Raw genomic sequence first — 54,029 nt, 5'->3', positions numbered from 1 at the left:
CACTGCCGATAACGGCAACAACAACAACAACAACAGGTAGCAACAACAAAAAGGGAAGCGCAAAATCAACGACTGACATCCAAAACAAATAAAAAATAAATAACCCAATTGCTCTCATTACAATTGTTGTTGTTGTTGTTGTTGTTGTAGTTTTTGTTCCTGCCTTCAGGCAATTTATAATTTAAGCACACACATACACACCCCTAGTTACTCGATTATGGGAAGAAACTTGCCTCACGTCTCTTGGTAATTGACACTTTAAGGCAATGAGATGAGTGCCAGAGGCGGCGTAGGCGTCACAACTGGCTACAGTGGGCGTGGCAGCCTGAACATTAACAAAATGCCATTTGTGCTCATAAAACTGTCAAACTGAAGTGGCGGCTCGCCTTACAGAAGCAACAAAAACAACTACACGATAACAGCAGTAAGAGATGCTGAAAACCGATATCAATGTCAGATCAGCATCAACTTTGTTATTGCAGAGAGTGGATATCTATCTTCAGTGTGGATATATATTTCAATTAGAAGTACATACTTTATATTTAACAATTTTTTTAAAATAATAACAATGAAGATTTCGAGCTGGTTGAGGGTTGTCAAAGTCGGAAAATAGAAGAAAAAGAATCTGGGTTAGATTTGTTGACAGTAAGCCAATATTATAATTTCATTAATTATAAATGTCAACAATCCATGCTGGAATCTCTTTTGTCTTTCGACTAACAAGTGTGCCAACAATGTGTCATAAAAGCCAACTTCTACCTGCCTATTATCAATTCGCAGAGTGTTGATAGCCTTCGCTTTCATAACTCGGCAGCTTAGAAAAAGTCTCACAATTTTAAGAGGTTTATTTATGCCTACATCTCGCCTTGTTTGCAAAGCATTGTCAACTTTCCATTACTAATGACTCATTAATTTGGTATTTCCGCTTAAACGGAATTTTGTCTATCTAATGTTTAGTTAATAACATAGTAGACGACAGACAAATTCTATGAATTTATGCAATTTAATAATTTTCTGATAAGATATAAGCCTGCAAAAGGCTCATCAATTGAATTTAAGCATTTCTTGTGTATCACGTGATTGTTATCTCCTTGAGTTGTTTTCCCTTTCAGGAAGGTGCACATACACAAGTTTATCGCATTCAATCACAAAATTTAATAAATATGCAAATTTCTAAAACTCAAACTTACCTGACAAATATCGATTTCCATCGTAGATGTTGTTATTGTTATTGTTATTCTTGTTAACCACTGGCAAAGAGTCTTGCAGGCATCAAGAGATTGTGTCGTAGGCGTGTTTTTGAACTCTCCTGTGATACTGGTGATGAACCATAATTGACAAATGCGAATTGAATTACCATTAGAGCGAGCTATTATTAGACATTCGAGTAATTGTTGCCTCTGGCCGGGCATGCATAGTTTGTGTAACACTATCAAATTTAAAGCGTGACTAAATTCACTTTTTGTCACTTTTCGACGAATTATGCAAGCGGTTAACACATTAAATGAAAACACTTTCTTTTCACGCACACACAAACGCACACAGAGACAAGCACACTTAGCGCTATGTTTCGTGTACTATGCATTAAATAATGTCATTTGAATTAACACAAACATTCAACGGACTCAACCCACTCCACTGGCCTCTGTGGCCATGGCATTAGCATAAGTTGAGGTTATACGTTTTGTTGCATACTTTTGGGCGGCTGTTGAAAATAACGCGAGCGTCTTGAGCTTGGGCTGGCCATGTTAATAAGGCAAATATTTGCATTAAATGTGAGTGGATACACAAACCGGAAACAGTCCTTGCACAGGATGCCCGTGATGCCTGCCTGTTGTTGAAGGCAGAGAGGCCGGCAGTCATGGTATGGTTTTGACTCTGACACTGACAGGCCTTAGGGGCAAGACTTTGGGCCAACTTGCTGGACAGTGCACATTTGCATGTTAAACATTTGTTATACCCTGCAAAAGAGAAAGATATAGTGAGTAAAAGTTTCTAAATACAAAATAAAATTGTAAGGAATACAAATAAATGTTCTTGCCCATTATATCTGTTAACTTCAATATGTGTATACATTGGGAACTGAAGAAAATTCATTACACGATATTTCATATTCTAGCAAAATAAATTTGAAAACGATTTTTTTCATGAACTGCTGCTCATTCACACGCAGCATGAATTTAATTTGCATTTGCAAATGCAAATGAATCCCAAATCTGAAGAAACTGCCCAAGTTGAACATCTGACAGCTGTTGGGCCCTGTTCATTTGGTGTTTTCCTATAATTGGATACCGTTTGCTCTGGCCAGCTGCATTTCCCTCGCCGCATCAGGTTGCGAGCGGAGAGTCATGTAATAAAATGATTGCAGGCTGCGGGGGGAAGCATTGACGACTCGTTTTTTCTCAGAAATCAAATGTCAAACACACATTGCTGGATGTTGGTAAACCAGGGCAAGACACAGCCTAACCTTGACAGACCTCTACCACTGATACAGCCTGCTGCCCCTCTACCCCCGCATTTAACTAGAGTCAGTTGGTCGTTCGTTTTATGTTACCTGCCGTTTTAGCCTTTGCTGCCATCTTTCGGTTACGCTTCTTTTGCTTCTTATTGCCTTGGGCTCCGGCTAAACTGAAATCTTTAAGGATTTGTTGGCGCTGAGCTTCAATGCTTGCCGTCGTTGTGGGTCCATGCACAGCTGACCTGGCTGACACTGGCTGCGACTCCTTGTCTTGGCCGGCAACTTAACTTCCGGACCCAAATTCAATTTTCCTCGCATTTTATTTTCATTTCAATTCAATTTTCCTGGCGTTTAGGCACGACAAACAATAATTAGATGCGCCGTCGACTGATCTCCGCGTACATTTACAATATGCTTCACATCTTTAGAATGCAGCCCACCCACCACTTTGGTTAGTTTGTGGTCTGCCGATTCGTTTAGCTCGCTTCGATTTGGCCAAAGTGCAGAGTCAGTAAAATTAAATTGGATTTTCATTGTGACGAACTGGACAAGGCCGTTGGCCACCAACAGCGTCGCCCTTGCGGTCATCCGAAACAGTCAAGTGTTTGTGCCTCAATAGCCGTAAACTTTTACTACTTTATGGCTTAAAGTTGAAGCTGCAATGTTGCCCGCTTTAGACTGTCGCGCGGGATAATGTTTTTTTAAACGATGCCGCCGCTGGCAGCTGGCGCACAATGGGATCATAATTGAAAGTTTGCAGTGGGAAAACGCAAAGCTTGCGAATTCGATGAATCGATTTATTATAGAAATGTATTAAATGTTATCACGACTTAACATTAAAATGTTTATATCTTTAAACAATTTTCCATTGCATCCCGCTTAAAAGTCGCGAAATATATTTCCTAGTTATTGATTGATCTTAAAGCAATGCAGTCCATTTATAAACGTCACTAAACAATTTTTGTGTTAGCATTCAAGCTGTCATTCGATATTATTTGAGGACCATCAATTTCTTTCGATAATCGCGTCATTGTGCGATAGGCAGCTCCTTGTGGAATTGAGAATTGAGCAATTGCATGGAAACGCAATTATTCTGTGTATTGACTGTGCTCCAACAATAATTATTATTGATCGCATTTCAATTTGTTGTGCATTTTTTATGCCTCGCTTACAATAAAATCCATTTGCCAACCCGGCAACGCCAGCGACGACATCAGCGACATCAACGACATCAGCGACGCTTTGCGCGTACATTGTTGATGATTTTACAAATGCGCTTAATGACACTGCCTTGCCATTTGGCAGTCAGCCCAGCAGACAGGCAGATAGGCAGTCCAGGAGCCAGGGAGCCTCTCAGGCAGCCCGACAAATATTTGCTTAAACGCTCAGCGTTGTGGCTTGTGATTGAAGCTTAATGCATATGAAATGGTAATTACGCATATGCCGCATTGTGCAGCGGAAGCAAGCCCTACAACTTATTGTCGCTCATTTATCTTATTAATAGCCCAGTGGATGGGGGCGGCACACAATTTATCAAGCAGCTGGATAGAAAAGAAGCAGCTCATCGCCAGTTCAATTCAAGATGTCGCTGCGTTTGTCATTTCTATAATAAACTTTGGGCCATTGACTATAGGGCTGCCCTTCGAAGAATGAACAATAAAAAGCGGGCAACAGTTTGACAGTTCTTGGAGTTCGCTCATAGTCTAGACGCCGTAATTGTGGCCAACATATCGTGTGTTCACTTCTGCTTATCAAGCTCCCTCCCCTTTAGCCACAGCTAATAGCATTTATAGCACTAACTCAGCTTAACTCCAATAAATCAACGAGTCGAGCCGCAATGCTTTAGTTTCAACCTGCCTTTTAAATCACAAGGTGTCACGGCGTAGCCCGACTCCCGCAATGGCCGCCATTTTTGATGAGGGTCGCAGCAAAGTATGCAACAATTCGAGTAGTTGCCACTAAACCTGCCGCACAATGGGGTCAGCATGAACATGTTAGCGTCCTTTGCTTAATATGTATTTATTTATTTATTTCGACTGTCTTACAGCTGTCCGCTTGTCACGGCCAACAGTCGCAACTTGATTTATCAACATTTACATAACTAGCATTTTTTAGTTTATTTTTTAAGCTCTTGGTTGTTGCACGTTGCCCAATTAGACGCAGCAATAAATTGCTCAGCAATGTGAGGCAAGCCGGAAATAAAGACCGGCTTGTGTTTCTGCTTCTCGCTCTGGCTCTGGCTCTGGCACTGGCCCTGCCTCTGCAGTGCCGTTAATTAAAAAGTTTTCATACAACTTAATTGAAATAGATCTCGATTGGAGTTTTTATTGATATTTTGCTTGCGCTGACGTTCGCCGTTTGCCATTCGCCGTTTGCCGTTGCGTTTGCCGCTTGCCGTTTTGCCATTGCTCGAAATGAAACTAAATAATTAGTTTGCTGGCCTCTTTTGGGTAAACTTTCTGGCATTTCAAGTGGCGAAGTTGCTTACCAGACTGTTTGCCAACAGCTCAAGTGGCAGCAACAGCAACAGCAGCAGCACTCAAAATTGCCAGCAGTCGAAATGCCAAAACTTAACACATTATGAGAATTTTGGCTCTTTAGCCGAATGCATTTGACATTTCGGTATATGGTATTTTATTTCAGCAGCCCAGCTGTTACATAAATTTAAAACCAGCTCTTCAAGGAGCGCATGCTTGTATAAACAATGTATTAAGAGCCCATCGCCTTGGGCATGTATGGCGCATAAATAATACAGGAAAACTTTTTGTCAAAGCGTGCCCCAAGTGACACTCGAGGCGCACCCTTTCTGATAAGGCCAACTTCATCCAACAGCCGGACCAGGCCAATAACAAAATCAATATTAATTTGGTGCAGCCCCCAGCATCGCCATTGCCATTTCCTTTAAATGGGAATTGAACGCAAGAACTGAACGCGACCGGCAGATACTCTAAGAAATATATATTATTAAATTGATTTAGAATCCAAATTGTTGGCCCAACTAGGAGGAAATCAGTTTAAAAATGCCTGGCTAGCTGTACAGACGGACTGTTCACGACTTTTCTTGCAATGCTCTTACTTTGCCCCGTCTAGGGCTATAAGCCCTATCAAGGAGTTTGCCATGTGACGGCCATCAAAGCAAAATGTTGTTCTCCAAGTTTTTTGCAGCAAGTTTTGAACGTGGCGCAGCTGCGACATGGCGGCTCCTGCGGTGCTTGTTATTGTTGTTATTTACTATTAAAGTTTGCCGCGCCGTAGCAAGTATCGTAAACAGCTTGGGGCCAGTTGAATGGGATTTTTCTTTCAATTTGCATGCTGCAGTCGGGGATTGCGACATCGATTGGCTTTGCCAAGTTTATGGGCAACCGCAACTATTTCCATTTTCATTTTCATTTTCATTGCCCGTTTGGCAGTCTAAATAAGCCTTATTTGCAATTAAATTTATTCAATTGCCACGCAAATGCTTAATTGAAGCGCCAATTTGTTTCACACACACACACACACACATAGACACAAATACATAGCGCGTTTTTCGCATGTTTAATTTAAGTAATCAACATTAAGCCATGTTTAGGCAAGCGACAGCCACCAAAACCGCATTCCCATTGTATTTGTGGGTCAACCGATGACACACACACAGGCACACACACACACGGGCTCTCACACACGGACACTGGAAGCGCGGCAGCTGCTGCTGTCACATTTACATAATTTCATTTGCAACAGATGCGGAGGCCAATTGCCAACAGTCGACACATTCCCATTTCATTCGCAACTCCCCCACAAAGCCAGAGCTGATACAAATTACAAATTACGAGGAATTCACGTTTTTATAAACAAAATTATATTCAACTGTTGATTTGCCGCGTCAGCTTTGTACGTAATGCGAGTGCTCACCCAGCATATATTTGTATAAATATTCATCAGTTAATATCTATGGGTATATAAATAGTTGGGCTCTATAGAGAGGGGAGGAGGGTTGCGCACTGAATGACAGCCGGAAGCTCTTTCATTAATTAAGTTCGAATTCTTTTTTTTTTGCATGCTGCGTTGACTCGCATGTTGCACGCAGCGCTCAGTGGCGCCGAGCGTAAGAGGGGCTTAAATGAGGCTTTACGGCACAACATGACTGTCTCTCTACGCCTTTGCCGCTCCTAGAGCAGAAGGAGCAAGACGATGACACAGCCACAATACCGCTCAATCTTGTTGAGTAAGCGCCACTAATTTGTTTTTTGTAAGGCCGACGGCCGCTGTCCGCCCGCCTTGCTGTCCTCTTCCTTTTGGAGGGTGGGGCTGGTGCGTTAGTGGCATGCATAATTTATTGACCTCAAATTTGCATCGAATTGTGTTTGCACGTGTACGAGGCTGAAAGCCTTCGGTTTTCCCAGCACTATCGCCCCAGCTTTATTGAGAAGCAGCAGCAAATATCCTTTTAATAAGCATGCGAGCTTCTAGGACGAGCAGGCCAAAACTCCATTGATGCCAGCCATCGATGCAGGAACAAACCTCAAGGGTCGTCTTTCTATACTGAAGGCTCGCCATGCAATTTGGCCATTAAAAATCATTAGCAAAGGTATTTTGTGTCCGCCTGGCTGCTTGCCCGGCTGCCAGGCTGCCAGGCTGCCCGGCTGCCATAGGCACGTGGTCGATGAAGTAACATTTTTGGCAGGCGAGTGTTGGCCCAGCTGCATGCTTCACACTGCATGCTGCATACTTTATGGCGCCAGCCAAGCATTTTTATTAAACGAACAGGCAGCAGGCGATGACATTGTGGCAGCTTCAGCTGAGACCAGCATTGTGTAGCAAAGAGAACACACACACGAACATACGGAGCATAGAAGCAATTCCTTAGCGACATGGACCATCGCGCAGTCGGCTTGCCTGGCAATCCCAGCACAACCATGAGCACATTCGAGACCTTCTCTGAGGAACAGTCCGAACTGAACCTGGACGAGATCTATGACCAACTGGAGCAGATGAAGCAGCGCGCATTGCAGCTTCGCAAAATCCTGGTACGCGACCAGCCAGCAGCGGCCGAGTATGCCAAATGCCTTAGAGATATCGAGTTACATGGCTCCCAAAATGTCGATTTGCATCAGGTGCAGCTGCAAACAGCTAAAATAGTTGGCCAGGTGGTAAATCTATCGCAACGACTGAACAACGAGGGTAAACATCTTAAGGACCTGGACTGCGACTTACAACATCACAAAAAACAGTCGCAAACGCTGAAAACAAAAATCGAAGAGCTGCACAAATGGCCCAGCCAACAGCAGCATCGAGCGGGGCTGTGCCTGGAGCGTTACAACGATCTCAGCATAAGGTGCTGTTCAGTGGAAGATTATTGTCTCTTTATGGAGGATCACTATAAAAACTTCGTTAATAGTATCAAGGTCGTAGCGCCCCTCAAATACTATACGGCAGATCGGTTGCAGGTTGCCAAGCGATTGGAGAAGGCCCGCAAAACGTTGTCTAAATCCTCACAGCTGCTGTTGCGACACAGCACCGAATTGGGACAAATTTTGCATAGTTATTTTGAAAAAGGTGGCATTAAGCGTTTACCCAGAACATCATGCTACTCGCAACTCGGCAGTATGCTGCTCGAATATCATAATGCCGATGATGCGGATGTAGAGTAACAAAATTCTTTAAATTAAACTGTTGTATTTCTCTTGTTGACATCTCTTAAGGAAAGCCAAAAATATATGCACTATATATATAAATATATATTAATTATAATGACCAAGCAAAAAAAGAACAAAGTATTTGTTTGCAAATTCGCAGCGCAGCACAACTCTTAACTCTGAACGATATTATGCCGAAAACTTTGCATGTAAATCGAATTACGCAGCCCAACAAACAGAAAACTGCAACTGTGGATAATTATAAATTCAGCGGACCACAGAACCGCAAAATTTTGTAATTCGAAGTGCAGTCCGCACCGCATCCGGCCGCTGTTGCATAGTTTGCTCTAATTCTTGATTTTGTTGGAATTGCATACAGAATGTAGCATTAAAATATACAATAGCCATGCTAATTGTATAAAAATGATAAAGTGTTTTGCAAATATATTGTTAACAAATTGTGTGGCAATTTGGGCCACAAAAATGCAATTAGCTGTACACGCAATTAACTGAAATATGAGTATGGCAAATGAAATTTGAGTGGTCAGCGGCCACTAGAAATCAATTCAGGAACATTTGCTGCACTCCACACGCCAAACACATCAAATGCAGATAGGCGAAAATAATATTACGAATATTACGCATACGCCAGGTGAGGTCAACATTAAATTTGAAAGTCTCAATGTTAGAACAATGTCAAAACTTAGGCCAGCAAATTGATAGCTATAATGTCTATGACAGCACTGAGCGTCATATCATTTTGATGAGGGTTCAATATTTGCCATGGTGTTGCTAGCACACTTGTTGCACCTTCACACACACACACAAGTACACACAGACATAAACCAACACGAAATGAACTTGTGCCGTTTTGCTTTATCAAATTGCTTAAACAAAGCTTGCTCCAAAATTAATTGGATGGACTCTGCCCGGTTCCTTAGCAACGTCACCTCGCTGTCGACCGCAAGGTCCACAAGAAAATTGATGACAGCCTTTAGAAAGAGGCGAACGAAAGTTTCTAACCAAAAATGATTTGACCCGACAACAACTTCGGCAGGTGTTGGAAATTGGAATATAAAATTAATTAAATTAGTTTACATTTTTATGCACACCGCGCTGATGCCACCCACATAGCCTGTACATGTAATTTCCGACTCAGTCTGCATTGTGCGAAAGCCAACCAAAACTTTTATAGTCGATGTTGAGCAACGCTGCCAGTTGCTAGGCGCCATGTCCTTTCGAGCAGCTGCTCCTTCCATATATAATTAACGCATTCAGTGCGCACGCATTTGTTGCTGTACTCGGTATCTGAATCCCTATTCTGGCACGAGCTGCACTGACATCTTTCTCTGTCCGTGTTGGTGTTGGCTTTTGTCACCTGTGCGTGTGAATGCCTCAAATACTTGTCCTGGCTTCAATGCATTTGCCTGAATACGCAAAAGTAAAAACTACTTATTTGCCAACAAAAGGTGTGCATTTGTGGGCGTGTGTGTGTGCGTGTGTCCTGTGCAGTTATTTACTTATACACAGGCAAATATTTTCTTAGGACAATACACTGAATATTTTGCTCTATGAAAACTAAGCTGAGCAGATAGATATGAAAAGAGTGAATCGCATTGGCAATGATAAATATTACTATGTATTTTAATAATTTAAAATGCAAAATTTCTAAGCGATGTACCTGATAAATCATTCATTATTCATGCGTATTTTCAACTCATTCGCTCAATCATGTTATCTTGAAAATTCACTAACAATTCAATTTCCCATGTTTTTCGAGCCACCGGAAGTTTCCTTCCGTTGTACTCACACAACAAACGCCACACGATCTCCTACTCACGCTTATTCAATCAATCATTTATTCATTAAGTCCTGGCCAGTCGGCCGGCCGCTCACTGCAAGCACAAACTTTTGTATGCAAACAATTTGAGAATTTTAATAAAAATTCTTACGTTAAATTACGCTCAACAATCAATGTGTACCCCGCCTGCACGCCCACCCGCAAAATCCACTTGTCGTTGTCATTGTCCAACTGTTCGCTTAAGTGGTGTTAAGTATTTGAAAATCTGTGCTGTTCTATGGGCCCTCTCCTCTGCCCCTAGACTCATGCTCTGTTTTGCTGTACTTGTGCTTTGCTCTTCGGCCGCATTTTGTTTTATTGTTTTACGGCAGTTGGCCAAATACTTTGGCTTGCAAAACTTTTGCGCCTGATGGTCATTCATTTGTCTGTGATTTACGAAGGCTATTCGGCTGGGCCACCCACCCACTAGTCAACTCAGCTGGCCCTCTCCCATTTAGCGACTTGACTATCATTTAGTGATATTGATTTATTGCTCCTTTGCCGCCTCAAGTCTGCTCGTAGCTCTCGACAATTCCGTGCTTGCGCACCGCCTCCAAGTCCCTCACGCATTGTTCCATGGGCGTGACTATACAGAGCGGTTTCCGGCCCTGGTAATAGGCGCTGGCAGCCGTCGCATAGCTAACTAGGCGTGCGTCCAGGCACAGGCACTGCCAGGGATTACCCTCGACGCTGATGTGGCGCAATTGCGACAGCAGCTGTTCCTCCAATACAGGCAGATATGTCAGCCGATTGTTGTTGATTTGCAGCTCAGTCAACTTGTCAAAGGTACTTAGCAAATCAGCCTCGATTTCCATTAGCCTGTTCTCACTCAGAGTCAGCACCCGCAGCCGACGCAGTGGCGCAAACATGCGTATGTCCAGTAAAGTCAACTTGTTGCGCCGCAGTCGCAGCTACTGCAGGAAGGGCAGTGAGGAGAAGGCCAGCGGATGCAGTTGGTCAATGTTATTGTTGCTCAGATCAAGAAAGCTTAGATTTCTAAGGACGGAGCCGCCAAAGACATTGGCATCCAGTTGCCTTTTGTTATTTTTGCTCAAGTCCAGCACCTGCAATGCCGTCAAATTGGCAAAGACCTCATCGGGTAACTGGAAGATTTTGTTGCCCTGCAGCTGCACAGATTGTAAAATAGTCAAGCCCCGAAACGCACTTGAAGAGATCTTGCTGATCTGATTGAACCAGAGGTTGAGTGTTTCCAGATGATGCAGCCTGTTGAACACATAATCCTCCAGTGCCTTTACATTGTTGGAGCTGTAGTCGAGCACACGCAGCAATGGATCAACATCAGGAGCCGGACCCACGAATAAATGTCGCTGAATTTCATAGATATTATTACTGGATACGTTGAGCACACGCAGCTGAGGCAGCCCATAAAAGATGCCCATGTCCAAAACCTCTAGCCAATTACTGTGCAAATGCAGCTCTTGCAACTGAGGAAGCCCGCGCAGACAGCACCAATGAAACTACAAAGGAAATGAAAGCCTCGAGAAGCCGTCACGTGAATATTAAAAACTATTCAACCTACATCTCTCACATTGTTGTTGCTAATGGACAAATAACGCAGATTGGAATTGGAGCCTAGGGTGATGTTCTCCTGCTCGTTGGTGTTGAGGTCCAGAAACTTCAAGTAGCTAAGGGCCTTGAAGGCATCGAACTCTACGTTGGCTATCAAGTTGTTTGAGAAGTTGGCATAGACAAGATTTGGCAACTGTCTCATTAGAGCACGTTCAATGAGCAGCAAGTCATTGTGGCTGACATCCAAATTGACCAGGCTTGCATTGTCAGCAAAGTGCTCTGACCGCAGCTCTTCCAGTTGACAGTGGGTTAGGTTGAGTCGCTGCAGCGATGCGAAATTTCTGAACCCATACCTGCCCAGCGTCATACCTCCAGACTGTGACAGGTCCAATTGAAGCAGTCTCGACAGCTTGGGGAGTGGCTTATCGTCATTTTCAATTCCAGTGTGTTCGTTAACAACATTTACACTTTGCCAATCTTCTTGTATATACTGGCTTAGTTGCTCAAAGTTTTCAATCTCGCGGCACACATAGTTTGGATGTGATATCTGCTCACATTCCTGTATAACTTTTGTTTGTACTACACGGAAGACGAGTAGAGCGGAAAGTAGAACCAATCTTGACAGCATCTGAACTAAAACTGAAACCTATCAAATTAAGGCACAGTGCGTAGCTTTGTGTTTATTTATAGGCGTACAAAACTTGTTTCTGTGCATTCTGAACCTGGCGAATTGCTAGATGGTAAGCCGGTTTCCATGCGAATGGAAGCAAGTCAAGAGCATCGCATTATCAAATTAACCAGAGTTATTTATTTTTGTTATTTCAAATAAATAAATCATTAACAGAACTTAACTTAATTTGTTCAAGGGCTATGCACTTTTTACAAATTAATTTTAATTAAATGAACTTGTTATGGCTGGCAATGGAAGGTCCCACTAGAACTCTTCCTTTATCAGCTTGTATTCTCAGCTCTGGTTTAAGAGATAACTCTTGTGGGACTTTCCATTCTACCATTTATTTATATGCATTATCTCTTATTGACATGTTATTTACACCAAATAGGCAACAAGGTTAACATTAGTGACAAATGTATCAACAGATTGATCTCCACCTTACCCACATTAAATGTGTTGTCGGTAAACTTGTGATTTTTATAAGTGAAATATACTTTAATGTTTAAACGTATCAATTTACATTAACAGTTATATTTATGTTTGTGTATGTCGGTCCACGCGATTTTGTTTTGTATTATTATATATATATATATATATATTTATAGTTATTCAACAATCAAAAAATTATTTCATTCGAGTAGATAAATACATTAAAGGTATTTCTTCTAAATATTTTGCAATGTAGACATAAATATGTAGATTTATAAAAACATATATTTATATATACAACTACAATGTGTAGATTTATTGAATATATGAAGACACAAAGCTAGTTAAAGTACATTGTTGACTCTGCATAGAGATTTTGATTATTTTTCTTGATTATTCGGTGTAGACTCACAAATAAATTCATTAAGATAGCGTTTCGTCGTATATATTAATCACAAAGGCGATTACAAAAATGCTAACATTGTAGCTTAATACAAAAATAAATAAATAATAATATTCAAAATGTTACCTGAGCTCAACAAAAATGAAGCTTTTTTAAATTGCTTGTAGCAAAATGTTTTTAAAGGAGTGGATAATTTGGTTGATTTAAGAATGCGGTTGCTTTGGCCAAAGGGGACTAGTAAGCGATAGTTCACAGGGCTTCGATATTAAAATTAACTTCAAGTTGGACAGTTTTCTTGTCATAAAAGTCCAAGCAAAATTTATAGAAACTAAAACAAATGCTAGATCATTCCTGGACGATCGGTCTCCCGGTTTCCGGACTTCTCGAAGAACATGGCATCCTAAAGAAACAAAATCCGATGGTTAACAAAAGTGAAATGACTCGACGTGTGGTGATGCATTAGCACAATCAAAGAAAGCTGAGGCATTGTTAGGGCTCATAGGATAACTTTTACCTCGGCACCAACGAAATCTGCGATGCAGACAACTCATATGTTTTAAACGAAAGAAATGAATGCTGTACGACTTAACATGCATGTGTGCGGTTAGTGAAACTTGCGATGAAATAACAAATGCAGCTGCTTACAATGAGAAACGTGGCGCCCAACAGCACGGCTTTCATGCGAACATCCAAGTCTAGTGGAAATGTTATCCCAAAGAAATCTGCATCCGTGAAGATTTCACGTGCCATGCCTGACCACTGCTTGGAAATCTTTCCCACCTTCTCTCCGGTTAGAGAGACCACCTGCAAAGGAAATAGAATAATTAATAAAGCGTTAGTTGTAATAGACTTTCAGCACTTACATTGAACTCTACGTCGCCGCAAAGCGAGAACGTGCAGAAGGGACCCTCAATGCGCAGCACGGTGTCGCCAATGTGATTCAATATGCGAAACGATGGGCTGCAAATGGACCACTCCTGTTCGATAGTGCCAATAATATTGCCAGGTGGAGCGGACACTTCCATGGTCTGTAGGCAGCAGGGAAAGCAGCAAGCTGAGCAGGCCAATGGACGATTCAAGTGAATGACCTCTTGCTGGAAATTGTCGAAAATTTTCATGTCGAAGGGCCGTGCCGGACCACACATGTTGCGTGTGCAGCAGTCTGTGTCCTCCACCGCATAATAGACCTTCTGGCCGAGAGCATTTTTGATTGAGAACTTATTGTTGGTCTCGAAGCCAGTGAAAGCTTCGAGCAGCTCCACTTTTTGCTTAACTAAAAGCTGGTCTATACTCGTAAGGTATTCCAATCCGCGCGGACAGTTCGGAATGCCTATAGGTATACTCATCCAGTCGCCTATTGAAAAATAACACAAAACACTTCATCAATCCAAATACACTTAAGTGGAACATTCTTGCAGAATCACATCAACATGTGCGAGATGTAAGCACCGACCGCCCACAGAAGCGTGTCAATTGGTCAATGTCGTAGTCATTGTGCCAATTGGTCAACGTCACAAATAGTATGCCTAATTGAAGGCATTACAATGGACAAGCCACGAACCCGGGCCGCAGCGGTTTATTGTGCCTTTTACGCCACTCAAATCCGCCTTTTATCTAATCTTATTGTGGCCTTTGAGAAGATAATGTTTACGACAGTCCCAATATATCTCTGGTCTATGCAAATTTATAATTTCATCACAATGACTTATATAAAGTTGACTATCTTTGGCGCGTCTATTAAGGCACTTTTGTTATCCCCTTGAAAAGATATGTTGATACGATCTGATATAACCTTGGAGTCTTAATTGCACACGAGTCAAACTGTCTATTACATTGATTTGTCTCACCTCCTGTCTTCATCGCTTATATAGAACTCGTAGCCCTTTCGCTTTGCCGACTTATTCAGCCGCATTGTGTGCCGAAACTTTTTGGGCAAGGGCTTGTTGGCCTCGCGGCAGACCAACTGCTTCAGCGTCTGGGATCTCGTGCAGAAATAGTTGTACTTGCTGTACAGTGAGTGCCAAATTAAGCGTAACACCTTCGAGCCACTGCTGGCGCCATTAGGCGTCGATTCCTTTTGATCGGCCGACTCGTTTTTAGTCAGATCCAATGTCGAGATGTAACTAGAGCTGGATGCTGGAACTGGTACCGTTACTGCGGTTGGAACTGACATCGCGCACTAATCAAGATTCCGGTTGTCGCGACTGCTCTTGATGCTGCACCGAAGTGAACTGAAGCGTCTGCCTGGGAGAGGGCACACAAGTTGACAGTTGCCAGCGCATCGTGCCGCAAAAGTCATCATAGTAAACATAACCGAACGTGTTTTAAATAGCGCTTTGTATTATTTTATTGGTTCAATTAAAGCAAACGCGCCGCGTCCTGATAAGAGCCAGCGGGTTGGCTTTGGGATGCATACAGCTACGAATAAGCGGCAGGGTCTTTAGCATGTGGAAGAGCAAAAGCGTTTGGTTTGTCAACAACAACATCTTGCTGTTGATACCAACGTCAGTGTCACCGCTCATCTGGGTTAGGGACAGACAACTCGAAATCTCGCTCACACCAAGAATGTAAATATTTACAGCTTGGTTTTGGGTGCTAATAGATAACTACTTTGTAGTCTACCGCTTGAGCCCCCCTTCCAAAGCTCTCTTTAACAAACTCGACACGAAGTTGCATTCCCTGCAACCCGAGAAGTTCAATGGCAGCGAATATCTGTTCTGGCAGTGGACTTGCTATTATCACAGTTAGAGTGCATTGACCCCAATTGTCAATGTGTGAGATCGGTTATTGAATGATCTCTTTTGTCTCAATTATTTCAGAGAATTCTGATTGCGATCTTGCGCTTGTTTTTAATGTTGACATGGCGCCCCCAAATATATACGTGTACATACATGTGTTTATCGAATTGGTTTTTAGAAGTTGCAGCATTAAAGCCCATGCCTTTGATCGATTGCATATATTAAGAAAGCAATAGTAAAACTTACCTGCTGGCCCCACGCCGGCATGCGGATGAGCAGGTGGCATGCCTGGCTGACTTATAATCGGTTGCTGAGGTCCTGGTGCATATCCAAATGGTTGAGGTGGACCAGTTGGGCCGGGTGGGTAACCATATGGCTGTGCAACGCCACCATTACCTCCACCCCCGGCACCAAAAGGTGCTGCTCCTCCATAGACTTCTCCGTAGGGCATTTGCGGTACTGGCGCGTATCCCCCTTGAGGTGGATGCGGAGTGAAGCCCTAAAATAAAGAAAACTATCAAATAGGGGCGTTTCTTTGGCCTGTCCAATAGTGCGACTTTTTATAGCACTCGCTCAATACATCATATCGGCCCTGAATAATACGTATTGCTTTAAAATGTTTGCAAATAAAATAATTAGGGTTTTAGAACCAAGTCATCGGAATAAAAACCAAGACAAACGATTATTTTCAGCACGCCGAAGAATAAACGTCCCCTAAACATGCGGCTTTAAAGTCCTTTTATACAAAAGCATTATTCCCGTTCGATGATTTCTACGGGAGCAATATTATAGTTTTGCAGATGAATGCAGATTGGTGCAGATCTATATTGCTGAGAGTGGACAAAATATCTTAAAAAGCAGATACGTTTTCTATACAAAAACTCGTCCGACTCTTCCTATGTAGCATAGTGATACCAATAAATGTTTGGTCAAGATGTCTTGAAAAACATAAAAGTTTTTCATACAAAAACTAGAAATTCGACTCATCGTTCCTATGGCAGCTATATAACATAGTAATCCGATAATGATAAGATTTTGCATGTATGTAAGGAGCATAGTAAAACAAATAAATACAGATTTTGGGCAAGATATCTCGAAAAAAACAAAAATATAGTGATCCGATCTGGCCGGTTTCGAATTATATACTGCGCTTCTAACATAAAGACGGACCTATGCGAAGTAGCAAGATGGAAGCTTTAAGACTGAGAGACTGGCTCGCATAGAAACATACAGGCGCTCAGGATAACACAGCCATATCGACTCGGCTGTTGATGCTGATATTGTACATATATATATACTTTATGGCTTGTACATTTCATGACCTTACACATTTCATGGCAAAATTATAATACCCTCTAAAAGGGTATACATCGAAAAAGTTGCTCATACACAAACTTAACCGATCAATCCTTTGAAATATTCCGATCCGACTGATTGGCATATGTACTGCCTGCAACAGAAAGACGGATGAATTCAAAGATTCATTTAAAAAGCATACAACTGAGACTGATTAGTTTGCATACAAACCATACAAGCCGAACAAGAGTATATATACATATGTATGCTTTATAGTGTAAGCGACGACTTCTTCAATGTGTTAATCATTTCATGACACACTTTTATACGCTTAACAAGAATGTTACAAATGCATTCGCAAAATCAGCTCTGAGTGTGATGAAATTGCAGCAATATAAGAGCAACCTAATTTTACGGTGGGTCCTGCCTATAACGAACTTCAAAAATAAATGAATCGAACTGCAGTGTCATTGAACGTTGAGATAAGGCACGATAAATAAACACGCAAGCTTAAACATGACGTCAGGCGTATGAATGTGTATATCTATATACGTATATCTACATGCAAATGTATGTATATATGTATGTTGACAACGCCCCCAATATTCATGGGTACTCACATAATTCGCTGGCTGTGGTGAGGGTGCTCCATGTGGTACCGGTGGATAGGGCGCGTTTGGTGGTGCATAGGGAGCACCCTCGGCTGGCGGTGCATTCGGTGGATAGTGACCAGGCGGCACATATCCACCTTTATTAATATTGTTCATGTGCATTTTATTGCAGCGGTCGCCGTTGTGCGATGGTGTTGCAGGTGGTCGGAAGCTGCGTTTCCGGGAAGCACGCCACAACTTGCTGCTGCAATATTATATATTTTCATTAAGTTGCACATACAATTTGCGATAATACCCACTGATTTTAGTGCGATTTTAGTTTTATTTCAACACTTTCCCGTATTTAGTTATCAATGCATTGAAAATTAGTAAATTAGTGTGACCAAATGCAGCAGCCACAAAAATACCAAAGTTCCGTCTATCAATCGACCACCATATCGATATATACTATATCCATCTCTAAGTAGATTATGTAGGTTACCTAAACAAACAATAGGTGGCGCCACATTTTACCACAGTGTCATTTAAATATAGGTGGCGCTGCAGTATGAGTGAATTGCAGCTGGGTGATAGATGGCGCTTATGAATTTCAAGAGATTTAAATTTTATTCATTTACAAACTTTGAAAGCGTTTGCTTTGCTTATTGCATATTGCGAATGGAAAATTTTAAATTAATTGAAGCAGATGTTGCCTGGATTTAAACTTTGAACCGAGCAAATCTCAATACCAACTAATTATTCATTTAATAATTGTCTTTCGAACTTCATTGTCAAGAATTGTTGCCATGAAAATAAATGTACAAAATGCTTTTATCTATATTTTGTATCAACAAAAACCGCCATTTTTTATTTTTTTATAACAGACGGCAAAAACACACAGCCCACATTTTTTCTAATGCGCAAATTCTGTGCGAGGGTGCGAGTGCGTCCGGGTGCGGGTTGGCCGGGACGAAGGCATGAGAGAGATGGAGAGAGTTAGGGAGAGAGATGTGAGACGGCTGCCAGAGAGGGTGGCGTAGTTAGCGCGCATAAAAAATGGCGGTTTCCGAAGCGGGCAAACAGGGAAAAAACCGTTGGACGAGGACGATTCGTCCTGCAGCCAGCGCTGCCCCCGCTGTGTATGTGTGTGCAAGCGAGAGAGCAGAGTAGAAAAAAATCTATAAAAAAAATGTTGAAAAAAATGCGAGCAAAATCCACCCCATGGCAACGGGACAGAAAACAGACGTCACTCACACACACACACACACACACTGGCACATCGTAATTACCAATACAAGTGCAAAGCGCAACGGAGAAATCATCATCATCAACATGGCCACCCCCAGCCCCACCCACGCGCCCACCGCTATCCGCAGCCGCCCACTTGAGGGCTCTGCAAACCCAAAGCCAAAGAAGGAAAAAAAAAGTCGTTGAAATGAGCGCCTTAATGCGCCGTATAACGCGATATTAATGCAGTTGCAGCTGTATGTGTGTGTGTGCGAGTATGTGTGGGTGTGTGTGAGTTTAGCACATTCAATTAGTTGCCATTGCTTTTTGCATGGCAACAGCAAAAACTACAACAAACAGGCGAGTCAGAGAGCATTTTTGCGGTTGGCAACCAACACAAAAGCTCCAACTGAACGGGTGGTCTCCCCCCGCCCACACATGACCTCGACCTCAACTCTTTGGCCAGCAGTGGGACTGCCTATGGCGCCAGCGCTGCCGCTACGGTGCTTTCAAAATCTTGAAAAATCAGGCTGCCGGCAAACATATTGCCGCAGCAGAGGCACGTTCAATGCCTCTCCTCTGCCCCTGGCCCGCTGTCGCTTCATTGTGTAACCAACTGCAGGCGGCAGGGGCAGAAGCTCAGCCGGAGCCAAAGTTGGGGGCAGGTGCTCAGCTCGTGGCAAAGGCGGAGACAGCCCTCGAGTAGAAAAGATTCCTCATCTCTGAGGAGCTGCTCATTAGCCGCTGTTTTTCGCCTTAAAACATTGAAAACTACAAATTTGCTGTGCAGCTTTTTGTATCATTTTGTTATTTATTGTCAGGCCGATCAAATTTATCTCTGTGTGTGTTTGTGTGTGCTTGGATCTCCGCTATCGAAAGCGAAACTAGCATTCGACGGAACGGCCATAAATCAGGTCTCAAAGATCGCCTCAGACACTGTCCCAGTCTTCTGTCCCAGTCTGATATCGTCTAATGTCCGCGCTGCCAATTGATCGATGGCTCTTGAGTTGCCTTTTTGCATTTTTATTGTGTGGCCAACAAATTGAAAGGGCTTGGACAGCGACTGCCGCACCAACAACAACAGCTTAGCCGGCAGAAACATCTGCTACCATGTGGCATGCCCGTTGAAGCTTCAGGTCTGACATGTCAGACATGTCCCGGGCCCAAAGATATTTTGGCGCGTGTTCTAAGGAATTCGCGCGAAGCGTTTAAATAATTCACATATAAAGGAGAATGTGTTAGGAACTGAAAGAGGTTGTGGAATATCCGAAGCCCAGATTAAATCGAACTTAAACGAGATAAAATTCTACAAAAAAAACTTGGGTAAGCTACATAGAACTCAGTTCCGTGTACTAGATTAAATACCCTTTAATTTTGAAACATTTACCAAAAATTGAATACAAAGTGAATCCTCTCTAGGCCGGACAGCGACGGTCGTGTGAGTTCTGTCCGCTGCACTGATCTATAACGACTTGAGAGTAACTGTCTACCCAAGTGGACTTTCCGCCCAAAAGTAGTGTCCGTAAAGAGAGTTCTCACTGTATTTCTATGCCTAAATACACAACGATGCTTTCATACAATTGATCAACTTTCGGCCAACTGTTTTTATGTTCCTTTTTAAATCAATAGTTCTATGCTAATAGGAAATGTTTACAGCTGAATTAAGCTCCTAATGGACCCTAGTTAAGACATCGTTTAAATAAATATGCAGAATGTTAATATGTATATATGTATCAATTTGATTGACTAAATAAAAATGTAAACTCCAGACGGCACGATAGGTAGAATACGTAGAAAACAAAATTTAATAATATATAATGTATTTTTAGATGTTTAAGTCAAGTTGATAAGACTGTGGCAGGAATAAAAATACTGATCTTTGCAATCCGGATCTATGCACCGACTGCGCAATACTCTATTGATAGTCACCTATTACCGATTAAATCAATCGAAAAGATTATTCTTGATTATTCCCTTTGGTGACACCTAAACTGTCTCCCCAGGGCCATTGACTTTCATACTAGAGTCTTAGAAGAAGTCAATTTGTAACGCTAGTGAATGAATGAATTTCATGAATTTCAGAATAGTCTAACTGCCACTCTTGGGGCTGTAGCTCTCAAAGTGTGGTAAATATATTAGTTTTCTAAGCCCGTCTCCCAGTGAGAGTGGGCAGAACATATTAAAAGTATATAAGACATAGTATCCAGATATAATATGTTTTAAGTTTCTAAAAGGAATTAAGTACAACGGAAAAACGGATCAAAACCAATTTACCCCTGCTTAATTTGTGGAGAACAGGCAAATCCTACTGTGTCCTGGCCAGCGAGCTAACAAGAATGATTTTTCAATCTCTCCCTTCTTCTTCTCCTTCCCTTCTCCCGATGTATTCAATGGCTAGGTTTTGAGTAAGATCAGGATTGAAGGACACTCGTAAAACGCGCTACAAAATAAAATGCACATTGCGTTGGGTCAGTGCTGCATGTTGCATGTGTGGGAACTGTTGCAGACAGCTAAAAAAAAAATAGGGGGAACAACAACAACGAAATATGTCAATGTGAAGGACAACAAGCGGAGGAATGTGGGGGAATGGGAACTGCAACTGCATTTGGTCAGCCAATGAGCGCAGCTGCTGCCGGCCAAAAAAAGGAAACAAAAACAAAGGATGCACGAGGTCATCTGCACATATTGGCAAGGCAATGCAATCACGTAAAAGAACGACCGGAAATGCATGCACACGTACACACACACACACTCACACACACACACACAGACGCGCATGCACATTCAACGACACCTGTGATAATGCGGACATTGGGAAGCTTCCTTGACCTGGGTCAGGGCTTGCTCTGCTTTTGGCCGGTTCGAATGAAAGGGTGAAAGTGTTTTTAGCTTAATTACTTAATTAGCACTTGGCTAGGCGTTTGTTCCACTGCGAAGGGTCAGAGCTGGACGTAACTGGGTCAGGAGCGGCAAAGCTGAAAAAGGGCTTATATACAACGCAAATCTTAATGAGTTTTTATGTTATTTTATTTTCATTTTCAACCCGTTTAGCCCGTCCTTTGGTCCGTTTTCTAATTAAAAGCACAATGACCCGACCCGACGACCCTTTTGCCGGCACGCACTTGATGGGTGCGGGAGCGGGAGCGGTAGCGGGATCTGGGGCTGTGGGGTTTCTGAGCTGGCGCGCAATTAATTATCGAGTGTTGAACTTGAACTTGGCGCCCCGAACAGACAGCGAGGCGAGAAGTGGGCTTTAAAGCAAGCCTTGACGTTTATTGATTTTACCATAGAGAATTCTAAAAAGCCAGAGAGAGAGAGAGAGCGAGAGACAGAGGAAGCGCGCGGAGGGCGACTGCTCAGTCTGGTGGCCACATGTCATGGCCAAAAGATTTAAATCAGAACTGACAGCAGCACAAAACACGACTCGGACGCGCTGGTTGTGTTTTAACCCCTTCGTTTTGTGCTGTACTCAAACCCCGAAGCGCTGTGTGGACTTTGGGCAGAACTTTGACAGGATGCTGCTACACGGTAATTGCTTATTTAAGCGCGCGCGTTCGTCCTTTTACGGGATGCCAGGATGCTGGCAATGCACAAAAAACGCGCACAAAACAAAGCAAATGCCGCGTGTAATTATTGGACGGGTCGGAGGGCAGGTCGAGGGGCTGAGTAGCCAGCCAGCCAGTCAGTCGGGCAGCTGTCTAGCCGGCCTCTGACCAGGACCAGCCCGAAATGAACTGCAAATCAAACAAGAACGCGAACTCAACGCGAACAGCATGCGTGCATATTAAAAATGTTTTAAAATGAAATTTCGGCAGCGGCGACTCTTTTTTTTCTGCTTTTTTTTGTCGAGCGCCTCGTAAAGGGTTAAGGCTTTTGTTGTGCATCCAACTGTGAGCTGAGGTCCTGTGATCCTGTATGCTACATGTGTATGTGTGTGTGTGCGTGTGTGTGTGTGTGTGCGGTCATGAACGGGTTTGCAGCTGTCGTTATCTAGTCTGGGCTATCGCCAAATAGCACTGCTTGAGCTGAAGCCAAGGGTCAGCCGCGGGGTTGATCGACAAGCTGTGCGATGGACGATTTGAGCAGCGGGCTGCGAGTGCTTTTTGGGGTTTTTACAGCCTGGCGCGTTCGGTTAGCCGATAAACAATCTGGCTGAGAAAAAAGGCCAAAGAATAACAGAAATAAATCTAGCCACGTCTGTTAACAACTCAATAATAATAACAATTGCAGAACAGAAAAAAGCCGCTGCCTGAGCTGTGGCCATAAATTATAACGAGTTTGCCGTTTGGTGGGCATGAACAAACACACGAGCAAAATATGTTGAAGCATTTTTCAATTTTAATGACACCAAATGAAGGTAGAGCTCGAGCACTCGAGCTTGGCCAACACAAGAAATAACAGAAATTATTGTCAATAATTACAATGCGGCATGGGCTGGTCTTTGACGCGTTTGACAGACGGTAGGAGTTGAAAAGCGTGTGAGTTGTTTGGCCTCAGGTGCCTGATGCACCAGAGGCGCAGCCCCAATACACCAAGACGGGGTGACTAAAGTTTGCCCAGATAAAGCAATTCTCAAGTGGAACAATCTAACCTAAAGGACGTTGCGTTGCATTCGCTTGATAAGCTTGAGAATCTTTTTAAAAATGTGCTTTTATTATCGGCTCTAAGCCCCTTTCTCGACCACATCTCTGCGCCAAAGAGTTGCCAGCTCCAAGTGTCTAGCTGCCCAAAGCGCTTAAAGGCGTTTGACTTGGGCATTTGCATGGAACAAGCAGCAATCGGCATGCCAAATACCTGTAATAGTAATAAACGTATGTAATAATAATGAATTTTAATGTCGCGCATTAACAATTCTTGCATTTTAATTGGGCGAACAGAAACTGAAACTTAGACTACAACTGAACTGGACCCGAGTCTCCGAGTCGGCGGTCTCAGGTCTATGGGTATATTCGGTCTGCACTGTGGGTTTGCATAAATTGCTGTTGATATGATTTAGTGACATGGAACAATGCACTGGAATTTATGACAAAAGCTGCATACATTTAAGCGGATTATGTCAGAATATTACTATTTCAGTTATAAATAAAAACTGCAATTTTTCATTATGGCAAAACGAAAATTTGTCAGCTCTGTCGCTAAAGCCTTCACACAACACTGCGAGAACTTTTGCTTTAGAATGTTCAAAAGTAATTAGTGCACAAATCATATGAAACACCCAAGCCTCGGGCCACTAAGAGGGCGTCTCCACACACAATAATCCATTGGAGCCGAAAAAATGTGGGCTCAGCATAGAAGCAACTGGATTTGTGGCAGCCCACCAGCTTTCTCGGCAAGGTTCCATTATGAAATACGCTCCATCATTGTCAGCTATAAACAAATTTTTATTGGCGCGAAGTTGTTGCAAGTTGCAAGTGGCAAGCTGTAGGTTGACTCGTGGATTAGCTGACCACGCGCTACAATTGAGAGGAGCTGCTTATAGATTTTGTGAATTTTCGGGAATGGATTTTGCTTTGATCATTCAAAGATTTTCTGGTACTTATATGGTATTATATGTATTGTGGGAGATGGGAGATAATAATCCTCCTTTTCTTAGCTCTGCTCTAAGGTAGACTTATTTTGTACATAGCTCGGGTAAAGTGATCGTAAATTCCTTTTAATTTGTATCATCTCCTGTAGCTCATCGAATCCACTCTCTGGCCGACCCAAACAAGTCCAAATACTTATCATCTTTGACTATTTGTACTCTTCTTCTGCAATACCTGCCTTACAGTCTGTCCGCCAATTCATATGTACGCAATTAAATCCCACTGCCGGCCTAGCAACTCTTTACAGATCTTGAGACACCAACTTAATGTTATAGGGCATTGCACAGTCAGTATATTTGTTTTGCAACATTCTCAACTTGTTTTCAAGTGCTCCTTTGGAAAATATTTAACATGCGCCGGCGCTACAAGCCATGGGCGGATCTTCATTAGCGCTTAAATGGTTTTCCAATTTGCAATCGTCGGCAAGAACTTACGACCAGGCCAGACCACCAGCAGGGGCAACAACGAATGATGACGTCACTTATGTTTGGCGATTATCCCAGGGGAATATAAATGCACGATTCTTCAATTCTTTATGAAGTCGTAAATACTCCTGATACCAATGGAATAAAGGTGCTGGGCGAGAAACAGGCTTGGTGCACAGCTCCGTGCAGCTCCATGGCAGCTGTCGCATGCAATTGGAACTGTGCACCACATACACTAATTAACTGCAAGTTTCAGGCCAGAAGGTGCCTTACCTTTCGAGTCAGGTCTCGAGTAGACACTTGTAATGTCGCAGCGCCCCTTGAGGGAGCCCAAAGGGAAGCAAGCCGTAACAGCCCACAGGGAAAGAGCCCGCAGTTTGTCAACGGGCTGCAGGAGGACGACATTCAGGACCGCTGGAAGACACGCCACAAAATGAAAAGAAATTGCCACTGTCTGCCGGGCTTAAAAAGTAACCAGCAAAAAGGGGAAAAGCTCATTGACTGTCAGTGAGCAAGAGAGAGAGAGAGAGAGGGGATAGGTGGAGGAGGTAGGTGGGTGGCGCAAAGGAAACGCAACCATCTGCACGAATTGTAATTGAAAAGATTTCCTTGAAGGAATTACACGCGCCGCCATCGTCCTTGTCTGTGCTGGAAATTTAATAAGGAAGCCCCGGCGAGCTTATATTGTACTTTGTGTGAGAAAATAATAGTTTTTTAAAAGCACTGACATTTCTAGACGTGGGCTTCGGGCGAGCGCGCAAATTTTATGAACTGCAAAATATTTTTGTGGCTAACGCTAAACCAGCAAAAATATGCGCTTAATTAGGAAATATTTGGGAGCGGGCGCTATTCCGCATTTAAAGGCATTTTCGCAGCGCTTTTCCGCCTAAGGCCCCTGCTGGGAGTCTGTCAGCGTACAATGGTAAATGAAAAAGCCGTGGCATTTTCAAATGAAACGAATATGAAAGGGAGGCGCCACTCACAACTGACCAACAGTAATTGCAAAGCTCGCAGTTTGCAAGTACAGTTGCTTAGCAGAGCTGGTGTTGGCAGAGTGAAAAGGAACAGTTAGGCAAACATTTGCATGTACAGTTGGAGTTAAAAAGATTTTAAAACATATTACGTGATTAAGTGCCTGGTAATTACATTAAAGCCTTAAACTTGCATAAAGCGAAACTTGAGCTTGATCTGTTAAGAGTTAAACTAACACTAAAGCTTAAAGCTTCAATAAAACGAACGAATTTAAGCTCGATTTGTGGAGAGTTAAAGTTACGTTAAATCATTAAGATTGTATAACACGAATAAACCAATGCTTGATCGTGAAGAGTTGTTTATCTGATAAGTAACTTAAAGCTTTAATCTTGTATAATTCAAATAAATTAGAGCTTGGTCTGTGAATACCTTTTGACTGATAATTGCAATAAAGCTTCAAGCTAGTTTTAGTTTTATGTGTTAATTACAATAAAGCTTTAAGCTTGTATACTCGAGAAATTAAAGCTTGATCTGCGAAAAGTTTAGGTACCTGGTGACAACATAAAAGCTTTATGATTGTATTAATCGAATATACTAAAGCTTGATCATTGCATTCAAATTTTTAATTACTATCCATACCAACAAAATGGGTAGATAGTTTTGAGCAAATAAATGTAACTATCGGAAGAAAGGATCTTCTACTTAATAGATTATCTACACGGATTTTTAGATTTTAGATAAGAAGACGAGTTGAGTTGATAATACATAATTTAGCTGAGTCAAAAGAATTTCTCTGATTTGGTTTTGCTTTGGCAGCATTTGCTTTTGGCAATTCCAATTGGAAAAGCGTCTGTTGAGGGAATACGAAATAAATAAAAACAAGTAAAACAAAACTGTCGCCAATGAACACAGGTGCCAAACAAAAGTATTACGCTTACATAATGCATTGCGCTCAGACAATGCAATTATGAGAGCAAATTAGTGCTCAGGTTTAGGCTCGAGGGTTTCCCAGGGGCTTATCCCTCACAACTCTAATGACAGGCTCAATTGTGTACAGTAAACAGGCAATAATCAATAATGAAATCAATGCAGACCGCATAATCGATCGCAAATCGGCACTTTTGTGTACTATATATGCACACATCCAGCCAAGAGCAACAACTACAACAAAAACTTCGACAATCGGCAAAGTGAGCATTGATCGGTTGGTGTGAAAAAGTGCGTTGTGGGGTGCGTCCGCGGGGGTAAGTCTGGCACAACCCCTAACCGAACGACCCGTCAGATTTTTTTTTATTTTATTCTTTTTTTTTATTCATGCATTGTTATTTGTTGCGCTACCAGAAAAAAGGTTAATAGGCTTAATGCCTGCTGTTGTTGTTGTTGGTAGCGCACTCTTTCGACTTTTATTTATTGTAAAATTTGCCCAAGCACTTGAAACTGACAATTTTAGCTGTCAGTTTGTGTCGTCGGTTGAGGTCTATGACTTTGCTTTATTGACTTGTTAGCGCCGTCAAAATCCCATTTGTATGTCAATAAATTTGCAAAAAATCATGGCAGAGAGGGCGCGAAACAGTCAGAGATAGCGAGTCAGAGAAGTGCAGAAGAGAACTGGAGAGAGAAGCGGCCATGTTGTGGGTTGCCTGTTACCGGCCTGGGGTGGGCCAATCAGCATTTGATTGATGTGACTCACGTAACACAACGATGAGTGGCTAAGATTAATGTAGTTTTAAGTTAGTGGAAAAGTTGGTCATATCGTTGTTGTAGTTGCCTTTCCAATTGAGCTGTTAAGAATCAAATTTATTGGCCTGGAAAATTGTTCGGCTATTAATTAACAAGGCTGTGTGCATTTTGATGAACAACGGACGCTAAAGAGGAAAAAGCATTTTAAATGGTTAAAGCTAGAGGGAAACAGTGTCTAGTTGTAATAATTGACAGTATTATTAAATTAATATGAATAGTGCTTAACCATAACAAAAAATTGCCCAAAATAGGCAAAAATTGCCTAAAATTGAAGGTAGATTTTTCTTAAATTTAAGTCAAACCAAAATAGCACCACGTTTTAGGAGCTTAAATACTAAATATCTTAGGAGACATTTTGCCATAAATAAGTACAGTACTGCTTAAGTATAAGGTAAGACCAATATACAGTCCATTCCTGTTTCGGAAATTAGAAAATAAATAGCCTATATTTATTAGCCAATATCTGGACTAAAATATAGTCTATTTGCTTAACAAAATATTTAAATATAGTGAGCTAAAACTATAGGCAAAGTGACACTTCAAATGGGACCCCGCCGAGCAATTGACCATTTACTATGGTTTAACCATATGTCTTGGCTATAAATCATTAGACAGCCGCTCCGCATTCATTACTTTTCGCCATATATCGCTGCTATAAGTACACTTATGCATGCATAAAATGAAGCCAAAAAAACAAAAATAAAACAAAAAAAACTACTCACGCATTTGCATTTTATGCGCCGTTTTTTACAATCATTTTTTCTGTCTGGTTTTTTTTATTGCTGCTCTTCACAAAAACAAGTCAAAATTTATAACATAAAACGCATCCGACAGCTTGTCAGTAACAATGCGCTTTAAAGCTAACAAGCGTGTGCGAAACGAAACGCAATAGCTGCAACAAAAACAACAACAGCAACAACAACAACGAGATCTACACTAACAACAAGAAACCTAAATCCATTTACATTAAAATTTATAGAGCGTAAACTGTGCACTTTTTTAATTTCATTTATATATATACTTTTATTCAATGTACACCCCGAATCTTAAGTAAAAAAGATGCCCAGAATGTGCCGAAGCTTAAATACCCTTCCAGAGAAACGATTTTTTTATTAAACAATGTTGTGGCCAATTTATATTGGAGATTAATAAGATAATAATTTCGATGATGTAAACCTTCGAAGAAGATCCTTCTAATGCTTAAGCTATAATCGATAAGCGATATCCGATAACCGATGAAGTCTATATGAAAGACATAGCACATGACTATATCAAATCGGAATATATTTACACTAGTTGGATCGCAGATGTCTTTTTTAATGCATTACTCACTTTGTGTCAAAATTGTTATACCCTTCGTGAGGGCATAAAAAAAACTGTTACAATTTGACTATAAAATTACATTTTTTTTAATAAAACAAAGTTGTTTTTTTTGTTGTTAAGGAAGAATATGTCAGCATGTGATTTCCAGTAAAAAATTAAATAAAAAATGCGCCGGAAATTATGTGCGCACAAGAGAAGAAGCAGCAGCAGCAGCAGCAGAGTGTCCGATGGCAACAGCTAAAAGGAAACCCAGCAGCCCATACACTCGCCGAACTGGCTGACGAGCCCCGCAAGCACGCAGCACATATTGTTGGCCTGTCGGTTCAGGTTTTTTCTCTCGTTTTCAGCGTTTTTTGTTGTTGTTTTTTTTTTTATATTTTGCCACACTATTTTAATTTTCCGAGTCCTTCTCGCAGTCGCTATCGTCGCACGAACAATTGAATTATTTTTGTACGTAAAATCAGCGAGGGGTGGGCTGCCCATTAGCGCAGCGCCACCCCACTATCATCATCGTCATCATCGTCATACTCATGTTCATCATCGCCATGTTGCAGGCAGGAAAGGAAGAAAAAAAAATGCTTTCGAAAAAAATTTGTATCAAAAGTTGTACGACGTGACTGCGAGCAACTTTTTTTTTTTTTTTTGTTATTTTTGGGTTTTTTTTTTTTTGCTTTTTATTATGATTTTTTTTATGTTGTTACAAATTTTTAGACGGCTTGATTGGAATGTCAGATAAAGTCAAATGGATTTCAGCGTAAATTAAGTTGCCGTTTGCTGAACATGGGGCGGCAAAATTAAATTTTCATCTACCCGCAGCTGTCGTTGTCCAAGTTTTGTGATAGATTGTGAAGATTAAAAAAGTTTCAAATACGAAAAACAGAGAGCTCCAAACAAAGCACTTGAACTATTTGGTCGACACAGAGTATATGCATTCCATTTTTAAGAAACAATTAAAGCTTATGAACATATTTATTCCAAGTTAGTCACGACTTGGCCTCAAGGCAACTGCGGCCAAAATATGTGATTCAAAGAAACCATAAAGCTTTTCAAATCAAATATATATTGCATTATTATGAAAAGCAGAACAATTTTAATTATATATATAACATGATCATATACATATATCACCGCCCGGACTCCTCTCATTAATTTCACTTATTATTATTAGTTTTAACACTCCCTAGACTTATTTTTCAAACCTAACTTAAGTTTCAGTCTAAATGTAATCTCGGTCAGAGCGCATATTCTCATAATCGCAACAGCTAAAAATATAATTCTACAGTTAGAAAAATTCTGAAATTTTTGAAGGCAGCTGATTCTCATCTGGCGTGCTCAAACTGGAATAGATAAACAGCCTCCTTCAGAGTTACAAGGCGCAAGAGTTTCTCAAGGTCTTTGTGCAGCTTTGCGATCTGCATTGGGCTGATGAGGTTGATAAATGCTAGGGTTAAATTGTAACAGGCAGACTGGTTTAACCGGTTCTCGTTAGGAATATTGTGGTATTTTTTATGAAAATATTTGACGCATTTCAATAAATAAAGAATTGTACATTAATCCAGAGCTCAGATAGAGGCCACAGCGGGTCGCAGCTGCAAGCGCAGCACCCAAATGATGGCCAAGCTTCACAATTTCCAGGTAAAAATTTCAATTAAAATTGGTTGGAAAATATACAGGAAAAAAAGAAATGAAAAATAGGGTTACGGGATAGCTTGAAAAGACGCACAGCTTCATCAGCCGCTGTGATCCTGGCGATTGACGATCCCTCATAGAAAAAAAAAAACAAAACGATCGCCACTTTGGGCGCACATTGTGAGAACAAGAACAATCACCCTTTCATTCATTCATTCAGGCATTCAGCCATTCAGCTATTCAGTTATTCTGTCTTTCGTGTACGTTGACAAAACTGTAGCGCCAGGTTTAAATGCCGTATTATCCTACTGTTTGTCCCGTGTCCTGTGAAGTGACATACATCTAATTTGAATATTCGCTGTGCCTATGCTGGCAGTCTTTCCCACGATTTATGTTTATGATTGCCGCTTTCTTGGGCTGTAAGGTTCCCTCGACTCTTGGTACCTTCCTTAACCCGTGTCAAACTATGCCGCACTCGAAATCCCTATGCTAATGCAGTAGCCATAACTCACGCTCATCCTGCCACAGGTCTCCGCTGCCTAATGTAATACAATATAATGTATGCATGGCTATTGTATGTTTGGCAATTGTTCAAAATTATTTACACGCTTTTAATTGGCATTCAAGTGGCTGCGATCAAAGGCAGCCACCTCCTGCTGCTCTCATTGCTAATGTAAACCTGGCCACTGCAAAGCTTACTGCTTACCTCATTAGTGCTGGCCAAAAGCTGCTCGGCCATGTTGCCGTAGTCTATATAATTAATAATTTCATTTCATGAGTTAAAGCAAAGCAAGTAGAGGGCCCAACGCATATCAGTTGCCCCTCAGCAAAAACACAACAAAAAAAGTAATAATTATGCCGACTAAGAGCTTCATCAGACATCCCATTATGCAGCCAGGACTGCACTCGACAAGCAGCGGCCCACACATGGATTCCAGCCAAGGGGACATGGGTGGACGGGACAACGGGAGGACGGGAGGCGAAACAAAAGCAGTCGTACTACCTTTGAGGGCACAGCGAAAGGCAGTCGACGTCGTCATCATAAATGTTTGCATACCAAGTGCAGTGGGCGTGGCATGCACTTCAGTTGCGGCATTGAAAAAAAAAACACACACACATAACCAAACACACTCACACAGAGAAAATCTTGCATCAGGATTAAAAATGCAGTGCATTGAATTTGCACGAGGCTGCCACCTTAGCCACGCCTCCGGCGCAGGCAGGCCGCACATTTCGCAACAAATAATGATGCACTTGAAAATGTTTTGGAGTGTGTGTGTGTGTGTATGTGTGTGCACAACAACAACAACAACAACAATAAGGGAAGCAAAAAATCATTAAAAGCAGTCCCTGCTCGGGCGCCCAGCCACCACGCCGGCAAAGCTGTGTCTGGATTACATTATTAGAGAATCTGCTTCATGCCTCGAATATCCACACCATTAATATTTTACTTAACGCTGCAATTGTCCTGAGAGCAACTGCCAGCATGCAGAGTAGCAGCCCACACCTGCGCCCATACCTACACCTAGAAAGTCACCGACTCCCCCCACCCCCCTCTTAATTGCCCTAAAATGTTTAATTTATTTTATGCGATTTCACTCAGCTCCAGTTTTAATTATGAGCAGAGCTGCTCTGAATAGGGCAAAGAGCGGCTCGCAGCGGAGTGGAGCCCAGCCACAGCCCAACAGAGTGAGAGAGAGAGAGAGAGAGAGAGAGAAAGAGAGTGGGGACAGATGGGAGCCAGTCAACTGACTTGTGTAATTTGTGCATAAGTTTAATTTACTTTGGGGGCGACATAATCTTCAGTTGCTTACTTATCCTGCCCGGTGGCTAATGTCGGCCCTGCCGCCAGCCCCTGCTGTTCCCGCCGCCTGGTGACGGCCGCACTGGGCGTCATCTCACTCAAAAATCGTCTCAATGGCCTTGTCAGGATGCTGTCAGCCGGCCAGCATAGCGGCGCTGTGATTATGCACTTGATGTGATGTGCATAAAGCTGAATTTTAATTACGAGTAAATATTTAAACCATTAAGCTTGAAAAGTGGACCGGCTGAGTGGTTCCAGATACAGATGCCATTGGAACGTGCAGGCCAAGGAGTCTATGCAACAAATTTGTCTATGTTGCGACAGTTCAGATTTGCGAACATGACTGTAGAGGGTTTAATGTTCGTCGTGCCCGAAGGCAGCATGCTGATTGAGGTTTATTTAATAAAAAATGATTTTCATTGTATTTAATTACCCCGTTGTTGTCAAAGTTGAAATTTATTAGCAATTTTAATTATGCTGCATATATTGAAAAAAGTTGCAGCTTCAATTGACGATCATAAATTTCAGTCGGGCCATTTAATGCAATGGCTGACCAGGCAATAAAAAGCAAAAGAAAAAAACAACAACACAAATTAAGCGACTTAATTAAAATAAATAAAACTTCTACATGAAACATACAAAAAATCGAAATAAAAAAATCGATGGCTTTTATTTGTATTTGCCTGTTTTTGTTTTTGTTTGAAATATTGTGTGGTAAATGCAAGTGCAAATATATATTAATTGCGAATGGTTCAGCTCCGACGCGGCTTGGCTTCAATTAAAAGTTTCAACAACATTCATCAAACCGCTTCAATGAGTGTCGATAACAGCCGCTCCAAGAGAATGCGTGCATAATAAATAAAATACACCAAATGCGAAACACAAAAAATAAAATTATAAAACATCAGCCATCGATCGCAGCAATGGCTAACTTTTCCACAAAGCCGCAAAACAAAAAAATCCCTGCATACACAAGTGGTAAAAATAATTTTATTTGTTCTTAGCGCACAGTAGTTGGAGGAGCATGGTGTCGGACAGGTCCTATTGAAATGACCGCTGCTGTTGTTGCCATTGACGCCAGCTAGCTCTACTAAAATGCAGCCTGCTGTTTATATGTATTAGCATGTTAAAGCAGTTGGCCCGTGCTCCTGCGTTGTCCTGTGCTGTCATGCGGTCGGGCTGGAGTGTGTCGCCTCTTGAAAGTAATAGCCAAAGCGAAAGAAATCTACACCCAGCCGCCCATTACTGTCGCTTGTCCCCACGTTGTTAACGTAATTTCCATAAAACATTTTGTTACTTATTTATCTTAATTAAAATAAATTTACATTTTTCTAATTTAAGAGCGCGACGGCAGCGGCAACGGCAGCGCCAACATGGCAGTGGCAGTGGCAACACCAGCACCAATACCTACAGCGACTTGTCAGCCCTGCCCTCCTGCCCCTGACATTTCTGCCGAGCACAACTTGCTGGGCATTAGAGAGCGACATTTTCTTAACAAGCCCAAAGGACACATGCCAGATCACGGACGAGCACGAAGCGTGGGAGGATGGCCAGAGACGAAACAACATCAGTGACAACGAGAGGAAAAAACAAAAAAAATTTTTATGTAATGGAAAGTTGCCTCCGCACTCTCCGTTTGGATCTCATTAGCGTTGCTAGGGGAAAGTGGGCCGCAGGCGGGGCGGGCACGTAGAGTGGTCGTCTTTTCAGTTGGGCCCGGGCTGCACGTTGTTCTTGTGTCGTTGCCGCATAAGTAGCAGCCAGTGCTGTCCAGGTCCATTCCGTGTCCCAGTCCCACTCCCAGTCTCAGTCTCAGTCCCACACCGGGCGCACAAAAGGAATAAAGAAAGAAAAGTATTGCTTTACTCCAAGCCCGGCCCTGGGCCCGACTCCGCCATGGTTCTGGTCTTGGTCCATCAGGAAAAGCATAAAATTAAAAGCTGACAAGCGAAATAAAAAGATTTTGCGTATTTGCGCACACTTTGTAGCCGTTGCCAGCATCCTGATGCTAATTCAATACAAAATGTTTGCCAGCACGACTTTGGGCGAGGGGTAGTGGGGGTGCAGCCCAACAGGTGAGCTAATGAGGGTCAGCTAACAGGCATCGAATTGAAGAACTCAATAAATAGCATAGAATAACACTAAGTAGCAAATCATTGAACAGAGCCTAGAAAATCTACATTTCCATCAAATTAATTAATTCGACTTTTAATTTTCGAAAAAACTGATTGCTTTAGTCTAAGGAAAATTCAGAAAAATAAATTTTATAAATGCCAGCCAAGAAAACACTTTTGAAATATAAAAATGGAAAGGTCGTCAAATTCAACATTATATAAAAAATTTATAAATTGAGATTTAAAATTATATAAAAAATTTATAAATTGAGATTTGCCAGTATTAGAAAACGAATCATATAAGCAATTAATTTTGCAACTAATTATAGTAACTTTTGCTTAAAAATGTATCAAAAGAAAACAATTTTGAGATTAGTTTAGAAAAGAATCTGGAAGTTGGGTTGCTTTCAGCTGGGGATCGATGGTGGCCTTTTAACAAATATATTTTTATTTGCTGTTATTATGTGATTTAGTACTGAGTGCTGCAAAATTATATAAATTATCAATCATATTATTTAAGGACATGAAATTACCATTGATTACAATAACATTCTAAATATAAAGCAAAACCTTGGTTCATGAATGAAAGAGTACACTAGCTGAACCCAAAGGCCGGGCATTGATTCAAATCTTGAACTGAAGTACCAACATTTTTTATTGGATTGGATTATTGGATCACTGTGTTTGTTAAACTTTGTGGCATACGATATGGGGTCGACAAATACGGCCGATAAAATAAATGCTAGTCTATATGAGCAGGAATCTGCTAAAATAAAATTATGACTTTTCTAAGGATATGTAATATTTCTGTCGCAACCCTTGGCCAGGACACAAAGTAAACGAATATTAAAAGCAAAATATTGATATGATCTAATCGAATGAATAGTTAGTAAGAAGTGCCTATCTAATCTATTAGTAATAAATTCAACTTCCTTACACTTTTCTACTAATATAGTATTTGGTACAGTTGTGCGCATTAGTATAAGTTGTGACTTGGCCTACACAGGACACAAACGTGGTGAAAATAAAAACAACAAATCAAAAATCAATACGAACTACGCCATTTTGTAATGCTGTGCGAGTATGTAAAAAAGCGTCAAATGAAACCAATACAAAACCATAAATAAATCCAAATGTGTGTGTGCGTTTGTGTGTACACAACAAGAAATTTGAGCAAGAAGCAGCAGCAGCACATAAAATCAACAACGCCCGCAACGGGGGAGCCTTTTTGCCCGGCCGGAAGGGAGGAGTCAAGCCAGTCGAGCGGGCAAGAGAGGCAAAAATAAAATGAAAAAGTACAAGAAAAAGAAAACAGAAAAATAAAAATAAATTCAAAGCAAACGAGACTAAAATTATAAAAATTGCCCTCCTGGTGGTGCTATTGCCGAGAGTGCGCGTCCAGGACGATGGACACGGACGCGGGCGCGGACGCCGACGAGGACAAACAAGGCGAGACGAACGCGATTCCAATACGGGACATCAACGTCAACGAGGGTGGCAAGCAGCCGAAACCGGAGGTGGGTGATGCTGATGCTGATGGACTGGCCGGGCTGGGCTGAGCTGGGCCGAGCTGGGTCGGGGTGGTACATAATGTGGCCCGGGCACTGCCGTTGGCCTGAACGGCGCATTAAGCACAGCACTGTAAGAGGTGACCGAGCCAGGGGCTGGGCGAGGGTGTACATGGCCGAGGAGGTATATATACCCGTGTACATAAAGCTGTGCTGCCATGGCCCGCAGCGTCAATGGACCAAAATAATAACGACTAACGGCCTGTTAAGGGAAAATGCAGCGAGCAACGGCGAGGATGGAGGACGGAGGAGGGAGGATGGAGCATGGAGAATGGCCTGGTAATAGGTTTGGGTGGGTGGCCCTAGGTTTTTTAAGTGGTTGCGCGTGACGTGCACGACGAGCTGACGAGCGGCGCACGGGTGTGGCGGCGGCGGTGGAGATGGTGGTGATGGTGCAGATGCCATTGGAGCTGCTGACGTGGTATTTGCTCGCGCTCATTGACGCCAACATAGACATAGACATCGACGCGGACGCGGACGCGAACCCGGACGCGAACCTGGGGCATGGCTGCCGATCGTTATGCCAATGCCTGGCAATTTTTTTCCACTTATTTGTACACAAAACTCTTGTTACTAGCTGCCATTATGATTTTGAAAAGCCATTGCTTTTTTTTCCTTTTTCACTTGCTTTGCTTTTTGCCGCTCATTGAAAAACTGTGAAATTTTATAATAAGCATTTTTTGCCGCTGCCGGATTATTGTCGATGATTGTGATTGCGTTTTATGTTGTTCCTTTTATTACCAGCCGGGGACTGGGAAATGGTGATGGCTCCTGGCATCTCTTTACACTGGACGCTTCAGTGGGGGCCATTACAGAGTTTGTTTCTGTGTGAGTTTGTTTTTGTTTTTTGTTGTTTGTTATTGGTGCTGTAATATTCCTTTTGAAAAATGTTTTTGTCCGTGGGCTCTTCTATGTGTTTTATTTCTTTCTTTTTTTTTACATTTTGCATTTGTGCTCGTTCGGGCGCTATTGGTTTCAATTTAAGCTTATTAATTTTAAATGCGATTTTTAATTAAATATTATCAAAGTGTGTCGCGGACATCATTAGGCTAGCAGCGCGGAGGGGCTGAGGCGAAAGAGAGGTGAGAGCTTGAAAGCACGCTTAGTTTCTGTAGTAGGTAGTTTTGAGCAGCGCAAAGAACTGATACGACATGCTGATCACCTACAAACAACACAAGAGCTATGATAATTGAAGCTGAGCTCTGGCAGCCGCACTCACCTTCATGTAGGTAACCAGCGAAATGGGAGGAAATGTGGGTGGACGTATCATAGCTGGCTTCTGGCTGCGCAGAATCATCAACTTGAGCATTATGCAATATGTTTTGCTGCACTGAAACCAGTTCTGATTGTAGGCCGAATCGCCCACACGCAGACTCTGCAAAAGGTATTCTTGTTTTATAGAAAGAACAGCAGACACAAATATGCTCGTCACGTACTGCTGCTATCAGAGCATCGCCGTAGTAGCAAACTAGGAAAACCTGCACCATCGATGTCATCAGGAAGATGCAGTAGATCAGAATCACCTCAATCGTTGACTCGGTCACTTGGAACGCAATGAAGCAGATCTGCATGGAGGCCATCAGAAAGTTGAGCAGCAAAGAGAAGCTATACATGCTGTCGACGTGCTCGCAGAGCCTGTGAGAGATGATGTTCCGGTAGAGAAGAAATGCAATATTTAAGCTCCTTCCAATCGAAATTTTACTCACGTCAAGCATTTATCATGATATTTGATCAAGCTAGCCAAAAAGCGCAAATTCTCCGCGTCCTCATCAGGGTTGCAAGGATGCTCCTCAAGACGGGTGGATATGTAGCTGAAGTGCATGCACAGTTGAGTGATGACAACGACGAGTAGCAGATCCGCGCAGAGGAAGGCAATGCCCGCCAAGTAGGCTCCATGCGCAATATCCCAATAGGTAATCCAATAAACCCAGTTTTTAGTGGTCGCATCGTAGGGAAACCAGATGAGAAAGCCAAAATTACGATCGAAGGTCTCGTAGCCGAGGAAATTATACTTGACCGTCGCCTTGATGGCCGGATACAAAGTAAAGGTGGTCGTGTACGCCAGGCAAAGGAATGTGAATATGCTTATGACGCGTTTCATTGTGCGCTCAAAGTCTGCCATTTTGTAGGCCCTCTGTGCCAGCAGTGTCTTCGGATGCATCTCCTCCAGGTCATCCAGCAGCCGTATCAGCGTGTTCTTATACAACGCCATGGTCAACTGCTTGCAGTCCGCCACCAGGGAAAAGCCAATGCAGGGCGCCACAGCAATCGCCAGACGCACTGTCTCGAAGTCCTGAATCGATTTGTAAAAGAACACCAACTCGCCACAGACCAGCAAATTGAAGTTGATAAAGCCCGCGTACAAGTAGATCTTGAGCAGCAGCGAGTTCAACGGATTGCTGGACCGATGCGCATAGATGTCCTCGCCAATGGTCTTGTAGAAACGCACGGGCATTCGCATCATGTCCCCAAAGGTGCTCGGAGTCTCCACTAAAGAGCTGCTCATTGTTCTGTTCACTGCGGTGCAAGGGTCTAAGTCTGATTTTTCTAACTGTACGGGATGTGGACGCAACTTGACATTTATATAGTCTGATTAGCTCGAATGGACGGGGCGTGGCTGTCAACTTTTTGTGCCCCATCATGTCGCCTGGGCCAAGTGTTGGTAATTGTGCGTCAACTTTTTAGCTTGTACAAGTATTCCCCACTAAACGACAGACTTTCCATTTAATTAACCGTTGGAGCTGTGAAGTTTTACAGCTGGAAAGTTCTCATAAATTAGTTAGAGTTGACTGACTAGTTGGCCTAAGTCACAGCGACCATTGCTGGCCGTTAATCAATGCTATAAACAAATTTGCAAACTTTAAGTTAATTAAACATTTTCAAAACAACGACGCTTGAATATCCTTGAAAATTGTCAAAAATTGTAAAACAAAACTTGGCTAAAATAGGAAAGATGAAGTCAAACAAATCGATTGTTTATGTTTTTAATATTGTGTTGTTGCCGTAGAGAATAATTTTAATTAAAAGGGTATTTTTAATGAAAACCTAATCATAATCCACGAATTATAATTCAGGTGGGTAAGCTATTCAGTTGGTAAGACGCTAATGCATGATATTCTGTGTTCAGTCATGAGCCCCAAAAAAAAGGTTGATAAGTTTTCAATTTCTGTGCAATTTAATATATTTATCTTAATTGAGAAATAAATATATAAAGAATGTGATGTGTAAAATAATTGTAAATAAATACAACTGACATTTAAACAAACGCGTTTTTTATCAGTCAATGAACAATTGTCATTTCTCCGAAGGACATATCGACTAACAAGAAAAGTTTTTAGATCTTGCACGCTAACAACTTTGGTTTTAGCTGCTAGTTCGGTGATGATTACCAAATATAAACAAAAAAGCTACCATTAAATTGATAAGAGGTCAGAAAAATAAAGTTGATTCATGACGAACTGAATAGCTAGGAAGTAAAATAAAATATATTAATAACCAAGAACTAAGCACAAACTTAGCACGAAAATAGAAATAGAATTGAAAACAACGGCCTGAATTTATACATCATTGATATAATTACTACAAATAAAATTGTGATGTTGTCGTCATTAAGAATAAAACGTATCATATAGAGAATAGAGAATGAGAATTCATAATTCAGAGGATGAGACTATTTTGCACATCCATTTGAAATTTTTCATAATGGTAATTTGACAATCTAGAGTATAAGCATATGCATTGTTTGCGATATGTTTCTATACGTGAATTACATAACAAAGCTGAAATGCCTCAGCTCGTGCTTGGAAACCAGGTCTAGTACGTGCCCAGACTGCAAGGCCGAAACGAAATTATGAATAGCCAGTTAGAGCCCCAAATTGGAACTTGGCTCGCTCGAGTGCCAATGAATGGATTTGCCTGCACCGAACTAACTAAGGGCAAGCACCGATTTTATTATTTTTCATTTTTCCATTATGGTAAATGTGTTCAAGTTGAATGAAATGAAAATCATTTTTCTTGTTATCCTGCCTCCCGAGCGCAAATTGAGCAGAAAATAACTAATAAAGTCGAACGTTGACGTCGCACGACATGAACAAAATGCAAAGTCGGCTTTATAGATGGCTCAGAGCAGGCAGCCAAGAAACGAGGGATTGCCATGGACCATTAGCAGCACAGAGCGCTGAGCACCGGGCGCAAGGCACGTGCAAAATGGCAACTCAAATTGAAATGCTGCTGCCACAATGGGTAATTTTCATTTCAATTTTCGCAGTTTTGTGACCATCTACCCACCCACACATCTACTACTTTCAGCATTATATATTTTTTCTGTTTTGCTCATTTGCAGCATTGAAGAGATATTTTTTTGTTTGGAAAAACTTTTGCCTGCAGCTGCGTGTGGCAAGGAAAAAAGTTTTTCGATTGCGTTGTACAAATGCTAGAAACATATTGAAAAATGGTTTGCATTCTTTGGCTACAGTTTTTTGGTTTGGGTGTATTAAAACTTTTGCTATTTGCATTATTTAATACACCAGCGCGGGGCGTGTGACAGGCCATCCATCGCCTGTTCACCTCCAACAAATTGTTAAGGCAAAAGATACTCATGTCGGATATTTCAATGCACGCCTCCATAATTAGCACAGCAGACGGACGCAACGTTCAGCCCGAATTCAATTGCAAAGCACTCAAAGTCATTCACAATTTACTCAGATCCGATGCTCTTTCACTCGGCGCTGCTCCTGCGAGTAGTTTTGTGAGTGGAGTAGAATGTTCGCAGGGGTAATTGAGCCTGAGTGCATCCTGTTTGAGCGCAACTCAATTGTGCGATGTTAACATCGCTGCAATGTTTCATGATTTAACCCCTGTTAGCTGTGTGCTATGTTCCTGCCGCAACTGTTCCCAGAGCGAAGTCTTGCGACTGCGATGTGTTTGGGAACAGTTTAAGCAATGCGCCAGATGGCGCTAGTTTGTTTTTAAAAAGGATATGCTATGATATGTCAACTAGGATGCACAGATTTGTTCAAACTTAAGACGATAGATGGAGCCGGAAACTTACCCAATCTCCCTTGTTTCAGCCCGTTGTCAAGGCGCTTGTTAGAGGCCTATTAAATATTTCATTTCGCATATTTCAGTAGCTTTTTCAACACTTTTGTTGCCATGCCTCAGACTCTCAGACTCTTGGTCTCTCAGCCCCTCAGTCCCTCGCTGACGCATTGTTTTAAAGGGCCTGCACTTAAGCGCAGATTTTAATTACTTTCCGGCCGACTGGCAACGGCAACGGAAGGCGAACAAAGATGCTGCCCAGCTGGCAGGCAGAGGAGCTTGCATCCTTTTGCAACATTTGGAGAATGCAGTTATCTGACGGACCGGGGAACGGGGACTAGGGCCCCGAGTCGGGGTCCCGTCATTTGAATTAGCCGCCCGCTTTTGTCACTAGCGAGCAAGCGGGTGAAGCGCCTCAAATGCATTATGTATTCATGGCAGTTGCTAAAAAAGAAAGAAAGAAAGAAAAAAATAAATAAATAAAGAGAGCACATGTGAGGATGGGGGGTGTGTCAGAGTTAGATGCACCGCCCCAAACCACGCTCACACACACACGCACACACACACAGATGCCAAAGGAAAGGCAAAGAAATGCTGGGCAAGTGCACTTAGCAGCTTGTAGCCGCCCCAGTTGACATTGCCAAACACACACACGCACACACACCCACACACACACACATTCGCATGTGTGTAGCACTTGGGGGTTGTTTTCCTTGGCAATAAAAATTCGCACATGAGCAAGACAAACACACACAGGCACGCACACACACGTGCGCATGGGACAATGGCGGGCAGGAGGAGGAGGAGCAGCAGCAGTTGCTGTTGTTGGCCAAAGTGGTTGCTGCTGCTCTGTGCAACTGCTGTGAGTCATCCCCTGCACCCCCAGCCAGCTGTAGTAGGCCAGCAATTTTCAAATGGCCTAAACGCTCAAGGCGCTGGCAACGCCATCGCAGCTGGCCCTTAAGTTCAGCTTCTGCAATTAACCAGCAACGGCCGACAAGAACAGTGCATGTCCATGTCCTGGCCGCCTTTTGTTTAGCTTTGTTATGTCGTGGCCCCGCTGCCACTCCCCCTATAAAGCCGCCTCAAGTGCAACAGCAGCAGCAGCAGTAATCACAAACATGTAACAAAAGCCTAAACAGGCTCAAGTTAATGACTTGGCAACATGCTGACTGCAGCTTGAACCAACATTTGATGCACCTGTGACTGCGTTTTATTGCATCCTGCCCGCCGCACAAACAATGTGGCCTTTGTCTAGGCATGTCTAGGCATGCAGCTGCCGGCTTAAGCTGGAAACCCCTTTCCTGCCGCAGATCTTGCAACAGCTGCCACTGTTGGGAAACAAGGCAAATTTGTCCAAGCTGCGTATGCTGACAAAGTGTCAGTCAACGTTGCGTTTACCATATATCCATATCAGCCGCTGTCTGGCCGGCCCTGGCCTGGCCCGGCCCGGCCCGGCGATCCAACAATGAGTGTCTTCCAATTGGCAATTGGCCATCGAGTATGGACCATTGGCGAGTCACGCATGCGCCGTTGTCACCTGTCGGCGGCTGCGACACTTCGCCGCCTGTCGCCACCATTTTTGGGCAAATAACTTGCTTTAAAATCCCGTTACCAGCCAGCGGCTAAAGAGTTGTCATTCAGTTTGTCTCGAGACATGCGACCACCGACGGTGGCGCGGCTTCAGCCTCGTTGCTGGCCCGGCTCTGGTGTGTTGTCGTCTGCAAATTGTTCGCGTCGCTATTATCCAGGGGCATCAATCTCCCAGCCATTGACAGATGCTGCCAGCCTGCCAGACTGCGACCCCCTTTACCGTTTACCCCTCTCCCGACACCCACCCTCGCCGGACAGCAATTTTATGGCAAGACGAAATTATTTACTCCGCCGCTGCGGCGACTGTGGCTGCAATTGTCCACGCGGGAATTGGCCAGCGATCGCTGTGTAGTGTGTGCTGACTGGATCTGGGATCTGGTTATATGGCAATTTGATTAGCTGGCGGTTTTCAGTAAATTGCAAGCCGCCTTTTGTCTCTTGCCTAATTTAATTTGTGGACTTTTCGCTTTTGAGTCCTCTGCGCATTTTATGGCTAGTTGACAGTTTTTCCTGATTGCTCGCAAAACGTTGACCGCTTTTCGGCTGCTAATTTGGAGTTGAGTTGCGGGCGGGCAACTCACAGCTGCATCAGCCAAGTCTCTTGGTAATAAATTAATCTTTAGCCATAGCACATTATCAGTGAATGCCGCCAGGCCATCGATGTTACTGTCGTCTTAAAAAGATTAATTCATTTTACAGACACACCAATTATAAGTTATCTTTTGTGTGTTGCTGATTTTTATGAAGCTGTTTTGGTCACCATTCGATCGGCCTCGAACTCATTTTTAAACATATTTGCCTAACATTCAGAAATTTTCCACACTTTTCGGAATCTCTACCCCTCCTTAGTAGGAAAGGGCCACTAATTTTTCTGTTTTTTCTGTTCTTACTACGAGACTTAAATAATCGAAATCTGTGGATTTTCAAATATCTACGTAAAAAACCCTTAGATATGGAGTTCAATATAGGACGGGTAGATTTAAATTTTCAACGAGTAGAAAATTAATGTTTAAAGTTTGAAGCAATTATCTAGGACGGAGCATGGCCGGCAAATAGCAGCTAGTATACTTTATATAACAACTCAATTATAGTTCTTGCCCCTAAATTTCAGATAATTCAATACATTCTTTCTTCTTACGTTCGATCTTTAAGCTTTAAGTTGACTTTAAGTTGCGGTTGCCTCATGCCATAACTGAAATGACAACAATCCGCGCAACTTTTCCTATATCAATGCCAAACACAAAACGTATAAAAAACAAGAAATAACTGATATCCTTGTGATGCCGAATATGAAATACCCTATAAAGCACACATGTAGCAGACTGTCAAAAGGTGTACACAGCTCGTATACCATAACTATGCAACAATTTAAGCTACGACCAATTTTTCCTAGGAGTAAACACCTTGCTAACTCTTAGCAGCTTTTCTGTGTTTGGATGTTATATCTTTTTTTGATAGGATTTTGCTCAACATAGTGACGCTCATTTCACCCTTTGCAAGGGTATCAAAAAAAAAAACGGGCCCTGCCCAGCCAAGACCTCCCTGCTGGGAGAAAAGGAGAAACGGTCTGTCCAATGCATTTCAGTTGCTTTTGACGCGGTTTTCCCACACAGCTTTCAGCATTTGTTCTGCTACAGCAGTAAAAAAACAAAAAATAAGAGAGAAAAAAAACACAAGCAAATACTTTTGAAAATTTTTAATTACAGCGCTGAAAGCGCCAAAAAAAAAACACAAAATTTTGCAGTTCGCTTTAATTACCGCGGGCCTGACTGAGTAAGAGAGACAGAGAGGGCTATGGGTTGGGGAAGGAAGGTGCAAGGGATGGGGCAAATTCTGAAGCGGCTGCCACGTTGTTGGCCGACGCTGATGAGGCGCACTTGGATGAAAGAATTGCAGCCGACGACGCAATTATGGCAGCATGGAAATAAAGAAATGTGGAAAAATAATACTTGAAGGTACCTCGCAACATCAACAACCTACAGCAGCAAGAACTCTATTTTGCCAGTGGTTGGTTGGCTGGCTGCTTCGGTGTGGTTGGCTCGGTGCGGTTGGGTTTGGTGTGCTGCTACCTCTTGCATGGCAAGTGGAAATGCGTTGAGGCGTGCAACAACAAGAACAACAATAAGAACACCAGCCAGAATAAGAGTCGGTTGCAGATTTAAAAAAAAAACAGCATTTCACCTGTTTGCCACGCCTCCTTGGATCCATGACTGCCCGAATAGCCAAAACCGAAAATCAACTGCACTTGGTGAAATCGAGAGGTGGAAAGAGAGAGCGATATATAGATGCTGTCTGCTAGCTCCTGCCGGTGCAGTCAGACTCGGCTCATAATTATGCTGACAAGATACATCCATAAACAAGATAAAGATACTTATATCTTTTTTTGCCATCGCCATTGCCATCGCCAATGCAATGGAAATGAAAATGTCATTAATATAACGCGCCCATTAAAATTGACGCCGAGCGGAAAACTGCAAGCGCCTGGGGAATTGGAGCTTTGCGCTTTGAAATGTGGTTACGGTGGCTTAATGAGGGAACGGTGGCAGTGTGGAGGGAAAAGGAGGGGCAGGTGGCTTCAATCGGAAGCTGCTGCTTAAGCATTGCATTTTCAATGGGCTTCATTAGTGCGGTTTTGATTGAAATGCTCTCCAGCGCCAAGTTGCCAATGCACAATGCACAGATACAGTTACAAGTAGCCATAGATAGATGGATGGATATCATGGATATCATGGATATCGCATTCAAAGCAAAAGATACAATTGCAAAAAATTAGTAAGCACATTGCAGACAGGCTCCATTGGGAATGGGAATTTGATGGCTTAACTGAAGTAGTTTGCCTGAATGAGTAATAAAGCGGCTTCTAATTATAGCCATGAGTTGGGAGAGGAAGAAATTCCTTTCACATTTTAAAGTTATGTGAAAATAGTTTGTTAAACTACAGAAAAATACATATTGCGCTTATATAAAGTTACAATTTCCAATCCACTAGTAACTAACAATTATATATATTTACATTCCAGCTTGGAATCTGATTCCTGATTAATTGATTCCGTTCTCTATATTTCTACGTTCAGCTTAATAAGGTACTTTTGCTCACGGACTTCCTCACATCAATTTTAATTACAGGCAAGCCACACCCCCAACTCCCGACTTTGGTAATCGCCTTGGCCATCGTTTGCAGCATAAACTGTAATAATTTGCGTCAATTTTTTATGAACAAGAGTCGGCTTTTAAGGCTCGTCATTGTGTTTTGGGGTCTTCAAATGTTGCCTGAGGTAGGATGCGAACGGCGCCTGCGAGAGGCAATTAATCATACGCCCTAATAAACTTGCAACCAGAACAGAACTTGCCATTTTTTTTTTTGGCAAATGGAAACAAAATGCACGCCCCGATGTCTGCTGCAGACAAATGTCTGCCGAAATGTCCAATGGGCTGGCCGATGCGGAGACACTGGCTGCCAACTGCATGCAGTAGCTCAGATATATGTATATATGTTTACAGCATAGGATATATACTCGTATGTAGGATCGTATACCACCACTGTTATTTTTTGCTGGGCTGCCTTTGTTTTGGCAACAAATACGAAATTAAGTTTGTGGCTACGGCGTGGGTCAGCTCGCCATTTGCTGGGACACGGCCGACTGGCCAAATTTATGGCACCAACTGGAAATTGATGAGTGGAAAGGGCCGGCATGGTTGCAGAGAACTGCAGAAATGCTTACCCAATGGCTGCATATAAATTGAACTTACGATAGCTGCAATTCGGCCCAGTACAATTGCACCTCTCCAGCGGGGCACAAGATGGCAAATTCAGTTCTCATCGTTGGCTTGGCCGCTGGTTGTTTTTGGCTGTGCGCTTGGCTGCACCTTTAAGAGCTAGTTAAACACATTTAATTTGCTTTTTATTATGCAAATTCTCTCATTATGCGCCGTCCGTTTTAGGGCACTGTTTATGCCCGAGACTTAATTAACTTGGCTAATTGCAGGGCGCTACCGTTTGCCGTTTGCCAGTTGCCAGTTGCCAGTTGCCAATTCCCGTTGCTGTTGCTGTTGCTGTTGCTCGCCTCGTGCACTTTATGGCGTGTTAATTGGCCCAGTCGATGGGTTTTAGGCATTTTCATTTATTCATTTTTTAAGTTTCCTACACCTCTTTGACTGAAAGTTTATGTTGCTTGAAATGGTTTTGGATACACGCACTGGCTGATTTAGATTAGATTAGGTAGTTTTGGCTACGCAACAGATTTACGGTAACAGCCACGCGTAGAATATTACTAAAACTCACAAGTAAGATCATTTGCCTGCAAGCGGGCAGTGGGAGGCGCGTCCAGAATACAGAGCTTCATCAGAGCTCTTAATAAGTCAGAGATTTAGATTTTTCGGTGCCCACTCTTGGGCTATCAAAAATTCTATATATACTCCTTTCTCTTTCAATGTTCTCGTGTCACAACCAGCAAGCATCCTTTCTCTTTTAAGCACTAAGTTATCTTCCATCCTTACACTAGCATAGGACTTGAACCCGGATCCATTTCAATAAATGATGATTTTATTGATAATTTCATTTAATTTAATTTCCTCAAGGGCAAAATGTAGATAGAAAAGTGACGTCAGTTTAAGTAGTTATGCTAATAAAAACATTCATAGTTATTTCAACTGCGAACTAGATTTTCCGTTTAACTTGGCTCTTTTGACACAATCAAAAATGCAACCCTATTAAGTGTACCACATCCCTCACTTTCTCCAGTCGCAACTGTTGTTACGCAGTTCATTTTGTGGCAAAAAGTTGAACGCATCCAAGTTAGCCCCGTTGCAGTTACCCCACAAACCTAAGCTTCGGTCGACTGCCTGCAAATCAGCGTAGCAGAATGCCAAGCGACGCGAAAACTTTGGTGCCACTTTTCTTCTAGTACAAGTTATAAGTACATATAGACACTAAATGTAGTATATTCCTGTCGAATGCTTGACCAAACTGTCGCCTTGTTTTTATTGTTTTAAGCTGTCGCAGAGTTAAAACTTTGAGCAAAACTTTTGGTCGAGCTGTCAATGCAACGCTTGAATATTTATAGACTGCAGACGAGCAACGGGCTGAGGTTGATATTTTTATTTTTTATGTTTCTTTTTGTTATTGCTGCTGGTGGCTCTCCCTATCAGCGGCAGCAGCTGCCTTAGCCCGAGAGTGGTACGAACATTTTCACACGCCGCCCGAATTTGCATAGAGTTATTGAAAAACATGAGCGGCGGTTTTTATATTTCGATGTTGTTTTGTATCTCTAACTGTTTGACAGAGAATTATATGCAAATTATGCAAATGCATGCAACAACACAACAGAAAAAAAACACGTAAGAATGGGGTGACAAGGCTGCAGGAATACGACAGGCTATAGGACAGGATATCGACAGAGCCTCTATAGGGGTCACGTTTCCAAGTCGATGTCGTTGCAAAATCTGCTGCGCTTAATTGCAACAATTGGAGTCCATGACATGCAGCATGCCTTGTATCTTCTGCGTCCTTTGTTCAGCTGGGAAGTCAAGTGCAGAGAAGCGGCTTGGCCTGGACAGACCATATACACAATAAGCAGCCAGCAGCCAGCAACCAGCAGCTAGCATGCAAGCAGCTCTGTTTGTTTTATTGAGTGCCTTTTGTGCGCCTACCAACAACAAAAGGTTGCATTCAGTACCACCCCGGCCCCCTTCGCCCTTCTTCCATCACCATTAGGGCAACCCCTCGCTGCAAGGACGCTCACGTGACGCTGTGGCATTCGGCATTGGCAATTGATATTTTTGCAGCCCTACTGCGACTGCCAGCCAAAATTGATTGGCAATCGACAATAATCAATGGCATAAGCGATAATTTGCATTGTCTGTTTTGCAGTTTGACAGTTGTTTGTGCAACTGTGAGGGTTGTTGATTGTGGGCTGTTTTTGGCATTAAAATTATATATGGATAGCTGGCAATTATGTATTTAATTCGAGTTTTAATAGCTTAATTGTTCATTATGTTTGGCAAGTATTTGAGGTTTTAAATAACTTATAATTTTATTGTGCTTAGGCTTATAATTTCTCTATTTTAATATTATTTCAATTGGCGTGTCTTCCATGTGCACCCGTTAAAATGTCTAATGGAATTCGATTATAAATGTTTTTTAATTTGATTACCTTTCGGCCAAGACGTGTTACCGCTTTCTTAAATTTAATTGCTTATGTCCCAAATTAAATGGCTCTCATTATTATTATTTGAAGGCTGTCAACTTGAGTGCAGTTCCAGTTAATTTCCCCTCTAATTTAAACATTTCTCAGTTATGCCCACTGCATAGCTCTCTCTCTTTCTCCCTCCATCTCTCTCTGTCTCACACATTCTCTCCCGTTTTGCTTTTCAGTCTCTCTGTAGCTCAGTTTATTCCATTCACACTTATACTCGGAAAATGACATACGCAATTTGCTGCTCGCCTAGTCCTTTTTTGGCTCCAGACTGAAAGCCAATTCACACCTACAACTGCTGGCGCACTGGGGCAAGGACAAAATTTACACACAAACACACATATAGAGAGAAAAAGGCAGGCGACAAAAACTTTGTGGCACGCGCAGCAGCCAAAGCCACAATTATTAAAAGCAAAAAGCCGGCCGGGTTTCATGGGGGGCATGAATTGTGGAGGTGGAGCAACTGGCAAGCTGCAAAGTGCGCTAAAAATTAATTAAAAACTTTGCCTCTCATTGCTGCGCGCCTGTTCCAAGTGACAGCCAATTGCTCTGCTTGGCGGTAAGAGAGACAGAGAGCAACGCGAATGCACTGGAGAGAGAGAGAGAGACAGCGCGCATGCCAGTGTTAATTACATTGGCATCTACTGCTGCCAACTTTGACCCAAATGGTGGCCAAGCAACGGCAGCTGCCACGCCTCCGTCTGCACTTGCAGCACGTTATGCGGTCAACACTTTCGCAATGAGGTCAGGCCGCCATCTTAACAAAAGCGACACCACCCTCTGCCGCTGCCTGCCCCCAAGCACCCACCACACTTGTCGTTGCCTAGCAGAAGTATCCTTGCCGAGCTGCCAAGGAAAGTCGCGCAACTTTCCTGCCTGGCGCGTTAATAACTTTTTTTCTTTGGCTTGTCCTAAATGCGACCCTGGACGTTTCGGTAATTTAATGTGGCCCACTCGAAGCTGGGGTCAACTTACGGGGCGGAACAAACGACTCTTTGGGTCGCCACTCGTGACAGTGAAAATGAAGCAGAGCTGACGACCCGACGCAGCGGTTGGCTAATTAGGTTTTGGCTGTTTTCACGTTTTGTCTGCCCTTCGGTGACGTCATCAATGTGGGTTGCTGCTGCTGCTTGTGTAATTTAGTATGAAATTAAATAAGGCCGCGTGGAGTGTCGCGTTGGGCAGTTTGTTTGGCAGCGCTTCGTAATGAGTTTTTGTTTTTATTTTGTGGGTTGTAACTAATTTGCATTTCGAAGTAATTCGGTCAAGGCCAAAGTTAACATAAATTTACGTTCAGGGTCAGGGTCAGCTTGCTGTGGCTGAAGGTTATTATTGCTTTACAAATTTAAGGGCAAAAAAAAGACAACTCACCAAAATTCTAAATAACTTAAAACAAAGTGAAACTTCTTGCTTCGGGTATTAAGTATATTTAAGTAAGGCATCATGTATTCCTCATTTAAAGCACATTTTCTTTAGTCTATTTTCCTATACATGTTGCTGTTCACGCCGCATATACGCAATAATAAACCCAAAATGTAGAAAAAACTGTACTTTTATTTACCTTGCAACATCTTCAGTTTTTACCCATTCCTCACATATAGTACATAAGTATGTATCTAACCCCAACCAACCCCAAGCAGATCTCAGGAAAAAGGCGCACAAGTTGCCGCCCATCATTTTCTTATTTTCAATTTTTTCACTGTCATTGTTGTTGTACTTTTCGCAAATCAGCGACAGACAAAAATCTTTTATTCAAATTTTATTTGATTGCTTTGCGATTTTCGCTGTTGTTAAGCAAGTAGCGCAAGCAGCAGAGAAATACTTCGAGCGAGAGAGAAAAGCAGAGCCTGAGTATGAGAAAGTGCGATAGAGCGAGTAAAACAGAGTGAGAGAGAAAGAGAGAGAGAAGTAGCAGAACGAGGCACATTTATTTGTATGAGAAATCAGCATTGGAGGGCACAGAAAATATTATTTCGACGACAACAACTTAGGGTTATTGTTCAATTTAAGCACGCAGACATTTGGAAAAGTGGAAAAATGCTGAACGACAACAAAACAGAAAAACAAGTAGAAAGAAAAATAAGTTCAGCATCAGCAGAGAAGGACATCAGCGAGACGATGCAAATGTCAGGCCGGGCAGTCACTTGCAGTCATAGACCAAATTTGACGAGTAAATAGTTGGAAGCCGACTTTAAGGCGGGCTGCGGGGGCAGTTGAGCTGCAGCTACAGATGCTGCAACTGCAAATTACATGAAATTGCATTTGCCGCCTCAACAGCAGAGGCAGCAGAGTCAGCAGCAACAACAAGTTAAACAACATTAAACTCTTTAACCGCCGCTGGCTCGTAATACTTTATTATTAAATTTTGCACATTAACGGGCCACGTCGCAGCTGGCAAAACAAAATCTAGATAAATATGGCATGCAGATATTGCCTTGACTTTGTGGGTGTTGGACTGAAGGGAGGATGGGGGGTTGGCTGGGCCATCGGCATGGGCAAGCAGTCAAGCGCACGGTTCAATTTGGAAGCAACAACATTGAGCCTCAGACTTGGACGCAGACGTGGAGGTGGACGAGGACACGGTTGTGGACTTGGACACATAAGCAAGCGCCAGTCAGTCGTCTATAAATTATATCCGTTCCAAATTGAAATGCGCGTTAAAATGCAGTTAACTTGGCCGTTGGGTTGGCTCTGGCCACGTTGTTATGGCCAACGTTGCGAAACTGCCTTTTTATAACGTCTACCCACATTTTTTTTTTACAGTTTGTGCGCACATAAAAATAGAAAATGGCTTTGAACGCTTTTGCCAGCGACACGAGCACATTAGACTCCTGCCACAGATAGGAGCACGGACCACGGACCAAGGACCAGCAACCAGTACCCAGTGACCATGTCGATGACTGGCTGTTGGCCCAAATGCTGATGGCACTTTTTGCACACGCAACTGGTCCACTGATATTGGACTCAGGTGAACGTGCACAGGTAAGCTACGAGCCCAAGCCCGTCATCTTATACGAAATTTAACGGCAATTTCCATAAAACTTTTTACAATTTTTACACATCTATTTAAAATCGAGTTTAAATATTTTATACTACAGTAAAGCCAGTAAAATTTGGTTTATCAAACGCATTGCGAATAGGCAGGGTATTCAGAAAGCTATTTGCTGATATATGAGCGCATTAAGCCTTTGAAGTCCTACGCATGATACCCTTAACGCTTGCAAAACATATTCGCAGCCCTTTCTATGCGATTTTCGTTGGGTGTGCTGCGTGTGGCGCTCAAGTGTTAACACATTTCATCAATGAGGCATGAATGAGCTTTGAGCACGCTGCCTGATTAGACACGGGCCAATGACTTTCTAGAGTTACTTTAAGGCTTTAAGCGCTATGCTGGATTCTGGCGGCGGATGCAAATTTGGCTAAAAGCAAAAGCCACACAAAACGCCAAGAACTATGCAACGCTTCAGTTGCAAAAGTCAATGGCAGAAAGTTGTTTAGCGGTTCGGCGGTGCGGTGGTGCGGTATCTCTGGCTGAGAAAGAAGGCGTACGCAATTTGGCAAAATGCGTATAAAGTTTTGAGGTTATGTGCGAACAAACATGGCGGTGCTGCTTGTAAATACATTTGCTGAATAACTGCAAAAATTAGCAGAGAGAAAGAGCAGAGGCAGAGGAGGCATCTCGCTAGGCCAACACACGAGCCAAAAACTAACAAAAGCCATGCGCCAACACATAAAGAAAATTTTCCATTTTATATGAAAAACAAACACACACACACACACACATACGGCGCCATCACCACGAGAGCCACCCATGTGTGCATGTGTATTGCTTTAATAGAAAATTGCAAAAGTTTCGCAAAAGAAAATGCCTCAGCCAGTCAGCCAACCCAAACAAGTCAGCGCCGCCGTCGAAATTGAAAAGAATGTGGAAAAGTAGCTGGCCTGGGCCAGAGAGAAAACTAAGTGGTGTCTGGGTGGTTGGGTTGGGTGGGTGGACAGCTTGGTTGGTGGTAGATCTACTGCGCTTAACATTGGGGGGCTGCTTACGGCACTGGCAAGAAAGCCAAAGTAAGCATGAAATAAACCCTCATCGTCAACGGCAGCTACGTTGTCTGCAGTGCAAGTCGAAAATTCGCAATGCGAAGTTAAATCTCTCTTAAAAACAGTTTCTGTTATAAGCAGTTGGGAATTATTGTGAAAGCCTTCAAAGTGTTGGGCCAGACAGTCAGGGACTCATAAAGGACTTTGTATGATGCATGTTTTATACTTTTATTCATCAAGACGATACTTTTTAAATCTATTATTAATAAGCATTGAGTTTTTTGGCAGGTACCGAAAATGTGAGAAATCATCTTGAAATGATTCCTAAACAGCTAATTGTATTTATTTAATGAATGAATAATTCGCAATGCTGATCCTTTTCTAAAAGCATTTATAAGCTTAAACTCAGCGATTTGATGCTAATGGACCCAGCTAGTGTAGGGTATTACAGCAGCGCAGAGCAACGTACGCAGCAAACTCTATGAAGATTTACCGGTTTTAACGTTGCCAGTCAGCAGTTCGTTTTACCAGTTGCCCCCTGTCTATATGGGTATGTATACATGTGTATATGCAAGTGAGTTTGTGTGTGTGTGTGTGTGTGTGTGTGTGTGTGTGTGTGTGTGTGTGAGTGGGGTCGGTCTGTGTCGCGTCTGGCATTATAATGCCGAGCGCATGTTGCTTCGCTTGTCGCTTGCCCCATGCTCAGCTTCAGTTCTAGCTTCCTGTGCGCCCTGCCATGTCGTCATGCTATCAGAGGCCGTGGCTTGGAGCAGCAGCTCGGCTCAGTCTCAGCAGCCGCATCGCATGCGTATCGATTTTGTTGTTGCGACACGAGCAAGAGGGGCGTGTGAGTGCGGCTGAGGCAGGTGAGAGGACGTTGCTCTATTCACCACATGTTGAATTCTGAGCCAATGTCATACACACATTCAATTTATTGAAGAGTATAATGTGTTAATTGCTGGGGGATTTGTGCCTGTCGTTGCTTTTCATGATTGGCGCTCGTATATCTTGGCGAATTTATGTTGCTTTTATCTATGCACGCGCTGTGCTGCATATTTGATGGCCGATTTGCCAGCGATAAAGCCCGTCCTGTAATTAGGCGTTACCCCAGTTTGCTTTTGCATTTTCCACGGAACCAGAACTTGCATGTAGTATGCAACTTTGTTGTGGCACTGTCCATGCCACCCCGTCAAATGTGCAAC

At 42.5% G+C, this 54,029-nt stretch overlaps 4 protein-coding genes across 6 annotated transcripts; 1 reads left to right on the top strand and 3 right to left on the bottom strand.

Annotated features, from left to right (window-relative positions):
- The first annotated feature begins 7,210 nt into the window (after positions 1–7,210).
- LOC135438107 (uncharacterized) lies at positions 7,211–8,175 on the top strand. Its single transcript, XM_064696264.1, has one exon. It carries the CDS (start codon positions 7,312–7,314, stop codon positions 8,089–8,091), a length of 780 nt encoding a protein of 259 aa, XP_064552334.1. The 5' UTR covers positions 7,211–7,311; the 3' UTR covers positions 8,092–8,175.
- Positions 8,176–9,787: 1,612 nt separating this feature from the next.
- Positions 9,788–12,101, bottom strand: LOC135438098 (insulin-like growth factor-binding protein complex acid labile subunit). Its single transcript, XM_064696254.1, is given in 2 exon segments — positions 9,788–11,394; positions 11,457–12,101. Coding segments are annotated over 2 exon segments (1,590 nt in total). The 5' UTR covers positions 12,075–12,101; the 3' UTR covers positions 9,788–10,422.
- An 866-nt stretch (positions 12,102–12,967) lies between these two features.
- Positions 12,968–17,986, bottom strand: scramb1 (scramblase 1). Of its 3 annotated transcripts, XM_064696255.1 has the most exons (6): positions 17,896–17,986; positions 17,606–17,840; positions 15,936–16,188; positions 13,815–14,305; positions 13,597–13,755; positions 12,968–13,351 (listed from the first exon to the last, which is right to left on the bottom strand). In XM_064696255.1, the coding sequence occupies exons 2-6, from the start codon at positions 17,756–17,758 to the stop codon at positions 13,292–13,294; spliced, it is 1,116 nt and encodes a 371-aa protein (XP_064552325.1). In that variant the 5' UTR covers positions 17,759–17,840; positions 17,896–17,986; the 3' UTR covers positions 12,968–13,291. The 3 variants fall into 3 exon arrangements, with proteins under 3 accessions (XP_064552325.1, XP_064552327.1, XP_064552326.1); XM_064696257.1 differs by lacking the exons at positions 15,936–16,188; positions 17,606–17,840; positions 17,896–17,986 and adding an exon at positions 14,799–15,268 and having other exon boundaries at positions 13,815–14,292; XM_064696256.1 differs by lacking the exons at positions 15,936–16,188; positions 17,606–17,840; positions 17,896–17,986 and adding an exon at positions 14,799–14,947.
- Positions 17,987–37,027: 19,041 nt separating this feature from the next.
- Or67c (Odorant receptor 67c) lies at positions 37,028–38,432 on the bottom strand (the record flags this gene model as incomplete). Its single annotated transcript, XM_064696268.1, has 4 exons — positions 37,028–37,124; positions 37,182–37,337; positions 37,399–37,597; positions 37,669–38,432. Coding segments are annotated over 4 exons (1,179 nt in total), but the record flags the coding sequence as incomplete, so codon positions are not given.
- Positions 38,433–54,029: the final 15,597 nt, after the last annotated feature.

The sequence above is a fragment of the Drosophila montana genome, unplaced genomic scaffold (genome assembly GCF_035044405.1).
Source record: "Drosophila montana isolate Dmon_TW-CO22-7 unplaced genomic scaffold, ASM3504440v1 contig_3846_1, whole genome shotgun sequence".
Taxonomy (NCBI): Eukaryota; Metazoa; Arthropoda; class Insecta; order Diptera; family Drosophilidae; genus Drosophila; species Drosophila montana.
Note: the sequence above shows the minus strand (reverse complement) of the source record. Positions and strands in the feature narration are given on the sequence as shown.

Bases quoted from the DNA above. Each gene is read 5' to 3' on its own strand.
- LOC135438107 (XM_064696264.1), top strand. From the start codon at position 7,312: ATGGACCATCGCGCAGTCGGCTTGCCTGGCAATCCCAGCACAACCATG.
- scramb1 (XM_064696255.1), bottom strand. From the start codon at position 17,758: ATGCACATGAACAATATTAATAAAGGTGGATATGTGCCGCCTGGTCAC. The intron at 16,189-17,605 runs GTGAGTACCCAT...TCTTTATTTTAG, and splicing joins CACCACAGCCAGCGAATTAT to GGCTTCACTCCGCATCCACC. The intron at 13,352-13,596 runs GTAAGCAGCTGC...TTGTTTCTTTAG, and splicing joins TGGGCGCCACGTTTCTCATT to GATGCCATGTTCTTCGAGAA.